This window comes from Magnolia sinica, chromosome 1, assembly GCF_029962835.1.
Source record: "Magnolia sinica isolate HGM2019 chromosome 1, MsV1, whole genome shotgun sequence".
Classification (NCBI taxonomy): Eukaryota; Viridiplantae; Streptophyta; class Magnoliopsida; order Magnoliales; family Magnoliaceae; genus Magnolia; species Magnolia sinica.
In genome coordinates, this window is record NC_080573.1 from 116,518,871 (window position 1) to 116,590,959 (window position 72,089).

Genomic DNA, 72,089 nt, shown 5'->3' on the forward strand with positions numbered 1-72,089 from the left:
AAAGTTTTATACGATTGTACGAAGATTTGTTTTGGGAATCAGTATCCAACTGCGAATCTGTTTCTTCCGTCTCTTTAGAAGATTAAGGATACTCTATAGAAAAATGCCAGTGTGGGTCCAGATTTCATATGCTAGATGACAGTTGGTATGAAGATGAAGTTCAATAAATACTGGGACGAATGTCATCTGTTGATGTCCTTGGCAGTTGTTCTTGATCCTCGTTGTAATATGGGGTTGGTTAGCTTTATTTTCATGAAGCTTTATCATACTGAAAGAGTGGCAGCAGAGACGTCTAAGGTTCAGCAAGCCCTTGAAGATTTGTACAAATCGTATATTAGTACTTTACCTGCAGCGGGTGTTAAAGAAAGTAGAGATGCGGATATTTCTATACCTAGTAATTTGGATGTGCTAAATGAATACATATCATACTTGGCACAAGCACGAATGGGAGTTAATACTAAGGAATTAGAGTTACAAATGTACCTTAAGGAGCTAATCGTAGTACGACCCGAATTCGATGTGTTGGAATGGCAGAAGATGAGTGTTAGTGAATCAAAATACCCTAGATTATCTGTGATGGCATATGACATATTATCAATACCAATTTCAACAATGGCATCAGAATCCGCATTCGGCACAGGGAGTAGGGTTGTGAGCAAGTATCGAAGCTCACTTTCGCCAAATATAGTTGAAGCGTTGATTTGTACGCAAGATTGGTTGCGCCCGATATAGGGAGGAGATATGAATGATGATGAAGAAGAAGAGGAGATTGAGATTCATGACGAGTCTCTACCTGTAGATCAGTAATTATTTTCAGTTTTTCAATTCTTTTTGGTTGAATGTTGAATGATCTGTAATATTATTTCACTGCAACTGCAAACATGAAAGTGTTAGTCCTTTTGGAATATGGTTTCAAAGACTTTGAATCTTTGATATTTATTTACATATGCATGTTCATTTGCTTTTATTTTTTAATTTTGATACATTTATATTACTTTCTTTTGTTCCTATATTAAGTTCAAATTATTTATCAATATTCTGATTTTTTTTATTAAAAATTGAGTATAGATATGTCGTCATCGGACCCATCGACAAATATTTGGGACTATGCTTCCCTAGTTGAATTACCACCAAGGTTTGAAAAAATAAAGATTAAGTGTAGTTTGTGTGGCGCAAAGTTTGTGAATAAGACTAATCGCTTTCGCTTACACTTGTCATGTCGAGGTGGTGATGCAAAACCATGCCCCAATGCCCCTAAGGATGTCCAAATTCTTTTTCAAGCCCTGTTAGATTTGAATAGAAAACCTTCCACTCCATTCAAACCTTCTGCTTCTGGATCTAGTACACGAATGACATCCACAAAAGATGCAGAGGAAGAAGCCAGATTAAAAGCTTTTGAGGAAGAGCAATTCCAACTCACCTTAAAACGCAGTATGGAAGATGTTTCTAGACTTCAGCAATATTCGAGTCAAAGACAACACGATGTTGAAGCAGGGTCGAGTTACTTGAGTACGACAAACAAGAAGAAGAAAAAGAGTAACAAATTCAGATTCCTAATTCGTCTCGGTAAATTTTATAAGGCATTGGGTACTACATACAATTCTTCACATAAACCAAGTTTGAAAAATCTAGTTCAAAGTGTAAAAGAGCACGAAGAAAATATCTCTTCGCTTGCTGACTCAGAGGAAGTGAACCAATTTGTATATGAAAAAATAGATAGCAGTTCCGATGAATCAGATGACAATACAGGAAGGCACTCCTCTTATGGAGGTTATTAGTTAGAAATTGTCATTTTGAACAATGTAATGTAAATATGTTAATATAATTATCGAAGTTTTTTAATCATAAATTATGTGCATTTTATATATTTTATTGTTTCGTTCAACTCCGAATTCCAATTGACAATCGAATTGAAATTCAAATTAATCTTAATTTATAACTCGAACTCCGCTCAAAGCTCGAACTCATTGTTCGAAAACCCTGGGCTCAAATTCAAACTCGGACTCAAACTCGCCTTGAAAACTCGGACTCGACTCGACTCGATTTCTGCTCGTACTCGAACTCGCCTCGAAAACTCGGACTCAACTTGACTCGTTTTCTACTCATACTCGGCTCGTACTCGGGCGAGTAGAGCACGACCAGGGTATTCATGCTCGATGGCTAAGTAGAGCCGAGTACTAGCAGGACTCGGGCATTGAGAGCCGAGTACGAGTAGGGCGATACTCGGCTCGGCTCGACTCGTGTACAGCTCTAATCCCACATGGCTTCCTCGTTTCATGGAATTCTAAGATAGTATAATGACCTTATGATTGTATAGTATTTACATTTATCTTAAATTTCATTGATAATCATGTGAAGTATTGTCCCACATTTCTCCTTCATTCATTTAATCCATGATTAGTCAAGCCTAACATGGGAGGAGTGTTGTTGCGTTATTTACTTTTATTTATACACCTCTAAATTTATGTTAATGATCATGGGGAAACGTTTGAAACCCTATTGCTCAAATTTCATAATTGTAGAATTTTATTTTAAAAAAAAATTCCCATGCCATAGTTATAGTTGTTTGATCATGGTACGCTTCTAGTCACCTAGATATGAAATAGGAAATTCTATTTAAAACATCGCACCAATAGTGTGGTGAGGAATTATCTTTATGGCTTTCCACATCCTTTAAATTCCTAAGCTAGCTTGAATCTAACATGTGGAACTATCTTTATAGCTTTCTATGTTCTTTAGATTCCTAAGTTAGCTTGAATCTAACATATGGTAAAAATCCAGATTAGAGTGAATCAAATCTATTGAGTCAACTGAATATTTTAATCCTATTATTAACAATTTCATGACTTCATTTATTCTAGTTATTATTACACTACTTGGATAATTATTTGCGTATGAGAATACTTCTAAGGGTGTGACATGAGTCTTGCATATCTCATTTCACTTTTGCTACAAGTCCTATGATAAAGATTGCTTATGAAATACTCTACTTATAGGATATGTAGAAAGGACTCTTAATGCACTTAAATGATCTAACCCTACTTGAGATTGACATGTCGTATAGGTAAGCTAGTACGTAAACCTAGAGAAGTTATCAAGGTTCATATGAGTTCATGCTTGGATGATGGACATCTTGCTTTGAGAATGCCTGTAATTTAAAGAGTTATTTTACAAAGTGTATAAAATGTGCTTGAGTATCATGATGCATGACATATGAGCTTTTCCGAGTGCTTAATGTAAGCCTCATTCTGCACGATCTACTGATGGTTCCATCACTCAGTAAATTCTCAGAACTTGTGCATTTGGGTCACTTTGGGCGCTCTTAATTTACATGAGGCTTTTCTAGGATTAGACCCTCCTCGGGCGTACCCCGTGTATTTTTTCAGGAGTCAGGGTATCCTTGGGCGCTCTCACTTGCATGGTCTTTTTCAAGTAGTCTACCTACTACGGGCAACCCTTTTATTTTGACAGCTGGATGTGCATCCCCAGATCCGTGACTTGAGCATACATTCATACACCCATACATTCATTGATAATTTCATGATTAGTCTCCTTGTAATTTGAATATGTTGATTTAAACTGTTTTGGAATGACATGGTATGCATGAATTCTTGCGGAAAATTCTTACTGAGTTTTCACTCACCCAATAGTGTAGTTGCACCAAATAGATACAAGTATGATAGAGGAAGATGACACCTATGATGGGACTCCTGGTGCAACTGATGAGGAGTATGGACAGGAGGGACAGTATGCTGATACGGTTGAGCTGGTGGAGTTCAACTGATGTTATAGGATTTATCTACTTTCTTGTTTTTAGACATTATCTTCACGTTGCTTATTTTGAATTTGTAATTAAAAATCCCTTGCTGTGGGATCTTGCTTTATTTCCTTATGTTCCACTCACATATGTTGAACTCTTCTTAACAATTTATAGAATAGTTACATTTCGATGTTTGAAATATGTTAGACATTAAATGAACGGTTGTTACATAGCATGACGTAACCCTCGGGATTCTAGTACTCGAGCGGTCCTCCTCAGGTTATGAGAATCAGGGTGTTACATTATCTTAAAAAACGGATACATGATGTGAATGTAGAATACATATATCAAGATGGGCCCCACAGTAAGGGCCACACCTCTTTGGTAAATCCTCACCTAATCTGCTCCTGATGAAATCTACTACCTTCCTCAAGAGTGGACACCGATTACGTTCTACCCCACCCCACACTAGCCACCATTGTGAAGGGCACTGTGATCCGCGCTGTTTATCACATTTCTTTTATCATCTTAATGTATGAGTCCAAAAATGAGATAAATGCAACACTTAAATAGACCACACTAAATAATAAGCTTAGGTTGCATTAAATGCAAAAAATATTAAATGCAAGTCATTATGTGGTACACTTAAGCATTATATTTACTTTGTTTTTAGGCTCACACGAGAAAAGGAATAAACAAAGTTGATAAATAGATACATCACAGTGGGACCACGTATCTCCCCTTCCCTGGCTAGAGAGGCGTAGGGCTCTATGATGTATGGGTTTCATCCACGACTTCTATCTTCTTTTCTTTTCTTTTCTTTTTTTTAAATTTTTTTTGAATTGTAATGTATGAACCCAAAAATTAGGTAGATCCAAATTAATCTCAAGCTGACCACATGGTTGGGATTGGACTCTCACCATTAAAAGCTTTTGGGTATCGAAGTTTTGGATCAAGCTGGTATTTGTTTTGTTCGTCTATAGGAAAAGGTTGAAAAACAAATAAACATCACGGTGGTCCTTGGGAAGATTTTAAGTGTGGGTGTCATTGTCACCTTTGCTTCCTTTGTTCAGTTGAATTTGACCGAAAAGATCTGACTCAATTTTTGAGCTCATGCCCTAGAATATTAAAATGATTCGAAAAGATGGATGGACACCGCAGAAGAAACCCATAAATCACGGTGGGCCCACATAGCTCGTGTACGGATTATTATCCCAACGCAATCGACTTCCCCACTAGAGTAGCCTCATTAATGTGGTCTTGTACTTTCTCCTTATTTTCCTATTTACGAGCAATTTTAGGAGGGATGCGAGTACTCATTTACCCGGTACAAACATGCCATCATGGCACACGTGTATGAGATCCAGGTTGTTCATCAGGTAGACACTGAGGATGCCTCTTAAAATTTGTTGTCCACTCATTAAATAAATGATAACTGTACGAACAAAATACTGGGCTGGAGAAAAATGAGTAATGGTCTCAATATCTTAAGTCATGTGTGGCCTACAAATAAGTAATGGTCCTTGTGCTGGTAGTTTAATTTAATTTACATACATGCCACGTCTGGATGCATATGATAGCTTACCCTGTGGGAGTATCAAATAATCCTGCCTGCCTGGCTATGCACAGACCACATGTGAGGAGATGAGTCGTTCTCATTTTCAGTGGTGCATGTACAGTATTGTGGTAAATTTGACTGGATTCTTAAAATCTTGACATACTCTCGGGACAACATGTGATATTATGATGGTAATATCACGAGATTTTCAAAATATTGACAGGAAACAGTGGTGATTGACTACCCATGATTAAAAACTTTACAGGGCTACTGTAATATTTATATGCAATCTAACCTGTTGATTAGGTCACTGAGACCTAGATGAAGATTAGACACAACTATCAGCTTAATCTAAAAAATTTGTGGTCCCTTGGAAGTTTTTAACAGTGGGCGTTCAATCACCACTGTTTTTTATGGTGTGGTCTATCAAGGATTTCAATTTAGATCATTTTTTGGCTCATCCCCAACAATCAGTTGGAAAAATAGATGGGAAGTATGAATAAAACACTTACAAAAATGGTAGGCCGGGGAGCTTTTCCTCAACCGCAACCCATTAGTATTGGAGGGGTCATTACCTGAGTCAATCACGGATTGAATGATCAAAGTCCGTGTTTGGAATATTTATATTTGAGGGCATTTGAGGCCGTTTAGATGGTAAGTTACTTTAGTTACTTATTACTTAGGTAGCTTATCTTCGTATCTACTTAAATAAGCTTGTTTTTTTTCCAACATCACGTGAGTGTTTATCCCTCCAGTTTTTTTGGTCCATCAACATATTTATTGTCCATGTGGTGCCAACCTTTGATGTGCACTATTCTTTGTGTGGTCCCTACTTTTTAGGTGTGCATGCACCACTATTATGTAGAGCCCACCTTTGATATTGGTTATCTATCATGTGAGGCCCAATATCAATGTTATTGCCTATCATGTGAGGCCCACCTTCAATATCCATTGCCTATCTTGGGTTCAATCACATGTACTACAAAAGATGCAACACTACAAGTAAATAGTCTATAAAAAGATATAGTGATATGTAAGTTAAATACCTATACCTAGTATGTAAATCAATTTAAGCATTCATATAATTTAACTAATTAAACACATAAATATAAATATATGCAAGCATCATAGATCACAAATACAATAATATATAGTGGTTCGGCTACTTGCCTACTTTACTCTCAATGGACGCACCGTTCTCGAGTGTAGCGGTATTTCACTGTCGAAGGTTTTAAACCATGTTCACCTCTAACATTTACAATAATTTCTCATATGCTAACCACTAACGTACAAGTACACTCCCATGTCAGAGGAACGCATCTCTACCCATGTCAGTGGCTCCCTTAAAGACTTAGTTGATTTTCTATCGGCTAACCAACAACTACTAACGGTCATAATCTAAAGCCGTACATACACTCCCACCAAAAGCTCCTTATAGAGACTAATACATACGCACCCATGTCCGATGAATTCGGTCCTACATAAGAGCCTACGTCCTATATAAGAATCTATTCGAATTTAGGTCACAAACTCTATACTTAATCCTATACAAGAAATGAGTATATAAACTCTACAATTAACAACTTACTTGTCGGATTGAGTCTCATTATAGTGCCTTGTTTGAGATGTTTGATCGATGCTCTCTCGTACTTCAATTAACTTCTCAAATGCTTCCACGATTGTTGATGCAGATGCTTCAACTCATACGATCAACCACATTGCATATGATGCTCTAAGTAGGATCTGATTCGTCCTCGGGACATTAGTAATGGACTCATTAAAGGAAAATAATTAGGATTCAATAACTATACCAAGTTACTTAAGTAAATCAGATCACTACAAGTTGAATCATTCCGAGCGGGGTCAATGCATTCATAAATGGACTCGTTAAATACAAACATAATAGAAGCCTTAGCCAATTTCGAGAACGAAATTGCTTTTAAGGGGGGCGTATTGTAATACTGTGAATTTTTGCCAACTTGAAAATTGGACGTCCTTGGGCGTTACCTTTGATTTCTTGATTTGAGTGCATGTCCATGCATGCATTCACACATGTTTGGGACCAAAAGGAGTAATGTGGGGTCCACCAAAACTGCCCAAAAGAGTGAAAGTTCAAACTTTAAAGAGTGTAGACTAACCTCGGTGGTGCCACCATAAAGAAACTGAGTTTTTGGATTAACCCCGGTGGTGCCACCGTCGAATTGGCGATGCCACCACCACTCCTATTCAGCAATTTATAATTTTTATGCATGCATTGACTTCAAAAATTCATATCTCCTTCTATATAACTCTGCAGGTGATTTAAAAGTCATATCTAAGTTTAATGAGTCTATTTTTATGGAAATAAAATAAAATAAAATCTAGTTAATATTAGTATGTTTTGAAAACTATATAGAAATCTTTAGTTTAATATAGTTGTTACTTCTAGAATTTTAATAATTTTTATAAAACTCGAAATATGATGAAAATTTGTAAGATGAGATTAAAATTATGATAAATTATCATAAAAATTTAAAAATAATAATTCAATAACTAAAAGTATAAAAAACGTTATAAGAAATATAAACATTTTGGAATCATATGGAAAATCATTATTTTCGAATAACTGGTATTCTGAAATTTTTATAATTTTTCTAAAACTTGAAATGAAATAAAATTTTATGGAAAAAAGGTGAACTTAATTATAAATTGTCAGAAAAAATTTTAAAAAATAGTTCAGTAACTAAAGGTATAAGAAATGTTTCAAGCAATAGAGACATTTTGGAATTATATAGAAAATCATTGGTATCAAACAACTTATACTTCTAAAATTTTTATAATTTTTCTACAATTTGAAATGGAATGAAATTTTGGGAGATGAAAGTGAACTTAATGATAAATTATCAAAAAAATATTAAAGAATTCAGTAAATAAAAGTGACATAGACGTTACGAACAACGTGTTGAAACTGAAAATTTCTGCAACTACGAACTGCCGATGGATCGGACATATCTTTTCGATCTTAGAGTTTTAGTATTCTATATCTTTTTAGGAATTGATTTTAATCATGCTAAGAATTATCCTGTATGATTAGATTAAATTTATTTATTTTATTTTTTTATATATTTTCTATTTCAAGTAGTTTTTGTTACAATTGAATTAAGCCTCTTCAGTATGGTTGAAGTTTATTATTTAACACTATGGTTAAGGTTAATTGTATAAGAATTTGTAAGTTCGTATTCAAGATGGACTTCACTAAAATATTTTGAGTTTTCTTTTATTCTCTTGTGGATTCAAGGTCTATACCACGGGGAGATAATGTTCTTCCCATTTTCTTTTCTGCACCCTTCCTTGCATCACCGGCCCTCCAAAACCTCTAAAATATCTTCAGACTTATGATTCTTCCTTCCCTCTCAAAATTAGTGAAACTGAAGCATGGTTTGGTCATAAATCATTGGCTATAAGATCGAAAAGGTAACATACAAATAAAATTTTAGGCCCTTGGAAACCCTTTTATTATAGTCGTTTGACTATAGGCACCCTACAGAATTCATTATCCACCAAGTTAAACATAAATTAAACAAGAACACCTTCTGAACTTGATCCAAGTGAGGAGTAATCTCAGAAATTAAAACTTGAACTTCCTAATAACTTATGATATCCCCCAAGTGTCTAGAATGATTTGAACCACGGACTTACGAAACCACGATTAGGCAAAACAGTCGCAATTTGATCCAAATTCTGAATCATGGGTGATTATCAATGAACTCAATGCCCTGATCAAGCAGATGATCTAAATTCACCAGGATTAGGAGATAATACCAATGAACTCACTACTCCGATCAGATAGAAGGTTGATGTATTGGGGTTAGACCCACTACAACCATATTTTCAGGTTAACAGAGTATTAAAAATATAAAATTTTACTCTTAATAGCGGGAAACCATTGTCATGAATTCAAATCTTTTGAAAATTTTAGTAAATCTTCAAGGTAAAAAAAAAGTTTTAAGGGAGGTAAATGTTCATAATAATCTGAGAACCTACCCACATGAGAGCCTATCATAATGAACTTAGGGGAAACTTAGGCATTACGAATTGTAATGCTCTTATCAGTTTACGTAACAAGAACGTTAGAAAATTTTGGGGATGAAATTTTAGAGACCCAATACTATAAAATGATGTTTGTCTTAGTAGGCTTGACATCCATCGCGGGACATTAAGCCAAGATCGCGTCTTGAATCTCTTAGACTCGCAAGGTTAGTGCTTGATATGTATGAATATTCCTGAAATTAGTCAGGAACTTAAGTGATTTGTATGTATCTGGTCTTAACCAAAGTTGTGGCTTTTAGACCATTGAATCGTGACCAAATTTAGGGTTATAACTCAAGTTAATACCCTACACATATTCGTATAACTGCATGCTCGATCGACCATTGATGACCGTCGATCTGACTTCTAATCATACCGGTCGATCGGTGCATCTAAATGATAGGCTGATCGTATCCATACACAAATCATCACTAGGGTCAACTATCCTACGGTGTATATCGACCCCTACACCCCATAATGGACCCTAAATGTTAGAAACACACTCAAATAGGGCTAATATAGTAAAAACCTAGCCCTTATAGCTATTTGCACCAAATCTAGTGCTATAATAAGGGATTTTAAGTGCATCCCTTACCCTCATCCGATTTTACCCTAAAATAAGAGAAAAAATGGGAGAGAGAGAGAGAGAGAGAGAGGAGAAACATGAGAAAGGAGAAGAGAGAAAGTTTGGAAGAGTGAGTGTTGGTGCACCTCCACCCTCTCATCCCCTCTCTAGCCGCCTTGTCATAATCGGAGCTGTCATCAGAGCTTTCCCAGCAATATTTGGAAATAAGTATTGAATTACACTTGTAATATAAGGTTTCAATAGTAGTTTGCCCCTAATCCCACAAGCTTATATATTTGTTTAGGTCTTTCAATGATTTTCTCTAAAACCATAACCTTAAGAGCACTGTGAATCGGGCAAATCGTCATAAGGTGTGAATTATTATATCTAAGTTATCTTTTATCGACCCTTGAGGGTCTCAGTCAATAATTAGTTGCTTGTAGATAAATTTATGCATGCTAATATGTTTATATTTTGATTTAGACATAATATATGCTATTAGTTAGATATGTATGCTCACATGTTTGATGAAATGTTTAAGTGGTGAAATGTGTTGCTTTACCAATGCTCACATGCTTGATTTAATATTTAAGTGAATGTATTAGTCTACGCATACTAACATGTTTGATTTAATACTCTAGTGAACATATTACCCTATGGATGCTCATATGTTTGATGAAATGCCTAAGTTGTTGTGTACTAGAACTTATGCTATGATTGCGTGACGTAGTGTTTAGTTCGTAAAGATACTAATAATTGCTATGATGTTGAGTCGGTTGGCTAACTGTCAAAACTAAGGGGGTGACATAAGTTAGGTTGGCCACCCCAGACTTTTTCAATTGACCCGGGTCGAACATAGACGACCGACAGTAGTTGGGCTACACGGGATGTTTGTACCTAATGCCAGTAGTTGAGATGGAGTTTCTCGAGTCAATCGAACAAGCCTAAGAGGTGACCAACCACTTATGTTTATGATGTATGACAACAACGAATAAAATTCAGGATACCCTGTTCTCATTAAATAAGTTTACTTATAACCGTTAGTGGTATGATCGACAAGACTCATTGGTAGGGCATGATGGTATAGGACATCGTGTTCGAGCTATCGGCCTACGCTGAGGTGACGAGCCTCCCTCTAGTGACCAATGAACAATCAAGAAGGATATGAGCCTATTACATAAAACTAGAATGATACCACGACCACTCCACAATTGCGTTTTGGTGACAGCTCTGTTATAATAACCCCAAGTGCAAGGTTGCGATGTAGTAATAACTCGGTGAGATTGAGGTCGTACTCATAGGGACCTGTTATTGTGCAATTTCTGGAATACGTTAGAAATAGAACTAGAATATAAACTAACTACTAAATTATGTGTTTAAATGAATAATTGTGGAAGAAACTATCAGGGATAAAATATTAGAGTGCCAAGGATCCACTTATAGCTTTCTTAATATTAATTTACTTGATTCAATTAGATCATACAACTGGAATCAAAGTCTTATCTTATCCAGCCGGATAATAGAGTAGTTAAATCATTATTCATATGCTTTAAAATAAATATGAACTTTTATTGAATCGGTTCCCTCATCAAACATAAACGACTTGATTGTAGTATATTCAAAGCATTCATCGTGCTCAAAGTCAGCGATGGATCAGTGGAATTTATAGATCAATCTCTTACAAAACATGTAAGAAAATATTTATAGCGTTCCTAATCATCTATTGTGCCCGGAGTCAATAGTGAATCAAAATAAACTAGAAATACTTTTCATTTAAACAAAATATCAATAAATTATTCAACATGAAAGCCAAATAACCTGAATTAAAGTAGACTATACATTAAGAAGAACTACAAGCTTTACCTTTTAGCTCTAACTAAGATATTAGCCAACCATAGACATGACTGAACTAAAACTCAAATAGAAAAATATAAAAACTAACTAGAACTGAAGGATTGAAGAGGAAAGAGGACTCCTTAAAGCTCCACAACTCATTGCTCTACTCTTTCTACTATAATTCTTGTTTAGAATATCCTAAAACATCTTTTTATATAGCTTTCTATCGCATTTGACTTAAAAAATGACTTAAATTTATGTAGTCTTCGCATCTTCGATGGCACTTTCGATGGCATCGAGCTCCCATCGAAGAGTTCGAGTGAAATTAGGAAACTGTCCAGTAACGAACTTTTAAATTCGTATATTTTCTTGATGTCATCGAACCACCTTCGATTGGATTGAACTTGGCTTTGATGACATCTAACATGCCTTCGATGACATCGAAGGGTGCCTAAATTTGTCCAGTGACGAAATTAGGAATTCGTGATTTTTGCGATGGGATCGAGGATGGCTTTGATGGCATCGACACTTACTTCGATGGAATCGAATGTGTCCTCGATGGCATCGGATGGTCAATTTATGAACTTTCTAATTTCTTAACTTTGAATCTTCAATTTTCTTCATTCCTTACTTAGTCTCATTGGATCTCGGACTCTTGAATTCTTCAATTTTGACCTCAATAGATCCAATCTTCCACTTGGTAACCGTTTGAACATTAAATCCATATTTTAAGCGTAATTTTCTCTTTAGCTCTCAAAATCACCTCATAAGAGAAAACATACGTAATTAGATCAATTAATCACATCCATGTTCATAAAATTAATGCATAACAAGAGAAAAATATACAATATTTCACTCTCAACACAATCCACAACTAACATTTTACTAGTCCTGAGCAAAACATGCGAAAACTAATCTTTCAAAAATTCAATTTTCAAACCCTTCTCAAAAAACAACAATCTGTGCAATCCTATATATATGAATAAAATTCAAAGATATAAGAATGAACGAGCCTAATATTACTAGTAAACATTTAAACTAAGTTATTTTTTGTTAATTCATTCATAAAATTATCCAAATATCAAGTTCCTAGTGTGCTTAGTGAAATTCAACTTATAATTCATAGGAGTTAACCTTCTCTCCATAGCATTAACCATAATAATTACTTCAAAGTTGATAGATCAACACAAGTTATTGATTTCAAACTTATATCATTTTCACTTATTTTTCCAGCTTTTAAATTTTATATCGATGGCTTTTGCAATTATTTTAATTATTTTTTCTTTTTCATTGCTTTTTCATTACAATACATACATATGTAACTATTTTTTATTTTACTTTTTTTTAAATTATTTTTTTAATTATTATTTTTTATTTTTTTATAGCTAGCTCTTTTCTTCTTCTTTTTATACTTAAGGTAGATATGGATATCCGAACTCAATTCCTAACACCTTTTGAGTAGTCATCAAACTAAAACAATTAGTTCAAGTCAACTTTACAGAATATGAGCTAAATGTGAAATGTGAATTAGACTCAATTAATATTTAAATTTTTTATTAATTAATTCATTTGAAGAATTTGTTCAAAAATTTACTAATTAACTAAATTCTAGATTTTAAAAAATATTCCATATCATATCATAGTATTCAAATGTATTCAATTACACATAACATTAATATTCAAAAAGAGTTTTAAATTTGATTTTTTTTTTTCAAAAACATATAGTATCTCTAAGCGCTTATTCTATTATTGTCTTATAAAACTGAATGGAGTGGATTTTGTGATGGTATCTCTGTGGGCCCCACACAATTTCTGACTGCACGAGCTTCCTTTATCAGGGCACAGGCAACGCGCGTTCCACAAAGACTCAAAGCCATGCCTTTAGGCCAGATTACATACTATGCTCTGTGGGCTTAGCCTCGATGTATGTGTTTATTCCAGGCCATTCATCAAAATTTTCAGATCATTTTAGAGCATGGGCTTAAAAAATGAGGCAAATCCAAAAATCTGATGCACCGTACTAGAGGAAGAGTGGTGATAAGCGTCCACCATTAAAAACTTCTTGCGGGCTATAAAAATTGCGGATCAAGCTGATACTTGTTTTTACCTTCATCTACGTCTGTGTGACCTAATTAATATGTTGGATGAAAAATAAACATTAAGTGGGCCTCAAGAATTTTTTAATGGTAGGCGTTCAATCACCACTGTTTTTTACTGCGTGTTCCAGCTGTCATCTGGATGTCTCATTTTTCAGCGCATGCCCTAAAATGATTGGAAAAATGTATGGACGGGGCAGATAAAACACATGCAGCATGGTAGGTTTCATGTAGCACCCACCAGTCATCATGTTCCTACTGCAATGCAGTGGCCCTTGAGAGAAAACTCTTTTTCATTTTAAGGATTTTATTTTATTTTATAATAACACACTATTATAAAATTTACATCTAAGTGTCTATTTTATTTTTTTTATGCAAAATGGCGGGAACTTTTGTTAGTTTAGACAAAAAAAAATCATAATTTAAGCTAATGAAAGTGAGAAAAAACTAACGGTGGGTATCTGTCTGACAATGAAATGATTAAGGAGGCAGTTTAATGAAAACTGACTTAAAAAAGGCAGTGAGATGTAAATATCGTAATAATGAGATACTTTTGTAAAGTTATTTAAAAAAAAAAACCGTGAATAGGTGTGATTTTTAAACCATCTATGCTAGATAGGTGGACCACGTTTGCACATCACCATGTCACGTGTATTGTATATTGCTCCGCCGTATGACGGTTCGCCCCGGCCCAAACGTTTTCCAGAATGATTCAGATCGTTCATAAGGTGGGTCCCACCCTGATGAAATATGGTTGAATTCTGTTTCACGTTCAAAACCTCCTCTCTCTTCAAAAAACCCGCGCGTTTTCTCCATTACTCTTGTTTTCCCCCAACGGCCTATCCCATCTTCCTTTGGAAGATCCCCAATTCTCCACATCCATTCTCTCTCTCTCTCTCTCTCTCTCTCTCTCTCTCTCTCTCTCATTAATGCTCTGCTCAACGACTTCTCTCCTCTCCTTTCTCACCTGCAAAATGCCATCCTCCCCTTTAAATCTTCCGCTCCTTACCCTCTTTCCAGGGTTAGGGTTTTCCGCCTCTCTGTTTCTTCTTCTTCTTCTTAGAAGTCGAGATGTGGAATTCGTCGGAGAACGTGTTATCGAGGTCGAACTCATACAAGGAGATCGAAGATGACGAGGAGGCCCTCCGATGGGCCGCTCTCGAGAGATTGCCAACATACGATCGCGTATCCAGAGGGATCTTTCGCAGTGCCAGCGGAAATTCCTCCGAGGCAGACATCGTCGGGCTTAAGCCTCACGAGCGGGAACTCCTCCTTGAACGTCTCCTCAACACCGCTGGCGGGGATGCGGGCCGACTGCTTGATCAGATGAGGAAGAGATTTGATGCGTAATTCATTCATTCCTTCATTTCCGTCTCAATCTGCTGCTTGTTATTTGGTGAATGATACATATACCCCACATTTTTTATGTTTAAACCCCCTTTCTTTACTACTTTTAGTAGTAGAATGGTACTGAAAGTATCATTCTTTTAACAAATTTAGAGAAAAGGCGTGCATGCATAAAAAAAAAAAGGGTGGGTGAATTGTGGGACTCTTCTCATTATCATCATACCTTTTGTGCAGGGTGTCCATATCTGAGGCTATTGGAAATGTTGGTTGGGTGGGTCACCATGTGACGGGGCTGTAACTCAAAAATCACAGAGTTCTGGCTATGCTAGCAGTCATATTAGCAACCTGAACATGGATGGTTAAGAAAAGCGGAGAAAGATCTATATTCAATGGGCGAAAATTGCACCAATTTGATGGTTGGAATTCTTCGATCACCCCATTTTCGGGCCATGTGCTCTCCAAGTGGTGACCCACCAGATCAATGGTTTTGATTGCCATCTGTGCCATGTGTACAGTGGAGATTCTAGGTAGGAGGAAGCCTCCATGTTATTTCCGTTATTTTTACTATTATTTTAGTTTTAGTTATCATCTATTTTTATTCTTTTTTATGAGAGAGTAAGTTTGGAATACAGTAGTTAATGCACATTTATTTATTTTATTTTTTATGATAATTGAATAATGTTGTCTCCTTCTGTCCGTGGAAATTAGATATTTTCTTTTTCTTCTTCATTTTCCTGTACACACATTTTCCTGTGCACACACGTGTACATGTGTGCATGTGCACCAAAGAAGCTAAAACTGTTTTTTTTTTTTTTTTTTTGTGATAAGTGTTCTCTTTTCATTTGCTTCTTCTTCCTTAATGTTTTTGCAATCTCTACAGTCATCGTGGTTGCTGCTGCTGCTGCTGTCATTCATAGTAGTAGTAGTAGTCCTTGTTGTTCCTGATAGGATATAGAGAGTGAATTTGGTGCATAGTAACTTAACATGCATCCCATGTTTGGTTGTTTAGGTCCTTTAGGATCTTCTTCTTTTAAATTTATTGAATGAAAAGCAGTTAGATTTCATTTATTTTCTGTTAAACTCATTTCATTAAAATCCTTAGATTATAGATTTCCTTCTTTTTTATATTTTACTTCTTCAGGTGAACTGTGTAATCAAAATGCAGTTTCTAGGGGTCCTTACTCTTACTCCGGTGCTGGACTCTCAGGAGTTTCAACACCTGGTTGAGGGTTCGAGTACCCATAGGTGGTGAAGTCCCACCATGGCGTGATTGTGTGGTGGTGTGTGTGCGTGTGTAAAATAAAAATAAAAATGCAGTTTCTAGTGTAATTTAATTATGAGAGAAACTTTCCTTTGATTATTTTTTTTTTCCTGATAATTTTGTTTACCTTTTCACTTGACCATGACTTCAATGCGCAAAATGAGGACTGAGAGTCCATGCTCAGATTACCTACCTCCCACCATTAAAAGATGTTTGGCAGAAATCTAGCATGCATTTCAGAATGCAATTTTATTTATTTATTTATTTATTTATTTATGCCTATATGGAAATGTGTGTTGATATTCCCGCCTACCATAATTCAATGGTGGATATGTGCACACTTACTCCCAGTGCACAGTGTGTGCACAATCTTTTCCCTTTTCATATTTTGATTTTCTAGCTTCTTTTTGTAGCTTCGACAACAAATTTTCATTTTTTCCTTAATTTTCTCTAGTTTTATCCAGTGAAATGGATTTTCTTTTGTTATTTTGTGCATATGTTTTCTTCGAAAATATCTGTCAATAATTTAGATGAATCCGGGCAAGGTTACAATGACAGCAATGACAACGATGATGCTGATGTTGATGATTAATTTGAATTAAGAATATTCATTTTCCATTTGTTTATGTGGGTTTTTCATGGTTTTGGATTTCAACTTTTGTCGTTGGATGCTCTTTGCTTTATCCATGGTTTCAGATTTATGGGTGGTTTGCATCGGTGTTGTCAAAATCCTATGATTTACGATTTGAGTCGAATCTTAAGCAAAACGATTTGAATCCCACCCTTGAATCCCTTTTTATATGAATCCTATGATTCCATGATTTGAATCCGATGATTTATGATCCAAATCCCAATTTATGATTAAAATTATTCTTCTCTACTATTTTAAGCTTCACTTGACTTTCATTTTATGTTTTTAATTTGGAGTCGTTGTAAGAATCATTTAGAAAAGGTAAATTATTTTATTTTTTGTTCTTTATAAGAGATTAAATGATATATATTCTCTTCAAGTCAAATCATGGAGTTTTTTTTATAATGATTTCTTACTTATTAATTGGTTGAAACCCCAAATTAATGCACGACTTATCAAGAATGTTTTTATGAATAATTATGATTATGTTGACTTGCATGTATCGTGGAATGATGGTTAGAAATCAAAATATCTTTTTTTTTTTTTGTCGGTCTACAAAATCAAATGCCACTTTTTCAATGTGATTCTACATTCAAGAAAGGTAGCAAGAACAAAAATTATTAAAGGATCCCTGTATGTTTTTTAGGAAAATATCTTGAAAGACGAAAAAAGAAAAAAGAAAAAGAAAGAAAGAGGGAAGATAAGAATCCTTTAAAACTATCACGACATAGTATTACGTGATGCATATTGATGGAAAAAGGATGATCGATGAGTTTTTAAATTTTTTTTCTGGTTTATTTAAAATTTTCAATTTTTTTTTCAATATTTTAAGAAAAACATAAAAAAATCTTATGATTTACAATATGATTTTCTATTCGATACGATTCAACCCCATTACGATTTGCGATACAATAATGATTTTGACAACATTGGTTTGCATCAAGAATTCTTTCTCTGCCGGTTCTTTTTTAAAAAAATAAAAATAAATTTTTTTTTATAAATTCTAATTTGTTTCTATGTAGTTGGTAAACAATGTAGAATTTCTTGAACCTGCTTGTTGATTCTGTTTCTTTTGTTTGTGAGTACTACAGAGTAGATTTGAAGTTCCCAAAGGTTGAGGTTCGTTTCCAGCAGCTGAAAGTAGATGCATATGTCCAGATTGGAAGCAGAGCATTACCCACAATTCCTAACTTTATTTTCAACATCACTGAGGTAGGGTTGAGTACTTTGCATATGTTGCAATTGACATCTCTTTGTTCGCAGCTTGAAATTTTCTGATCTGATGTTCTATCTTTGCAAGGCCTTCTTGAGGCAGTTCAAGATCTTCCCAGGCAGGAGAAAACAGTTGTCAATATTGAATAACATTAGCGGGATCATTAGGCCTTCAAGGTACTGTTTAGAAGTAGTCAAAATTCTGGCCATGGAATTGGAGATCCATTTTTTCTGAAATGCTGGTATCTGTATTTCTGTTCTTTTCTTTTGTAGAATGACACTGCTGCTGGGCCCTCCAAGCTCTGGAAAGACGACTTTACTTTTGGCTCTTGCTGGACGGCTCGGACCTGGTCTGGAGGTATTTGGAATTTGTTTCTTTTGCATGGCAAGCGGACTACATCTTTACTTGATAAGAGTATCCTCCATTCAAGTGGCAAAGTACAATCGTTTGACAGAATTTCTTACTGGCAGTAAACTCCTAATAGCTGGGACAAGGCTATGAATGTAATATAAGAGGAAAGATATTATTATTCGCTCTCATTGAACCTTTGGTTAGAAACCTTGTGATAAGTCCTACTCCCACCACATGATGCTAAGGTCTGGGCAAGGCGTGTCCATGTCCATCCCATGGACTAAATACCTGTACCTAGTCCCACCCTACTGCTAGCTAACTGACAACAAACAAGGTCCAGGCCTGGCCTAGCCCATTGACCCAGTACCCAGCCCAGTAGTGTTAAATAAGTCTAGCTGGTCTAGTCTAGGCTGTCTTGTTGGGCCTTCAGGCATGGTCAAGCCCAGTTCAGGCTCTATAGTTATTGGGCCTAAAAATGATGCCCAGTTCATGCTCATGGCCCATAAGCCTCAGCCCAAATCTGTCCCAAAGTAGGCTGGTTTCAGGCTGGGCCTGGGTCAGCCTGACCCAATTTCAGCTCCACCGATGCTGACATGATCTGAACCATTCATTGCTAGACTATGGATTGGTTAGAGGCCAAGAAATGCTCTGACCGGATGGATAGGTCAGAGGCCAAGAAATGCTCTGACCAAGAGGATTCATCACCAGCTTAGTAGAAGCCTGAAAATCCTCTGATTGGGTGATTAGAATTGTGCGGTCAAAATTTTTCGTCCTGCCCAGGGGAAACAATGGTCGGCACAATTAGAGCAGTAGTATTGATCATGCTAATTCCATGTGGATTGGCTCAATTTCAGGACTTTGATTGGATGTTCCACCAGAGATTTTCCTCTTTTTTTTTTTCCTCTAATATACCATGAATATTATAACTTAAGGGTATCGGCATGTTTGTGTGTTAAGGTTTTTGGCAGTTAAAGTGTTGGGCACTTTATCTGTTTTTTACTCTAAAAAATTTATGAGTCCAACTTACACAACAATTAAGTATTGGTGTGATACATTCCATTTTAACAATTAAGTATTGCTTTGTTACTGCCATTTGAATGCTTTGCAGATGTCAGGGAGCATTATGTACAATGGACATAGCCTAAAGGAATTTGTTCCTCAAGGGACATCAGCTTATGTTAGTCAGCAGGATTGGTTTGTACCAGAGATGACAGTGCGGGAAACTCTTGAGTTTGCAGGACGTTGTCAGGGTGTTGGGATCAAATATGGTAAGCGTAATGGCGAATGAGTTCATCTTGGGTATAGCTGATTGTTACTCTGATGCTGTAAGTATTTTTTTTCATATGTTATAGATATGCTCTTGGAACTTGCAAGGCGAGAGAAGAATGCTGGTATAAAACCTGATGAGGATCTTGATATATTCATGAAGGTACCTGGTGTCACCAATAATAAGTTCTCCTCTCCTTCTTTATTGCTTCCAAAATTGGTGTCTCATATAAATATATATATTCCTTTCCAGGCATTAGCTTTGGGGGGAGAAAAGTCAAGCCTTGTCGTGGAGTACATAATGAAGGTAGTTGATTAGAGGATGTGAATGTTGATACTCATTACAATGGCATTGGAAGTGAAGTAATCGCAGACTGTTACTAGTTCCCTGAAAATCAATCAATGATGCCGCATGATTGAACTAATGTTTTGTTGTGGTCTGGGAATGGATTTGCCTACTAATAGTGTTCTGTTTGATTCATACATCATGCCATTTTATGTTAACTTAGTTGCAATATTGGGAAATACAATATTTGACATCTTGTGTTTCTCAACTGAGCCCTTTTAGATGGGCATTGAGGTGTAAGTGTAACCCTGTTTCTAAAGCCTTCAACCTGTTCTTATTCTCATCCTTTGAAATGCTCTTTCTTCCCTATCAATCAAGTTCCAAGAATTTTCTAATATATAAAGAAAAGAAAACACTTGATTCATATTTGTGAAACTAGTGTTATCTGGAGAAGTGTTCAATGATAGTCAGATTCTTGTTTGCACATTGGCATCTTTTTTTTTTTCTTAAATATATATATATATATAAAATGTTTTTGCTGCATATGATTGTGGATGTAAGCTTATCCAAGAAGGGAAAAAAAGTGGATCTATGTGCTCTGATCTTAATTCAAAGCTTCGGAGCTGATCCAATGCCTCTGGAAGCATGGGCATGGCTCTGCCTCCACATACTACATACTTTTTTGCACCTGACATATATGGATGAGATTCATACAGTTAATTCATCCTGTTGGCTGCACCATTGATTGGTCACTGACCAAAAATTGTCTTTATCAAATAATCCTAACCATCTAATCAATGAAGTTCTTGATGTGATATGGTTATTGAAGATTACGATACCTGAATCGAAAGAATGGATGAATAACACACACACACACACATACACAAGAAGATTGGAATAGAGAGGGATGGGCTACTTTATTGAAATTGGAACTTCTTCATTTCTTACAAGGACTCAACATAACTCATAAATGGCAATGCACTATGTCTTAAAACAATCCCTATTTATAGAACCTAAAAGACATATTCCAAAGTCCCTATGAATCTTTATGATTTTCTAACTGGTAGATTGATTTCAAACCACTCTAATCTAAGATAGCAACAACTCTATCCACAAAGATTTGGTCAACTTGTAATGGTGTAAAAATAGAAAACGTAAATCTTGAAAATCACCGCCAATATAATTAGAGAACAGAATCAACAACTGTATCTTCAACATTAGCACCCCTATCTTCCAAAAATGGTAAATGGCAGTCTCTGAAATTTAGCTTCCAAAACTATAAGGAAACAACCCAAAGTTTAGCACATGTTGGAGCTTGAGCCTAGATAAGCTCTTTATCATCCACTGCAAGTCATTGTGACTTTTTTTTCCCCTTTTTTTTCCTCTTTTATAACCCACTGATTAAAGGATTAGGACTATAATCCATTCACTATTTAAAGTTTGCTCAATGAGCGATTGGGATCAAGGTATTCCAAAACGGTTACGTAACAGCCATTAGGGAATGGTAACGTGGTAACTTGTTACGTGTTACGGGGGCTGTTACGGTTGTAATGGTTGTTACATAATGTTAATGCTGGTAAATGTTACACGTTATGGAAAAAAAAATGGCCTGTAATGGGGCCAAAACATACTCTTTTTTTTTTCACAAAAAAAGCCACAACGGCCATTATGGGGAGCCGTAATGTAATGGTAATGGCAGTGGTTGTTACAGCCACCGTTACCATTGTGGAATACTTTGATTGGGATTGCTTCCATTTATGCTACATTTATGGCAACTGTTGTGGAGGCATGCCTATTCTCATGCCTCCAGAGGCACTGGATCTGGTTCAGCTCCCTTAAATTAATATAGCTTTTGTCCATGTGCTCGTAATGTTTTCATTTCTGATGCTCTGAAAATTGGCTCATACTGTTAAATCATAAGAATTAACAAACTCAAATAATAAAAAAAAATCAAATTGTAAAATGTGAGATTGCGAAACTTTTCAAAAACATTAATAAAAATAGAAATATGATATATGCCAAATCATCCATATTTTAATTCCATATCTAGTTTTGGTCAATTTTTGGCCATCATTGAAATTTCTACTTATAAGAAGGGGTTTCTGTAGTAATAATGTCTGTATGTATATTAAACAATAGAGTGTCATGACAAGTGTACGTCTCGTCTTTTTTGTGCTCCCATTTTCTGGATGAATTTTATGATTCATTCCATGTTTTGTTAAGTAAGATTCTAGTTAAAAGTGTAAGGGGGGCCTGTTTGCCTGGGTGAAATCCTGATGGATTTTAGTCCCTAACAATATCTGACATGAGATCCACATAAGATGTTTGTTACCTTGTGGGAAGCGCCACGTAAAAGGAATTTGTTTTGATTCTTCTTGTAGATGAATTGAAACCCATTTGGTTTGTTTCTCTCTTTCCTGCGAAAAGACAGGTCATGTACTGACCTGGATCCTGTGTCACAGACTATTGTGATTGAAATCCATCTGGATTTTGTCCATGTAAATAGGCCTCAATTGTTTTCCTTGGGATTGAATCAAATTGGAATAGCAAATCGTAGGATTTTAGCTGCAGTGTTACTTTCTGTATGAGCATTACCTAAGACATCACATCTAAGGGTGGTTGCAGTCTCTGCACATTGTTTGGAATACAACAATGTTGGTAAGCATATTGAACTGAAACTGTAACAGTGAAAGTTATTGGTTTTACTGTTTTCATTCCATGCACATCATCATCATCATTATCATCTAAGCCTCATCCTAACTAACTGAGTTGGCTACGAATCCTGTTCTGCCATTCCACTCTATTTGGATTCCATACATATTTGAAGTTCTAAACTTCTAATGTCCATCTCCCTGATGGTATCTTTCATGCAATATTATGAAGCATTCATGATTTCATTCAGAATTTCCCCGGTGACTTTGTTTGAAGATTCTAAACCCACAATATGCATTGTCCGTAAGAAATTTGAGTTCGTGCTTTTGGTTAAATACATTGCCTGAAACCATAACATGCAATGTCTATGACAAATTTGGACTTGTGTTTGTGACGTAAATACAAATTGCATGCATTTTACATAGACAATAAAGTAATTACCATCAAGTCTCTAGAAGTTCTCTGAAGTACTAGAATTTACCTGGCAAAGATTTTAGGCTTGGACATGTGTGCTGATACATTGGTGGGAGATGAAATGCTCAAAGGAATCTCTGGGGGACAGAAGAAGCGTCTTACAACAGGCACGATTGCATTTTGTCTTTCTGTTTTTGGCACTTCTAGGGCTAGAAAAATGTTGCTGGAATTCTTTAAGAATTTGTTGACGTGCATTCGGCAGGTGAATTACTCATTGGTCCAGCTAGAGTGCTGTTCATGGATGAAGTATCAACTGGTCTTGACAGTTCAACAGCATATCAAATCATCAGTTATCTCAGGCATTCGACACATGCACTTGATGGGACCACTGTCATATCTCTCTTGCAGCCGGCTCCTGAGACTTACAAGTTATTCGATGATATTATTCTTATATGTGAAGGGGAGATTGTATATCAGGGACCTCTTGATGCTGCTCTTGACTTCTTTGCATTTATGGGTTTTAAGTGCCCTGAACGGAAAAATGTGGCTGACTTTTTGCAAGAAGTAAGTTGTTTCTGTGATTTTAGCAGAACCTTACAATGTTACCTTTTCCTGTTTCTATTTTATTTATTACTTCTTTATTATTATTTATCACTCACTCTAGGTTACGTCAAAGAAGGATCAACGGCAGTATTGGTCTGTTCCTGACTGCCCATACCAATATGTACCAGTAGTGAAATTTGCAGAAGTGTTTCGTTCATTTCATATTGGTAAGAGTTTATCCCAGGAGCTAGCTGTTCAGTATGACAGGCAGTCTAATCATCCTGCCACATTGTCAATGTCTAACTATGGTGTGAGCAGAGCTGAACTTCTTAAGGCCAGTTTTTCCTGGCAAATGTTATTGATGAAACGGAACTCTTTTATCTATGTCTTCAAATTCATGCAGGTAATGCTGCTTCTTGCCACATATTAAAATTTTGAAAAGGCCTTTTTAGTATATTATCAAAAGAGGAATTATGTGATCTGCCTCAAGGATATGCACAGTATACTCGGGTTTTCAGTTTGTACAAGTGGGGCCCATGGTTCAGCGAGTCAGATCATTCATTTGGTGGACCCTACATTGGATGGCCAAAATCTTCTTGATAGGACAATCCTTACCTTTCAATTTGTGGGCTACAAAGAGATATTTTAGAAGAGAAATACAGCAACATTTCATTCAACTGGAAAAGGCGTGAGATTGATGTGTAGAATCTTCTGATCTGAGAGTTTTTGGGGGCATTTTTCCTCTGCAATGACTTGCATCAGACCTACACCTGTATCATTGCACCATGCGTTTCGAACTTGTTCAGATTACCCAATGATACCATGCATATCCCCAGGTCTTAGGATCATATAGTTCCTCTATGCTTGAATGGTTCAATGGCCATCAAGCCAATTGGTGAAGTAATCAGATTGCAGATATTACAGCACAGTTCTAGAGATTTAGTATCGATAGCTTGGCTGAATCAACTCAAATCAGAAACTGACCTGGGGTTAAACTAATGTTGAATTCGATAACAATAAAAAGTCTTCAGGCTGTTATCTTCACAGGCTGTGACATTGATACAAGTATGTTAAAGAGAATGTCATGTGATTTGGTGCTGTGAGTTGACAGTCTGGAACTAACATCATGAGGTGTTAATAAATGCTGAAACATGACTATTGGGTGCTATTTTGCAGCTCCTATTTGTCGCTCTGATCACAATGACGGTATTTTTCCGGACAAATATGCACCATAAGACAGTTGATGATGGAATTGTATATCTTGGGGCTCTGTACTTCGCAACCATAATAGTTCTATTTAATGGATTCACAGAAGTTGCTTTGTTGATATCCAAACTTCCAGTGCTTTACAAGCATAGGGACCTACACTTCTATCCCTGCTGGATTTACTCATTTCCTTCCTGGGTTTTGAGTATTCCAACTTCACTCGTAGAGTCTGGTATGTGGGTGGTGGTTACATACTATGCCATTGGCTTTGATCCACTAATAACTCGGTAATAACTTTTCTTATGCACTAATGAAGTTTTGTTTGAAAATTTGCTGATTCACTCGTAATGTGTTTTATTATGTTAATGCATTGATCCACAGATTCCTCCGGCACTTCCTTTTATTTTTCTTTTTGCACCAGATGTCTTTGCCTCTTTTTCGTCTGATGGCATCCTTGGGTCGGAATATGATAGTGGCCAACACCTTTGGATCTTTTGCATTGTTGGTCGTTATGGTTCTTGGAGGATTTATCATCTCTAGAGGTCAGGTCTGATCTTCTGTCAATGTGTACAACTTCATTGGTGTTTGTTTGTTCATTTCTGCCCTTCTAATTGCCACAGATAGCATTCCAAACTGGTGGATTTGGGGGTACTGGTTATCTCCATTGATGTATACTCAGAACGCAGTTTCTGTAAATGAGTTTCTTGGACATTCTTGGGATAAGGTAACATGATTCTGTGTACCAATAGTCTTTTTATGAAAAATCTATGAACTGATGGTCTCAATCTCGCACATAGTAGAATCTGCTCTTTTCTTTAGACACTCGAGATCTGCATTTCATCTATAGTCAATTTGTGCATCATTTTCTTCATATTGATTATGGCTAAGGCAGATAAAATTCTGAAGAATTTAGACCTATCATCATATTATATAGAAAAGATGGGCATTGAGTAGGCGTTCATGTGCTTGGGAGTCACGACTATTGTAGGTTTACCAATAGTCACATCATTTGATTATTGACTAAATTTGTTAAGAGACATTATAGGTTCATGTTGTTGGAAAATTTTCAGCAAAGGGTGGATTTCTTGTGTGTGTGTGGATAATGCACTCTTTGCTTTTAGATGTGGATGGTCAAATTAGGTTGGCCCCACTTTTCATGAGCCATCGCAAAAAGTGCACACCGATTAGAGGAAAATTGGTATTCGATCAATGCCATACAAAATGGATGGTTTGGATCAAAGGAGGTCCAATAATCAATTTAACGCAGGGGCATTTTGACACCGGGCTCGAGTGGGGTAGCCTGTGGGATGTGGGGACACACTCGCGGTGGGCGGCCCGTGTGAGGCAAGTGGCTCGTGTGAGACGATACCCATGTGAATTGGGGCCCATGAGGGGGGTTTGGCCGAGGTCCTAACCCATGCAATGTGGGGCCTGGGCTATGAGATGAAGGGATTAATTCGCCATGCTCTATTAGTTCGAGCTTTTAGAGCAAGTGGTTAGTTGTCCTGCATCACAATTCCATTTGATAAACCCACTTTGGAAAACATATTTCTCCAAAGAACCATTTTTTATCAGATCGGTAATGCAAATCTATTAGGAAAAGAAGCCCAAAGGGCAATTAATACAACCCTAGGGTGGGTTGCACCATCATTCATGCTAGATAAAACACTGAACCCACTGGAAGAAGTCAAATAAACAGTTTCTCATATATTCAATGACCTGAATAACTGATTTGCATTTGTCATTAAATTTCCTATTGTTTCATTCATTCCGCATGACCACAAAATTGTGAAAAAGCATAGTTGCCACAACAACTTACCCCTCATCCCATTAAGGCCGACATTTCCATGCCTCTAGCAGCCTCTCCACAGCAACCGGCATTGGCCATGCCAAGTCCAAATTGCTAATGCACCTTAACCAAATAGAAGCAACAAAAGTGCACTGGAGAAAGAGGTGTTTTACAGTTTCAGCATCCTCAAACAATTACAACAACCATTAACAATAATTTTTTGTTTATTGCTCAAGTGATCAACAGTTAGCGCCTCATCGCTACTAAGCATCCAAAAACAGTGACTGTAGGGGCCCCCCTTGCGCCTCCATATACTAGTTGTTGGTGTAAAAATTACGAGGAATGACTATAGTTAGCACCTTGTCCCCATATCCTTTATTTGTAGAGAAGATTTTTGGTTTTCCTACAAATGATTACTAGAAACTGCTCCTATTAAATTACATGACTGTGAAGTGTGAACTGTAATTTGATCCATTTTGTTGGTTTTTCTATATCACTATTCAAGACTGGGGGTGGGGTCTGGAAAAAAGGAAGGGTGACAGGGAGGCTAGCCTGGATGTAATTGGTTGGGCTTCAAGTGCAAGGGCCGTTGATGAATGTAACCTTCTTCTTTGTATTGATCATGGCTTGTGTAATTTTCCTTAGATTTCCATCTTTGGATTTTCTTTTTCTAATAAAATATAGTTATCTTTCAAAAAAACTATTCAAGACAGATTAGGAGAAATGACGAAAAAAGAATGGAGTTGCAGAATGAAAATCTGTGATGAATATCTCCAAACTCTTTACCAATATTTTTTGCATAAATATATCCATGCACACGTGTTGATGAACAAGTATCTAGACCCTCTACTTGTATATATAGTGTATATATCTACCATGATTATAGTGTGTATAATCTGGTGGTTGTTGGGAAAGAAAGGTATTTCAAGAGTTTATATTGACGTGATTGAGGATGTTTGAGAGAGTGGTAACAAATGTGAGGTCTACTAGTGGAGAGACAACTAAGTTTCCAATATTGTAGGCTTGTGCTAGGGGCCGGCATTGAGCTTGTACCTTCGGACGAGTTAACGAGGCATTTACATGAAGAGATTTTGTGTTGTACATTGTTTGAAGATAGCATAGTTTTGATTGATGAGACGAGGGGGCAAAGCTAGAACAATGGAGGGATGCTTTAGAATATAAAGGTTTTAAAATTTGTTTGATAAAAATAGAGTATATGAAGTGCAATTTTAGTAACAACAAAAGTGAAAAATGAGGAATTTGTTAAGATTGCTGACCAAGAGGTACACAAGATTACTGTCTTTGATATCTTGGTCAATAATTTAGGAGAGGAGAGAGATTGAGAAGGATGTGGCTCATAGAACTACAGCTAGAGATAGCATTGCTGCATACTGGAGAAAGTAGAGGGAAAAGTTTATAGGATAGCTATAAGACCAGCCATGCTTTATGGGACAGAATGATGGGCAGTCAAGGAACAACACGTTCATAGGATGAGTGTAGTGGAAATGAGGTTGTTGAGATGGATGAGTAGCAAGATGAGAATAGAATTAGGAAAGAATGCATTCGATGTAACTTAGGAGGGGAAATGGACCTATATGGAGAACAGGGAGGGAGGGAGGGAGAGGTAACTGAAGATGTGAACCCGTGAAAGTGATTGAATGTGTGCCGTAGCAGTTTGGGTTCACCAATGAGATAGCCTGAAGCCATGGTGCATGTGGTTCTGTATGCATAGCTGCCCCAAATCTAGTCTCTCCTAGGTTTTGATACTTCCATTGGTTATGTGGCTTGCTTCCGCAATGTAGACTGAATTTATTAAGTTGTAATTTAAATCATCTACAGTGCTACTTATAATTTGTTCAGGTCATCATGTATTTGTGGTTTTAGCAGTTCCCCTTTGCATGAAATCTGCATGTACCAATTTACTGATATTTTGTTTCTTGCCGCAGAAAGCTTCAAACTACACTAATGTATCATTAGGTGAAACAGTGTTGAAAGCACGTGGTTTATTCACAGAGGGTTACTGGTATTGGATTGGTGTTGGTGCTTTATTTGGTTATACAGTCATATTCAACATGCTATTGACATTCTCTTTGACTTGGCTCAATCGTAAGAAATATTTCTGTCTTGTGGAAGCAACTTTGCTTGTTAAATAGGGTTTCTGGAAGTTAGCTTATATTTTCAAAATTCCATACAGCTCTGGGGAAGAAACAGGCAGTCATGTCTAAAGAAGAGCTCCGAGGGAGGGATCAGAAAAAGAAAGATGGTTTTTCTGTGGAGCTAAGACCATATAAGAATTCAGGCAAACTTATGCGTTTCCAAGAATACATTGTTTATGCACTTAATTTCTTCCCAGGGTTTGACTTGAATTCACTTTCCTGCTCTAACTCAAGTTCTGGTGCAGGGCTAAATGGTAATGGACAAAGAGGCATGGTTCTTCCCTTCCAACCTCTTTCCATGTGCTTCAGCAATATCAGTTACTATGTGGATGTTCCTGTGGTATATCCCATCCCTATTAATGCTTGCTGATTTTGAAGTTTATTTGTGTTCCTTCTATCATGTGAAGCGTTTCTTGCAGGAACTGAGGAAGCAAGGCATCTTAGAAGATCGATTGCAGCTGTTAGTAAATGTTACTGGAGCATTTAGGCCAGGAGTGCTTACTGCTTTGGTTGGAGTCAGTGGTGCTGGTAAAACCACCCTCATGGATGTTTTAGCTGGTAGAAAAACTGGCGGACTTGTTGAAGGAAGCATAACTATTTCTGGTTATCCGAAAAACCAGGAAACTTTTGCAAGAATTGCTGGTTACTGTGAACAGGATGACATCCATTCTCCATGCATGACTGTTCGGGAATCAATTCTATACTCCGCATGGCTGCGGTTACCATCTTATGTTGACTTTGAAACACAAAGGGTAATAATCAATCATTGTTGAGAAATGCGAACATAACTTATGCGAATAGGATAGCAAGATCTCTTCACAGCCTGGCTGAAAATCAGGCCAGTCCTCTAATCAACAGGGCCACACATGAACTTCAAATCGGACTTGTAAGTGCCTATATCTAAACCATTTTATTGTTACATGTGGCCTACCTGATGAGAGTGGACTGATTTGCATCCACATGTTCACTGTGTGACCACCTGTTGAAAGGCCTGGACTAGTCCCTTGTGTGATGTTTGCATGTTTTCTGGGAAGAGATTCTCAATCCTTTTTCGTGTGAGTGCTGTAACAGGACCTGTAATTATCATACTGCTCGATGTATTTGATTTACGCATGGATGATTTCTTTATGGACTAATTTGCAGGTTTTTGTGGAAGAGGTGATGGAGCTTGTGGAGCTCACTCCATTAAGTGGTGCCCTCGTTGGTCTACCAGGTGTTGATGGGCTATCCACAGAACAACGCAAAAGGTTGACCATTGCAGTGGAGCTTGTTGCCAATCCCTCTATCGTCTTCATGGATGAGCCCACATCGGGATTGGATGCCAGGGCTGCAGCCATTGTTATGAGAACAGTGAGGAATATCGTGGATACTGGGCGGACAATTGTGTGCACAATCCACCAACCAAGCATTGATATTTTTGAATCTTTCGATGAGGTATCTCCCTCTTCTTGTTTGTTTGATACGAAATTGAGTCAGTCCTTCTGGATAACAAGTAAGGCTTTCAATATGCTGGGATGGTTCACTGGGCTTCCAGCATAACTCTGCAACAGGCTGGGCATGGGCCTCTATTTTAGGCTGTCTGGCCCTGTGCCTGATTTTTGGCCCCAACAAATAAACAGGCCAGGTTGCTGGTTTTACAATGTTTTCTGTAGAGGCATTGCCTTACCCTGGATCCAAACCTGTTTGTTGCTTCAAGGATCTTGATTGGAGTTTTATTTTTAGGCCTTCAAAATATGCAGATTCATGCTCTGGTTGGCAATGGCCTGGCCTCAACCCGGCGCATTGACGGCCCTGATATGTCTTCAAATATTCACTAATTGTGGATTCATATTTAGTCTCTCAAATCTGCACTGTTATTCGCAGCTTTTATTTATGAAGCGTGGAGGGGAGCTTATTTATGCTGGTCCACTGGGTGCCAATTCCCACAAGCTTGTTCAGTATTTTGAGGTAAGGTTGTTCTTTTTTATCATGAAAAGAACATGGCACTTTTTAAAATTGTGCCATGGCATACGTACTCATGTCTCTCTCAAACTCTTGCATGGGTTGGATAAAATATAATATCTACGATAATTTCTTTATCCTTTATCACACCTAGTGTTGCAAATTGGTTGGGTTAGGTTGAGGAGAGTTCCGGATGTGAGCCTTTTAATCGGGTCTGGAATTTAGCATGAGACCCAACCCATTATGTTTAGGTTAGGCTTCTGTGGGGTCCAAGTCGAAATAAGCTGGGCTGGATCTAGACTAATAGGATCTAGATCCAACCCATTGATATGGGATTTGCCTAAGCTCCATAGTTTCCCTATTTAGCATAAACTTCGTAATAAGCACCCTTTAATGTTTCATTTGATTAATTTAATTAAGTCAATTAAAAAAATCTACTTTTTTTTGAAAGGTAACAAAATCTACTAACTTTAGAATGTGAGTTCACAAAAATAGTAAGAGGTGATTGAAGATAATGAAGTCTAAAATCTGTTGGGAATTTATCAGGTAGGGTAGGGTCTAAGTTGGGTCAATGTAGGGTCAATTTTTTCGTGTTCCAACCTCAACCCAGCTAAAAATTGGGTCAAGGGCAGGTTGGCTTCAAGTTGAGAGGTTCCAAATGCACGGGTTGATGTTCTGGACCGACAGGACCAAACAAGTCCAACGTTATATCCAAGCATATTTATTATTCAGTGAGGTCCAATGACAATCTAGTCAAAAGACCAATTTGCACCCCTACATGCAGCCAACCACACATTTCTAGTATACGCATGTCAAACTTGCACATGTATGAAATCAGAGTCTTCTTTCAGGTGAGACCTAGGTTTTGAATATTGATTTCCGACTTCCAAGGGCATATCATATGGACCAGAAAATGAAGCGAGACAGTGTACCAGACCCGTATCGACTTTATTATATATATATTTTGCAAGAATGTGAACAAATATTGAAAAGAAAACCATGGGAAACACCAGATGTATCATTTATTTGCATTTTTTGACGCATCTTTAATTGTGTAACGTTCCATTCTTTGGTGAGAATGATGTTTTTTGGGCCTGACTTGTTGAAAGTTGAGTTTTTTAGTCATCGACCTCTAAACAGTAGCAACAAAAGAAGTAGAAAACACTAAAAACGGCAAAAAGAAGTAACAAATAATCAATACATACATACTTGTAAAGCATAAACATGTTACAAATGTTATCATACAAAAGAATATACATATAGTAATTGCACAGTGAAAAAAGAAGAAACGACACACACAAATACACACAAACACACACAATATCGATGCATGCTTTAATACATTAACAGATTACACATTTGTTCATACAAAAACGTATATGTATACATACACTTTTGAGTTATGGAGCCAACTTACAAAGAAATAAAACAGTTAAAAGGTAAAAATATAAAAAATAACAAAATATGCACAATTGATATCAAACATGAGTAGTTCAAAATAGTTAAGGGCCTGTTTGGATCGTTGAATGCGATAGTAATGTGGTGTAAAACTCACATGATTACACTTTACCATTGATTGGATAGGGCCAGCTGTCAAATCACGGTAATCCTTTGGAATCACCGTGGAAACGTGGATTGGCGGAGGTGTGTTGACATGGTATAGTTCCGTGGGCCCCACCATGATGTATGTGTTATATCCACACCGTCCATCCATCTTGCAAGATGTTTTTACAAAATGAGACAAAAAAATGGGACATCCAAACCAGAAATGGACCACACCATAGAAAGTAGTGGAGATTGAACATATAAACTTCTTGGGGTCCATAGAAGTGTTGGATCAAGCTGATATTTGTGTTTTCCCTTCATCCAGGTCTGTGTGACCTAATGAATAGGTTGTATGGCAAATAAACATCATGGTGGGCCCTTGGAAGGTTTCAACAGTGGGCATCATTGTCCCTGCTGCTTTCTGTGGTGTGGTCCACTAGAGCTTTGGATCTGCCTCATTTTTGGGGTCATGCCCTAAAATGATATTGCAAAATGGATGGACGGTGTGGATATAACACATTTTGAAGAATTTAGATCCATGTGTATCTAATCACAATTTCGTGGTTTACATGCATATCCATGGTCGGAATGAGTGGTGTAACGTGCAGCGAATACCTGGATTTACTTCCGACTACGGTGGTAATGATAATCGCTACCCATAAACAGCACAAGACAGCTGTATTGGCTAATCCAAACATGCCCTAAGTGCCCTTTCGCCAAAGAAATTTAAGGAAGTGTTAAAATATTTTTGGACAAACAATAAACTACACTGAAGAATTACCCCAAAACCCAAAGATGCCCAAATCAACTACTTTTTTTTTTTTTGTTCAATCTGTATATTTAGAGTACGGACAAGTAAATTGTGAATCATTTGCAAGAAAATTACACCAAAAAGAAGAAGCCAAAATTGTTTGTCGTTATCATCATCATAAGTCTTATCCCAACTAATTGGGATTGGCTATAAGAATCCTGGTCCCCAATTCCACTCTATTAAGGCCCATATTCTCAGTTAAACCATAGGTCATCACGTCTTTTCTTACTACCTCCACACGTCCTTTTGGGCTTTCCCCTTGCCCCTTTAAAGCTGTAAACTTGAACCAACTCACTCCTAGACATTGCAATTCTTGGTATCTGTTGCACATGTTCAAATCATTTAACTCTACTTTCCCTAATCTTATTACCTATTGGCTTTACTCCTAAGTTCCATTGAATTTGTTCATATTTAATTCTATCGTTTCTCGTCTTGCCACTCATTCATCTGAACATCTCATTTCAGTTATCTCAAGGTATTCCATGACGGTAGTTGTGGTCGTAACGGCCATTGCTGTTAATGTTAAAGTCCCTTGATATGCATTGATACACCATCTTCTAATGGCTCGAGCTTTTAGAGAAAGTGGTTATTTATCTTGGTATCAGAGCAGAAGATCAAGTGTTTGCATACTAGGGCAGAAAATATGCTCCCGTAATATATTCTCCTTGTAAACCGGGAGGAGCTGAAAGCTTTTCTGTATTTGAGACAACCCAAAGGGGTTGAATATATAGAGATTACAGTCATCTATGCAAGGAAAATAATAAAAGTAGAATCCTCTACTTATGGAAACGAACTATACTAGGTATACTAGCTATACAAGGTATGTGAGTCTGTCTAACATCCCCCCTCAAACTAATGCTGGTCATCAACAAGTAATAGTTTGCCAACTAGAAATGAGTGACGTGCAGAAGTGAGAGACTTGGTGAGAATGTCGGTAATCTGATCATGGGATGCAACATGTGGAAGAGAAATGAGCCCAGACTGAAATTTTTCGTGGATAAAGTGACAATTAACTTCAATATGCTTCGTCCGTTCATGAAAAACCGGGTTAGAGGCAATTTGAATAGCACTTAGATTGTTGACATAGAGTGGAGTAGGATTCTGCAGAGGAATGCCCAAGTCGGAAAGGAGTCCACGTAACCAGACAAGCTCACTACACGCAGCGGACATCGCCTGATACTCGGCTTCTATGCTCGATTTGGAAACAGTGGCCTGCTTCTTACACTTCCAAGAGATGAGAGAAGTGGCAAGAAAAACACAGTAGCCAGTGGTAGATCTTCGTGTGAGAGTGCAACCGGCCCAATCAACATTCGAATAAGCACAAAGGTTCAGAGTCGCCGTGGAGGAGAAGAACAGTGATCGATCTAGAGTCCCACGTAGGTACCGGAGGATGCGCAACACCGCAGTCATATGAAGAGTCCGAGGAGCAGAAACAAATTGACTGACGACTTCGACAGCGTAGGCAATATCAGGGCGAGTCATAGTTAAGTAAACCAGACTCCCAACCAAATGACAGTATAAGTCGGGCTGTGCAAGTAGATCACCATCGTCACGGCCATATTAAACGTTAAGTTCTAAGGGAATCTGAACTGTCTTCTGATCCGTCAATGATGCCAAGGCGAGAAGATCGTTGGTATATTTACGTTGGCTGACCAGGATCTCACGTTTAGAACGTGAAAATTCAAGCCCAAGAAAGTATGTGAGATGGCTGAGGTCTTTCATCTTGAAGGATGATTGCAGAACTTCCTTTAAATTCGAGATGCCAGTAGCATCGCTACCAGTCAGAAGTAGGTCATCAACATAGACGAGAACAATGACAATTCTGCGAACATTGGTGCGCAAAAATAAGGATGGGTCATGACCACTTTGAGTAAAGTCAGCACCTGTAACAACATCGTGAAAGCATTGAAACTATGCCTAAGGTGCTTGTTTGAGGCCATACATGGCTTTCTTTAGGCGACATACCTTATTGTCAGGAATTAAGGAACCAAGAGGATGTTTCAAATAAATGGTTTCATGGAGGTCTCCATGAAGAAAGGCATTTTTCATATCCATCTGAGCAAGTGGCCAAGAGCGAAGGGAAGATATTGCCAGAAGAGTACGAACAATTTTCATCTTGGCCACGGGAGCGGAAGAAAAAGTGGCAACAGTAGTAGAAAGAGCATGACCACCGCCACAACCACGACCACAACGTCCACGGCCGAAAGAAGATGCATATGCACGTGTTCGGAAGTCCTGAATACCATGACCAGTCCATCGACAATAAGCGCACCGTTCTTTGCATTGACCGACAACATGACCCACCTTGTTGCAGCCACGACAAGTCAATGGAGTGGAACCACGTGTTGGTGTAGTGGTGGACACAGCAAGCATCATACCAATCATGACCACGACCACCATGTCCACGACCGAAAGAAGATGCATAGGCACGTGTTCGGTAGTCCTGAATACCATGACCAGTTCGTCGACAATAAGCGCACCTTTCTTTGCATTGAGCGACAACATGACCCATCTTGTTGCAGCCGCGACAAGTCAATGGAGTGGAACCACATGTTGGTGTAGTGGTGGACACAACAAGCACCATATCGGATGATCCCGAAGTTGAGGAAGGAAGAGAGAGAACTTTCAGTCGTTGTTCCTTAGCCAATAAATCATTAATAACCGAATTCAATGAAGGAGTAGAGCTACGGTTCAAGAGAGCAGCCCGACAATGTTTAAATTCCGGATGCAGCTTCATAAGAAATTGTCGAACTTGCGCACTCTCGCGCATAGTTTGGAATATCTTAAAGTCATGCGGAAATGTTGGATTTATCATAGCCATCTCTGTCCAAATGGTGACAATTTTGGAGCAAAATGATTGAATACCGTCGTCACCCTGAGTAAGGTTTACGAGATCCTGTTCCAGGCGGTATAACCGGGTTGCATTACTCTGTTGATAAATTGTCTGGAGATGCTCCCACATTGCCTTAGCAGTGCGATGACGTGTGAGGCCAACAACAATAGACCGATCGACAGAATCGAGAATCCAGGTAATAATCCGTCCATTGTTCATTTTCCAATCAGCTAACTTGTCGGCATCTGTGGAAGTGGGGATATTAACAGATCCATCAATTAGTCCCCACAAACCACGACCCTTGAGGAAGTTCTGAAAATGGATGGATAGTTGGTACCATCAAAACTACAACGTGGAGCCTCTGTACGTGATGAGTTCTTGTCCATCGTTTTGAAGCAATGTAAAGCACACAGATTTGCAGCAAAAGAAGGTTTTAGATGTACCGTACAACAGGAAAACCCAAGGGATTGCAGTTTCTGGATCTGGTGGAATAACAACAGCAACAGGGGCTTTGGATCTGGAAAATCGAGATCTGGAGCAACAGGAACAAGGGCGCTAGATCTGGAGCAATAGGAACAGGGGCGCTGGATCTGGATCTGCAACAACAACAGGGGCTCTGGAACAGGGGCCGGACGACGCAGGAGCCAGGAAAAGGGAGATTTGGACGACGCAGGAGCTCTGGAAAAGTGAGATCTGGAACAGGAGATCTGGACGATGCAGGAGCTTTGGAACAAGAGCTCTGGAAAAGTGAGATCTGGAACAGGGGCCGGATGACGCAGGAGCGCTGGACGAGCAGAGGAGTGGTCGGACAAGCAGGGGCGATGCTATATGGTGGTCAGAAGACGCAGTGATGGTCGGATGGCATAGCAGGGGTGGCCAGACGACGCTGTGATGGTCGGATGGCACAACAGGGGTTGCCAGACGACGCAGCAGGGGAGGCCGGACTTGATAGGTGGTGTTGGTTTTGGATCAGTGAATCTCTGATACCATGTAAATCGGGAGGAGCTGAAAGCTTTTCTGTATTTGAGACAACCCAAAGGGGTTGAATATATAGAGATTGCAGTCATTTATACAATAAAAATAATAAAAGCAAAATCCTCTACCTATGGAAACGAACTATACAAGGTATACTAGCTATACAAGGTATGTGAGTCTGTCTAATACTCCCATGGTAGGCCAGGAAAATCAAGTCTGGCTAGGGGACTGAAAAATCAAGCTTGGCCTATTTATGGTGTGAGTGTCCCTCCACCCTTGTCCAGTATGTTCCCATGCGGAGTTCCACCCTGCACGTGCGGGGGAGTGTTAAAGTCCCTTGATATGCATTGATACACCATCTTCTAATGGCTCAGCTTTTAGAGATAGTGGTTGTTTATCTTTTACCATTATGATACGAGGTGTAATAGCCTTTTACACACAACAACCTGTTTCGACCCGTAATGGACTGTTATGACGCTGCCACAGGCCATTTTTTCCATAATGGCCGTTATTGCCCCGTAATGCATAGTGGTTACCATCGTTAGCATTACATAATGGCTATAACGGCCATTACACAGTCGTTGTTGAATACCTTGGTTATGCTCATCCAATGAATATGTCGTGCCTTGATTGCCTACCATTTTATCCCATAAAGCATGGCTAGTCTTATAGCTTTCCTATAAGATCTCCCCTTTAACTTGATTGGTATGCAGCGATCACATAAAAGTCCATCGTAAATGAGAAAAAATAGGTTGAAAATATGAAAATTGGTAAAACCAATCAACCAATCATCATCATCTAAGCATTATCCCAACTAACACGAATCTTATTATGCCATTCTACTCTACCAAGGACAATATCTTAAGTTAAAGCATAGGTCATAAAGTTTTTTCTTACTACCACCACCCACATTGCTTTAGGCCTTCCCCTTGCACTTTTTGAGCCTTCAAGTTGAACCAACTTACTCCTAACCATTGTAGTTCTTGGTGTTTGTTGCACATGACCAAACCGAAGACTACTTCCCCTCATCTTATTACTTATTAGTGCTACTCCTAGGTTCCCTCAGCTGCATTCATTTTTAATTCCATCCTTGTCTTGCCATCATCCATCTCAGCATTCATTTCAGCTATGCTCGAACATGTTGTTCCTTGACTACCCGACAATCTATCCCATAAACCATGGCTGGTTTTATAGCTTCCTATAAGATATCCCATTTAGTTTGATTGGCATGTAGTGATACATAAAGTTTGGTCATAAATAAGTGAAAATAGCTTGAAAATATGAAAATTGGTAAAATCAATCAACAATCATCAATCATGATCGTCATCTAAGCCTTCTCCCAACTAACTGGGGTCAGCTATACAAATTCTATTCCACCATTCTACTCTATCAAGGACCATATCCTCATTTAGAGCATAGGTCATCAAGTCTTTTCTTACTGCCACCACCCACGTTGTTTTGGGCCATGTCCTTGCACTTTTAGAGCCTTCAACTTGAACCAACTTGCTCCTAACCATTGTAGTTCTTGGCCTTTAGCACATGGCCAAACCTAAGTCTACTTTCCCTTATCCCATTGCCTCTTCGTGGCACTCCTAAGTTCCCTCAAATGCATTCATTTCTAATTCTATCCATCCTTGTCTTGTCACATCCATCTCAACATCTTCATTTCAGCTACAATCCTATGAGCAAGTTGTACAAGTTGAAGGCTCTAAAAGGGCTAGAGGAAGGCCCAAAAGGATGTGGATGTAGGTAGTAAGAAAAGACTTGATGACCTTGGTCTAACTGAAGGTCTGGCTCTTGATAGAGTGGAATGGTGGAACAAGATTCATGTAGCCGTCCCCAATTAATTGGGATAAGGCTTAGATGATGGTGATCCTATGAATAAGTCGTTCCTTGATTGCCCAACATTCTGCCTCATAAAACATGGCTGGTCTTATAATTATCCTATAAAATTCCCCCTTTAGTTTATCTGGTATGTAGAAATCACATAAAACTCCAGAGGTACATCCTTCATCCGCTAAACTGTAATTTTGTGAGCCACATCCTTCTCAATCTCTCCGCTCACCTGAATTGTCGTCCCAAGATATAAAAAATGGTCATTTTGGGGTACCTCTTGGTTAACAATATTAACTAATTCCTCATTTCCACTCCTAGTTATTAAAATTTCATTCAATATATTTTGTTTTAATCTGAGTAAATTCAAAACCTTTAGATTATAAAGCATCCCTCCATAATTCTAGCTTTCTATTTACCCTCTCCCGTCTTGTCAATCAAAACCATGTCATCTGGGCATACATAATGAGACCTATTCTTGTAAATGCCTCATTAACTCATCCATAACCAACATAAAAAGATGCAAGCTCAATGTCGACCCTAATGCAAGCCTAGAGTAATTGAGAACTCACTTGCCTCTCCAATAGTGGTCCTCACATTTGTTACTACTCTCATACATATTCGTAGAATTATGTCAATATCTCCTCTTGAGACTCGTTTCTTTCGCAATACCCACTAGGTTAACTCTCTAGTGATCCTATTATATGGTTTCTCTTAATCCATAAAGACCATGTGGAGATCCTTCCTCCTCCCCTATACTTCTCCATCAGATGTCTAAGTAGAAAAATAGCTTTAGTGGGAAAACCAACCAAATAGGCCCCAAATCCTAACCAAATTGAAATTAATCATGGTTTGGTGGATTAAGGCCTTTTACATTAAAAAAGGACAAAAATGAAAAAAAATCATGGTTCCTGATGTAGGATGATGGAAAATATCCTAGGATGCAAGATGAGAGATCAATTACACATTAATTTCAGCAATCAACAAGTAAAATCAAGTATATTTACATAATAGATTTAGAAATTCATATTTATAACACGAAGATCCTAGGTTATCAAATACGCGGTGTATGAAAATATAAAATAACTCAAGAGTGGCCCACTTGGAAGTAGGGACTTCCAATCCAGCGCGGGTAGTGCAATAACCACATGGATAGACAAAGATGTAAGCAAAATTCCGGTTTGGGAAAATTTCATAAAAAAATAAGATTTTCATTAGGGTTTTGTATTCATGGATGGAGATTTAGGAATGGGGTTTTTAGGGATTTAAAGGATCTAGGGATGATGCAAGACAATTAACCACTTGCACAAAAAGCTTGAACTGATAGAGCATGACGAATTAATCCCTTTATCTCATAGCCCAGGCCCCACATCTCATGGGTTAGGACATCGGTTGAACTCCCCTCGTGGGCCCCAAATCACATGGGTACTGCCTCACACGAGCCACCCGCCTCACACGGGCCACCCACCCCGAGTGTGTCTCTGCATCCCACAGGCTACCCCACTCGAGCCCGGTGTGAAAATGTCTTTGCATTAATCACCCCCGGTGAGGAGTCTCGAACACGAGACCTCTCGTTTTGATACCAATTTGATGCAGGAGAATTAATCACTTGCTCTAAAAGCTCGAACTGATAGAGCATGGCGAATTAATCCCTTTATCTCATAGCCCAGGTGATGTAAGACATGAAATTAACCATGGAGTGCAAGAAATCAAGTTTGTGATTATGCCAATATTAGATAGTCACAAAATTCCACATCCTACATACTATCAAACATTCAAGAAGGGGAATCTATGGGGGTCCAAGCCTACACAACCATTAGGGCTGGATCAAATAAAATTATAAGCCAAACAAGCCCAAATGAGTGTAAGAATCACCCATTCTTGCATAGGATTGTTCCTGACTCAAGAGATTCACTAAGTTTCAATTTAGGGGAAAATCAAGGGTTTGAAAATTGGGAAAATTTGAGATTTGGGACCCTTTTGGGTTATGAATTTCGGAATATGAGGTTTTCTAGGTGACAGTTAGGGATCAGTCAAGGTATTTGAGGGTACAGGGACTGATTTAGCAATTTCCAGATTTAACAATTTCGTTGTACCACATGTTCATCATGTTTAGGAGTGAATATTAGGGATAGATCTAAGGGGGTTTAGGTAGAGGATTAATGGGGGATCCTATGGGGAGGTTTTAAGCCAAAAAAAGGAAAGAAACAGAGGGGAAAAGAGGACTTGGGATGGGCCACCCACGTTGGACAGCAGGTTGGCTCGGATGCATGTGTGACTGGACGTCCGTACGTGTGTGGGGCCCACAAAATCGGGAAAGGACTCCTAGGTTAGGATCGGCCAGGGGTGGGTTGTTTCCATACCAAAAATCACTTCGATTCGGCACATGTTTTGTGCGTAGTACTCCACTGAAATTTCAGCCCCGTAGATGCGCCAGAATCTGAAAACCTTCTTGTGCACCGCTGTAGGAGAGGATTTTGATGCGAAAATTGGTGAATCTGATGGTGGATGGGGTGTTGAGGATGATGGATGAGATGCGGAAGAAGATGGTAATGATTTGGAGCGGGTGTGGCTTCACACCACGGTAGTTAACCATTTGAGGAATGGAGGGCTTCGCACCTAATTTGATCCTTCAACTCAATGTGAGAGAGAGAAAGACACGCAAGATTTTTTTATTCATAATATCATGAGAGTCCATACATGGGATTACTTTATTTACAAAAAAACCCTAAATTCAAAAAGACAAAACTACCCTTGCGCCATGTGCGCGCACTAATACCAAAGCTAAAGTAAATAAAATAACTAATTTAAGCAATCAAAGTTGTTCATGATGTTTCTAATAATAAAAATAATCAAAACTCAAAATCCTAAATCATCTAAAGTAGTGGGCCACGATCATGAGATCCGATGGTAGGATCTATGTGATGATCGGGTCCACTCTAATGCTCCAGAACACAGCCCCCTACTTATGAGGTCCTCCAAAGATGTCATCGTCGATCCAAATCGAAAGTGGGGCCCGCCTCCTCGAATACATGTGTAGAGGGGGCGTGTGCATGATGTCCTCATCACCAAGCCCCACATCTCATGGGTTAGGAGATCGGCCAAACCCCCTTTGTGGGCCCCAAATCACATGGGTACTGCTTCACACGAACCACCCGCTTCACACGGGTGGGACCCCCCTCACATGGGCCACCCACCCTGAGTTTGTCCCTGCATCCCACAGGCTACCCCACTCAAGCCCGATGTGAAAATGCCCCTGCATTAAGGGATTAGAGAGGTTTTGGAGGAAAATTAAAGAGGGAAAACCCCAAACGGGAGCCTAGACGTGGTTAGGTAAATGAGAAGAAAGAGAGGGAGGATTGAGTGGGGTTTTAATGAGTTTAGAAGGTTGTAATGGAAGGGGAAAGAGGAAGACAAGCGAAGAAGAAAAATATGTTTTCAAGAAGAGAAAGGAATGATGTACCTTGGGGAATCCACCACCAAATAAGCTTCTACCCTTCCACAATTCAATTGGAAGGGAGGGTTTCTCACAAACCCTAAAACATAAGGAGAAAAATTTCTCCACACAAGAGAGCTTCTCTATTTTTTCTCTTCTGAATAACACCACTAGGGTTGGACCTCCACCCCTCTCGTGCTTTTATAATTAAAAATTTGGAATTAAAAATTCAGAATAATTACAACTATGCCATTCACTTATAAGAAAAATAAAACATTTGTTATCAATCTCAACTATTAAATAAATCCTAAAAATAACAAAAAAATATAAAGAATGCAAGATCAGAATCTAAGGGGCCTAGATCTGGAAGATTTACTGGCCCGATGGCCTGATCGACAAGATCTAACGGTCGGATCGACATGAAATAAAAATCATATAACTAAAATGGTCTCCTAAGCAATCCACATGCATCATCCCAAAGTGGGGTCTTCCTGATGCACGCCCAATGCATGTGGGGTCTTCAAAATGGCTCGACGGGCCCCATCTGGAACTCATCTCTTGTCCACAAAGAAAATTATGCTGATGTGGGTAGTTGTCTCCGTCTCTGGTACACCCGAGTAGCTCCTCTGATGTCCCCATCAGTTCTCCATTTTTCAAATTTCCAACGATGTTACACCTAGCTTCAATTTGTTGAATCACCCTTGAATTTTGTGTCTTGGCTTCAAAATGGGAAAGATTTAGTTGAAACTTCAGTCTATTGTTCGACCTCAAAGTGAAGGAAAATAGATAAGTATGGAAAATGGGTACATTTGAAGAAACAATGCATTGTCTCTGCTTGATATGGCCATATTCTGGAGTGTGCGCACCGATACAAGTGGTGTTGGCAAACATGGGCCGATAAACCTGCTAACACAACTAACACACCAGGAGACTCATGACGCTCCTTGGTGCATATCCATATTAATGCAAGATGGATGGTCTAAGCTAAAATGAAGCAATAAAATCAAATGACGGATTAATTAGAGAAATCAAAGCATGAAATAAAGCTAATCTATCACAAATTTAAAGAGTTCAAGTATTAAATATGCTCAAGTTCGAACCAAACAATAATCCCGCAATGAAATCTTAGAAGATATTAATCAATTAGGAACCCTATGGAAGGTAGAACTTTCATCTAGCATTGGGATTAATCTTAATTCAAGGGAATCACTTGACTTTGTTAGGGTTTTGGTAGATTATAATTAATTTTAGGAAATAGGAAATTGGGGAATTGGATTAGGGAAGCTAGAATTTGGGAATTAGGGTTTTGAGATTTGGGAGATTTTGGGTTAGAGTTTTATGATTCGGGAAGCTAGGATTTGGGAATTAAGGCTTTTGGAAGTTTTAGGCTTAGGGTTATGGGATTTAAGGGGGAAGGATCAAGGATTAAAAAAAGAAAAGAAAAGGGGGGGGGGGGTATGAACAGTCGTACGGTCACGACCGTACGGTTGTATAGCTTGGGTTTTGAGATGATGGTGATGAGATTTGGCTGGAAACAAATGGAAAAGGAAGAAATTGAGAGAGAGAGAGAGAGAGAGAGAGAGAGAGAGAGAGAGAGAGGTTAAGAGAATACCTCGAAGGAAGAGAATAAGAGAGATAAGTTGGATTCACTCTATAGTTTCACACCATCTCCAATCACGAGGTTTTTCTTTGCTCAAAGCAAGAAAAAGAATTTTATTTCAATGCATAATAACCCCTAGGGCTTCTGACGCCCACCCTTTATAGTCTTTTGAGGTGTTTTTTACAATAATACCCCAAAAAAATGTCCACAATACCTCTTATTTCAATTAAAACATAAATTGAATTCCTGTCCCAATCATCACTCTCTTTAGCCTGGGCTAAAGCACATCTAACAATTGCAATTGGCATGGTCTCAACTCCTTCAAGTTCTTCATCACTAGTACCAATTTCAGGCTAATATTCATTTTCTTCGCAGTCACCTTGATCATTCGCGTTTTCATCAAACTCGTCAATTACGAGGGCCTTACCTCGCTCTTTCATAGGGAATTGGTATGCAAAATGACCATATCTTTGGCAATTGTAACACCGTGTATGCTCCCCTCCCCTCAAACTGGTACTAGCTAGACCTTTGTCCCCTCACATTCCTATTGTTGGGTTGAGTACCAGTAGGGGCTTTGGGTGGACTCCCAAAACTAGGCTTATCTCTTCGGGGAGTGGCCTTAACATTGGATTCATGAGATTCAAATCGCCTCACGAATTGCGGTTTCCAATACCGCTCAAGTTCTTGCACCACTTGATAGACATGCTTTAGGGTGCTAATGTCATGAGGAATAAGCTCATGCTGAAGCTCGGGTCGAAGGCCCATCTTAAAACGGGAAAGGGTCACTAACAGGTCCTCCTCCATGTTACAACACATCATCTATTCATCAAACTTGGCGATGTAATCAACCACGAGCATTGATCCCTGTCGAAGGGATTGCCACTGATCTAAAAGCTTCTGGTAGTATGAGAGTGGAAGGTACTTTTCTTTCAAGATCTCTTTCATCTTAGCCTATAGTTAGACCGGGTCATCTCCGGACCTCTCGACATTCGTCCAAAACGATTTGGCTTGGCCTGCCAACTTCATCTTAGCGAACCTCACCCGATGACGATCAGACATATCGTTCAACTCGAAATAATGATCCATGTCCGCAAGCCAAACGAGGGAGGCCTTGGGGTCTAAACGACCATCATAACTTTGTGCCTCAACTTTCACACTAATCATTACTCGCTTATCAAGATCATGGTGGTTTTGATACTCTTTGAGGGGTGGCTGCGTATGCACCCCATCGCGGCCAACACCTCGACCACAATGTCTTCCACGTTCTCCAACTTGGTTTCTTCCAACTTCACCTTATGCTTGAGATTGGTCATCTTCCTCATTGTCGGGGTTTGCCTAGAGAGAAACTTCTAACTGGGTTATGCGAGTGTTAGTCGTGGCCAGTTGGTTGTTGGTGATCCTACCTTGGGCCTTAAGGGCTACAAGATTGTTACTCATGGCATTGATAGCCTTGGTAAGCTGCTCCAAGCTCATTATGAGGTGTAGACCAAAACCACGCCTCAGTACGAGTGGGCATAAACTAGGGATCTAATGGGGAACCTAAGAACTAAAGACTCCAGATACAATGTGGTGAGTATGCAAAGACTGCTAACCCTAGACGCGACAATATGAAAACTTCTTCTAAATGTGATATAAAAAAATCCCTATGTTAAACCCTAGGCTCTGATACCAAAATTAGATGCAGGATGGATGGTTTAAGCTAAAGTGAAGCAATAAAATTAAATAACATATTAATTAGAGAAATCAAAACACAAAATAAAGCTAATTTATCACAAATTTAAAGAGTTCAAGTATTAAATATGCTCAAGTTCGAACCAAACAATAATCTCGCCATGAAATCTTAGAAGATATTAATCAATTAGGACCCATGGAAGGTAGTACCTCCATCTGGCATAGGGATTAATCTTAATTCAAGGGAATCACTTGACTTTGTTAGGGTTTTGGTACGTTAGAATTAATTTTAGGAATTAAGAAATTGAGGAATTAGATTAGGGTTTTAGGATTAGGGAAGCTAGGATTTGGGAATCTAGGTTCTAGGGTTAGGGTTATAGGTTTTAGGCTTAGGGTTATGGGATTTAAGTGGGAAGGATCAATGATCAAAAGAAGGAAAGAAATGGGGGATGGGCTGGCCGTACGGACAACCATATGGTCATACGGACAAGAGTGGGTCCGTACGGTTGTACGGCTTGGATATGGTGTAGGTTTAGATGGTTTTTAAGATTATAGTGATGAGATTTGGGTGAAAACAAAAGGAAAATGTAGAAATAGAGAGAAATAGTGAGCAATAGAGAGAAGTGAACAAAATACTTTGAAGGAAGAGAATAAGAGATAAGTTGGATTCACTCCATGGTTTCACTCCATCTCCAATCACAAGAGGTTTTTCTTTGCTCAAAGCAGGAAAGAGAAATTATTTCAATGCGTAATAACCCCTAGGGCTTCACACACCCACCCTTAATAGTCTTTTGGGGTGTTTTTTTAATACAAAAATACCCTTTATTGCTTTAAAAAAAGTCTAAAATGCCCCTTATTTCAATTAAAACATAAAATAGCCCAAAAGAAACAAAATAAACTAGAAAGAAAAGCTATTGAGCAGAAAGAAAAATTGTCCACTTATGTCCAACATCCAGACAGTCCACATGTCCACGATGTATCCATCATCCCACAGTCCAAAGTGATCCAACGATCTCGATGTGTCCAATAAGTTCCTATATGCAGCCCACATGCATCTTTCCAGTGTGGAGCATTCAAAGATGCATAAACATGCTTTTGGGGTCTTCCAACGTGGTTATGTACTCGATCCGGGCCCCATATAATGATCATTCAACCATAAAGATGCTGGAACTAGGTCTAAAGTTCTCCTCCTCTGGTTTACTCTGAATGGTGCTTGGATGACCGAATCATATATGCCCTATCACTTGATATGTCTGACAAGTAACCAATTTTCATGTCGATGGGTGGGACCTACTTTGTAGATAACTAAAAAATCATGATGGTCAATTATCTGGTTGTCCAAAATGTATGACAAGTTGATGGCTTGCATTTGCTCAAGTTTTTGTAGACAGTTTTCATACATGTGGGGTAAGGCTTAGATGATGATGATCCATTGTTTTCACATGTGTGAACTACAAGATAATTTACATGTTGGATCGAACCTGATACATGGCTCTAATGTCCTGCAAGTGTGCTGAGTTGGCACTTCTGTTCATATTGAGGTGATGTGGATGGGTGCTTGCAAGGCTAGCCAACCACCTATTTGACATATAAATAACTGATTTCTATGTTTATTCTTCTTATTATTTATTTCTAATATTTTTGTATGTATAAATATTTAAAATTCTATATTCATAAAAACATGTTGGCAGATTAAGTTTTAAAAGCCACCGTGTCTGACACCCATATTTGTTTCTGACTTCAACACATGTCAATGGCCAACTTACATAGATCTGTATTCACGAGCTATTGCATTCATCAACCTGATGGGAAGAATGATTATGCCGCCTCTTTATCAGTTAGAACTCATTATATTTGAAACTTTCATATGTCTAGGCGGTTGAAGGAGTTCCTAAGATAAACGTTGGTTCTAACCCAGCAGCATGGATGCTAGAGGTCACCTCTGCCGGACAAGAAAGTCGACTTGGTGTGGACTTTGCTGAAGTTTACCGCAGATCTAATCTATTCCAGTATGTGACTTTTCAGGAGACAATAGTGATGATTTCATGATAATGCTTTATTTTAATTGTCTCTCGTTGTTTCAGGCAGAACAAAGCATTGGTTGAGAGTCTAAGCAAACCAAATAATGACTTAGAAGATTTAAGCTTTTCGACCAAGTACTCCCAACCATTTCTTGTACAATTTATTGCTTGTCTTTGGAAGCAAAATCTATCTTACTGGAGGAACCCGCAGTACACTGCAGTTCGCTTCTTCTATACTATCACCGTTTCCTTGATGTTTGGATCAATCTGTTGGAGATTTGGTTCTAGAAGGTTTGCCCTTACACCATTTTCTTGTCACTATATGATGCTTCTTGAAGTTTTAGAACTATGGGTTGTTATCAGTATTATCTTTTATTATTTCATTCATATGCTTCCCTGTTCACAGTAAATGATAACTTAGAAAAAGCAATTAAAGAGAACTAAAAAGACAAGGAAAAAAAAACAATTAAAGAGAACTATAAGAGTGGAATGGAATTACTGATAAAGAATTGCATCTCATTGGGCCCTTTACGTGGATGAAGGCATTCTGCAAGCGAGCTCTTGAGCCTATAGAAAACTAGCTGTTAAGCCTAGCCCTGAGAGTCTTTATTCGTCAAATACAAACCCAGCCTCCATAGCTACAATGATTTTCTGTGTTAGACAGACTCACATACCTTGTATAGCTAGTATTCCTTGTATAGTTCGTTTCCATAGGTAAAGGATTCTGCTTTTATTATTTTTCTTGTATAGATGACTGTAATCTCTATATATTCAACCCCTTTGGGTTGTCTCAAATATAGAAAAGCTTTCAGCTCCTCCCAGTTTACATGGTATCAGAGCTTCACTGATCCAAACTCGACACTACCTGTCAGATCCGACCATCCCTGTGTCCGGTCATCATCCCTGCTGTGTACGGCCACCTTCCCTGCTTGTCCGACCGCTCCTGCGTCGTCCGGCCACCCCTGCTGTGTCGTCCGACCATCACTGCGTCTTCCGACCACCCTGCAGCGTCGCCCCTGCTCGTCCGACCACTCCGCTCTTCCAGCGCTCCTGCATCGTCCGACCACCCCTATTGCATGCCCCTCTGTTCCAGATTTAGCTTTTCCAGATCCAGAGCCCCTGTCGCTGTTGCTGCAGATCTAGATTTTCCAGATCCAAATCTAGCGCCCCTGTTCCTGTTGCTCCAGATTCAGATCCAGATCCAATGCCCCTGTTCCTGTTGCTCTAGATCCCGATTTTTCAAATCCAGAGCCCCTGTTGCTGTTGTTATTCCGCCAGATCCAGAAACTGCAATCCCTTTGGTATCTCTTATTATACGGTACATCTAAAACCTTCTTCTGCTGCAACTCTTTGTGTGCTTTACATTACTTCAGATCGATGGACAAGAACTCATCACGTACAGAGGCCCCACGTTGTAGTTTTGATGGTACCAACTATTCTCTATGGGCCATCCATTTTCAGAACTTCCTCAAGTGTCGTGGTTTGTGGGGACTAATTGATGGATCTGTTACTATCCCCACTTTCACAGATGCCGACAAATTAGTTGATTGAGAAATGAATAATGGACGGGTTATTACCTGGATTCTCAATTTGGTCGATCGGTCCATTGCCGTTGACCTCACACCTCATCGCACTGCTAAGGCAATGTGGGAGCATCTCCAGACAATTTATCAATAGAGTAATGCGGCCCGGTTATACCGCCTGGAACAGGATCTCGTTAACCTTACTCAGGATGACGACAGTATTCAATCATTTTACTCCAAAATTGTCACCATTTGGACAGAGATGGCTATGATGGATTCAACATTTCCTCATGACTTTAAGATATTCCAAACTATGCGCGAGAGTGCGCAAGTTTGACAATTTCTTATGAAGTTGGGTCCAGAATTTGAGCATTGTCGGGCTGCTCTCTTGAACCGTAGCCATAGTCCTTCATTGAATTCGGTTATTAATAATTTATTGGCTGAGGAACAACAACTGAAAGTTCTCTCTTCCTTCCTCAACTCCGGGATCATTTGATATGGTACTTGCTGTGTCCACCACTACACTGACACGTGGTTCCACTCCTTTGACTTGCCACAGCTATAACAAGGTGGGTCATGTTGTCGCTTAATGCAAAGAATGGTGCGCTTATTGTCGACGGACTGGTCATGGTATTCAGGATTGCCGAACACGTGCCTATGCATATTCTTTCGGCCGTGGACATGGGGGTCGTGGTCGTGACTGTGGTCGTGCTCTTTCTGCTACTGCTGCCACTATTTCTTCCGAGCTGTCTGTTAGTGATTCTGCATCTACTGTTTCTGCTGAAGGTCTTTCATCACCTTTGACTCCTGCGATGCTTCAGCAACTTGTTCAGACCCTTTCTGCGGCCGGTATGTCAGGTATATCCCCATCTTCTACATGGTTCTTCGATTCGGGTGCTTCCAATCATATGACTGGTGTTGTATCCCATCTTCGTGACATTCGTCCCTACATCGGAAATCAGGCTATTTCTACTGCAGATGACACTAGACTACCTATTTAGTCCGTTGGATCATTGACTTTCTCTCCTTCTGTTCATCACCAGTTCACCCTTCGTGATGTGTTTCATTTCCCTAACTTCTCCTCCAATTTAATTTCAGTTAGTCAACTCATATCCAATAACTGCTTAATCATATTTCTTCTCAACTGTTGTTTTGTGCAGGATCTGGCAACGGGGAAGGTACTTGGGATGGGTAGGCGGCATGGTCATCTGTATGTGTTGGACTTTGATCCATCTGTCACTCCGGCTCGTTGTTTCTTTTCTCCATCTTCATCAGATATTTGTTTGGCAAATAAATTGTGGAAACTATGACACTTTTGCTTGAGTCATCCACATTCCGATCGGTTAATTTAGTTATTTTCTTCTGGCATGTTAGGGAACGTTTCTCTTAATAAAAAAGATTTGGATTATTCTTGTTCATCTTGTTGTCTTTCAAAAAATAAGTATATTATTTTTCCTTTAAGTACTACAAAATCTTCTATGTTTGAACTAGTGCATACAGATGTCTGGGGTCCTTCACCAATTATGTCTCTCTCTGGGTTACGATAATATGTTATATTCATTGATGATTTGACACGTTACACCTGAATTTACTTTCTGCACTCCAAGTCATAGGTTTTTGAAAAATTCAAGATATTTCACTTTATGGTGGAAACTCAATTTCGGGTTCCCGTTCAAAATCTCCTCTCTGACTCGGGGGGGGGGGGGGAATATATCTCAACAGATTTTCGTACATTTTTTAAGGGTCATGAGATTATTCATCAGACCACCTGTTCTGATACTCCACAACAGAACGGGGTGGCCGAATGCAAAAATCGTCATATTGTTGAAATTGTCAACACCCTGATGACAGCTATGAGTGTTCCTCGATCTTTCTGGGCGGAAGCAATGTTACATTCAGTCTACTTGATTAACGAGATGCCAACCAACGTTCTGAACAATAAATCTCTATACTTTATTCTTAACGGCTTACCTCCTGCATATTCCATATTTCGTGTTTTTGGTTTTGTCTGTTATGTTCACCTGGCTTCACGTGAGCGTAACAAACTATCTCCAAAATCGATCAAATGTATGTACTTAGGATTTGGAGAAATTCAGAAGGGTTTTCGATGTTATGATCCGGTTTCTCGTTGTGTTCGGGTTTCACGACATGTTGTTTTTCTTGAACATGTTGCCTTTCATTCATCTCTTCCTCCTCCGCACGCCCCAAATTCTCCTGGTCTAACCATCTTTCCTGATATTCCTTTTGCCTCGAGTAATCTCCCTCATCCGTTGCAGGTTTACTCGCGTCGACCACGTATAGCTCCATCACCTATTACTCAACCCGCACCTATTGTACCTGTTGCTGATCCTGAACCTACCTCGATACGTCGTTCCGATCGTGTACATCGAGCGCCTGATCACTTGATATGCTCTATGTCTGCCATGAATGCTACTCTGGATACTGTTTCTCTTCCTACTTCATACTCTCAGGCAGCCACTCATGATTGTTAGAAGAAGGCTATCGCAGAAGAACTTGTAGCATTGGATGATAATCATACATGGGACATTGTCACTCGACCCACTGACCAACAACTAATTGGTAGCAAATGGATTTATTCTGTCAAGCTCAAGTCTGATGGATCATTGGATCAATACAAGGCTCAACTTGTCGCTCAGGGATACAAACAGGAATACGGAATTGATTATGATGAGACATTCGCTCCCGTGGTCAAGATGAAAACTGTTCGTACTCTTCTGGCAATATCTTCCGTTCGCTCTTGGCCACTTGCTCAGATGGATGTGAAAAATATTTTTCTTCATGGAGACCTCCATGAAACCGTTTATTTGAAACCTCCTCCTGGCTCTTTAATTCCTGACAATAAGGTATGTCGTCTAAAGAAAGTCCTGTATGGCCTCAAACAGGCACCTCGAGTATGGTTTCAATGCTTTCACGATGTTGTTATAGGTGTTGGCTTTACTCAAAGTGGTCATGACCCATCCTTATTTTTGCGCACCACTGCTCGCGGAATTGTCATTGTTTTCGTCTATGTTGATGATTTACTTCTGACTGGTAGCGATGCTATTGGCATCTCGGCTTTAAAGGAAGTCTGCAATCATCCTTCAAGATGAAAGACCTCAGTCATCTCACATACTTTCTTGGGCTTGAAATTTCACGTTCTAAATGTGGGATCCTGGTCAGCTAGCGTAAATATACAAAGGATCTTCTCGCCTTGGCATCATTGACGGATCAGAAGACAGTTCAGACTCCCTTAGAACTTAACGTTCAATATGGCCGTGACGATGGTGATCTACTTGCACAGCCCGATTTATACCGCCGTTTGGTTGGGAGTCTGGTTTACTTAACAATGACTTGCCCTGAGATTGCCTATGTTGTCCAAGTCGTCAGTCAATTTGTTTCTGATCCTCGAACTCTTCATATGACTGCAGTGTTGCGCATCCTACGGTACCTACGTGGGACTCTAGATCGATCACTGTTCTTCTCCTCCACGGCGATTCTAGACCTTCATGCTTATTCGGATGCTGATTGGGCCGGTTGCGCTCTCACACGAAGATCTACCACTGGCTGCTGTGTTTTTCTTGGCACTTCACTCATCTTTTGGAAGTGTAAGAAGCAAGCCACTGTTTCCAAATCGAGCACAAAAGCCGAGTACCGGGTGATATCCGCTGCATGTAGTGGGCTTGCCTGGTTATGTGGACTTCTTTCCGACTTGGGCATTCCTCTGCAGAATCCTACTCCGCTCCATGTTGACAATCTAAGTGCTATTTAGATTGCCTCTAACCCGGTTTTTCATGAACGGACGAAGCATATTGAAGCTGACTATCACTTTATCCGCGAGAAATTTCAGTCTGAACTCATTTCTCTTCCACATGTTGCATCCCATGATTAAATTGCCGACATTCTCACCAAGTCCCTCACTTCTGCACGTCACTTATTTCTAGTTGGCAAACTATTACTTGTCTATGACCAACATTAGTTTGAGGGGGGATGTTAGACAGACTCACATACCTTGTATAGCTAGTATACCTTGTATAGTTCGTTTTCATAGGTAGAGAATTCTGTTTTTATTATTTTCCTTGTATGGATGACTGTAATCTCTATATATTCAACCCCTTTGGGTTGCCTCAAATATAGAAAAGCTTTCAGCTCCTCCCAGTTTACATTCTGAAGCCCAATTCAATATTGCAATGAAGGAACCATCCACCATTTCCAGACCTTGAACAAACTATTGACGATTCGGGGCCTTCATGAAGAGCTCTTCTCTAGAATCCAAGATGTCACTTGCCTCCTAGGGCTGTCAATGGGCTGGGCTAGCTCCATGCGCTTTTGGCCTGGGCTTGGTCTCCACAATCAAGGCCGAGGGCTGAGCCTAAGCTAAAAATTAAGCCCATTCCTAACGGGGATGTGCTTGGGCTGAGGGCTGAGGGCTGAGGGTCGAGCCTAAGCTGAAAATCTAGCCCATTCCTAACAGGGATGGGCTGGGGCTGAGGGAGAGCCTAAGCTGAAAATTAAGGCCATTCCTAATGGGGATGGGCTTGGGCTATGTACAAAATCATCACCGACCCAGCCCGAATCCTGCCCAGCGTGAACCCATTTCCACCAACACATATCCTAATTCTTTTCTAGGTAAGGGTATTGTGATGATTAACCTTGCATATACCTTCCTATTCCTCCTGACTTTGATTCTTCACCAGTGACCCCCAACCCTCCCTCCCTCCTTTTTTTAGCATGTAAATCATTCTTATACAGTTGCATTCTTATACAATTTTCGGATGTTGAGTAATATCTTACACTGTATTAATAACATAGTCGATAAAACTGAATTTTATAGGGAGATGCTGCAGGATGTTTTCAATGCCATGGGATCAATGTATGCAGCGGTCATATTCATTGGAATTACCAATGCGACTGCTGTTCAGCCGGTGGTTTCCATTGAAAGGCTTGTTTCATACCGAGAGAGAGCTGCAGGAATGTATTCTGCTTTACCATTTGCATTTGCCCAGGTCTGGCTCTTATATTTGTACTTCCATTTCTACAAAACCCATTGCTTTGCATTACTAACCATGTATTCTTTTTGTGGGCAGGTTGCTATTGAGTTTCCATATGTGTTTATACAGACACTTATCTATGGCTCTGTGTTCTACTCCATGGCCTCATTTGAATGGGCCCTGGGGAAATTCATTGGGTACCTATTCTTTATGTATTTCACTTTACTGTACTTCACATTTTTCGGCATGATGTCAAGTGCAATCACGCCCAATCATAACGTGGCCCCCATTGTTGCCGCCCCATTTTATATGCTGTGGAACCTCTTCTGTGGATTCATAGTCACTCGCAAGGTAATAAACTGGGAACTACTTGTATGAGAACCTCATTAGCAGCCTGTTCTTGTTTGGAGTCTTTAAACTGCCAGCCATCTGCCTATCCGTAGGTTTCTTCATCATTGGACATTCATTGTATGATATTCTTTAGTAGTCTTTGTATCAGTGTTTACTAGGTAACTTCATTCTCATTTTTTTAAACTCATTTTGACTCGTCTGAGTTAATGAAAACTTGCTGGATTTCATAAAATTGGAGTTTTTTTATACAGTGGTTGGAATCTTGATAAACAAAGTCAATTCAGCCTAGTTCTGAGTTTCCAACATTGGCATATGTATGTAGAACAGAGTATGGACACTATTAAAACAATTGTGTTGGTCTGTTGGAGATGTCTTGCTACTTGCTCAGGTTGTGTTGGGGTGACAATTAAGAAAAACTGATTTTTATATATATATTATGTAACTTTTTTTTTTTTATACATTTTTATTTTTGCTGTTTTAAAATAAATCACTCTCCCATCCAGTCTTATTTATTCAGAACCTACCTAATAGATTACAAATTTCTACTGATTATTTCTACCATTTATATCCATTAGATTGCACATTTGCCATGGTTTCTATCTTTGCCATCTTTGATGCATTAGACGCATATCTGGAATCTTATTGAAACATTTATAACATCTACTTGGGAATTTTCCCTACCCATCAGATTGCGAAGTGGCAACCATATTTCTATAATATAACCTTACAATGCCCTCACCCATCATACTTCAAATTTGCACTTATTCCATTTATTCTTAAAATCCTCCACCCTTGGAAAACAATTTTCACCCATTTTACCTTCCTTTGCTGCCCCCTCTCTCTGTGTGCATCCTGTGTCCACTGTAACTAGTACATATTATTTGCTCACACCTCACGGTTACATTTTTATTGATTTTCTACTATTGTATTATGTATATCTACTGTCAAATTATAAGGTCCTGATGCATCGGAATGTGACTTGGGTCATGATGCACCGGTTCGTGCAAGGCGGGCCCATATTTAGGTGATCCAGACCATTGGTTTGATGCATTCGATTGTGGATGGGAGAAGACCCCAGGATCTCCTAGGTGTGAAGATCATATAACCCCTTGATCAGTGGGTTACAAAAAATAAAAATAAAAAAGTACAGCAATGCTCATGGGCATGTTCTCTTCTCCACCAGGTTTTTTCTTTTGGGGTCTCTGTACTCCATAATATCCTGTGTCTGTGCAACAGCAGCACTTACATCTATGTCCAAGTTGCATCATATTTTATTTAAAATATTTTGTTCCCATACCCCAAACAAATTCACCCATTTCCTTCCATGTTTAAAAGTTTGATATATTACCATTGGGCAATTTCTACTTTGATAAAATGCAAAGCAATTGGCTGAATTGCCTTTTTGTCCTTTTCTTCTTCTTCTTCTTCTTCTTCTGTTTTTTTTTTTTTCCAGAGTTTGCCTGTTTGGTGGAGATGGTATTACTGGGCAAATCCTATAGCCTGGAGTCTCTATGGTCTTCTGACGTCCCAATATGGCGACATTGACAAACACATGAAACTGTGGGATGGACTTCACTCGGTGAGTGTACGCCAATTCCTGGAGGACCACTTCGGCTTCCGGCGTGATTTCTTGGGCATCGCTGGAATCATTGTGGTTGGTTTCTGTGTGGTGTTTGCTGTGAGTTTTGCTTTTGCAATCAAATACCTCAACTTCCAGAGGAGATAGGACAGGAGTTGCATCAGTTGCAGGTGTTGGATACTGATAGTCAATAGGTCTTATAAATGTTAAGTACTGTATATAAGTGGATCTTTCCTCTGTATTGCAATGGTTACTATCATGTCCTTACAATTAATTCCTAAATCAGAGCCAGATGAAAATAGATTTAGAAGGATAGTCAGTTGGGTTTGGTTCTTCTGTAGAATGATAATCCTCATGAATGTGTTTGCTATGTTCTTGCATAAAATCTTGGGTTGGCGGCAAATGCAAGGCAATTAATGCATCATGACATTGCTGAATGTTGATAGATGTCAAAGTTGTTTTGTGTTTGTTCCGTTATATTTTCATGTTTATCTGCCGTACACGTGGCAATTGTCTAGGTTGCTTGGAGCTCGTTTGCTGAAAAATCTGTGGTGTCTCGTATATGTCTGGTTGTTGTGAAATTGGCCCACTGAATGTAGGCATTGATCTTTTTTGCTTGGACTTGCTCTAAAACTGTCAATTTTTGTGTGATATTAATGCAATTGCTGACAAAACTGGATAATCTAATTTTGTTGTTAGCTTCTTCATATCAAAAGGCATGATCACCCTAGGCAACTGCATGCCTTCTTAACATAGACCATTGGTCTTTTTCTTTTCTTTTTTGTCCATTTCCTTTATACAGGTGGCCCATTAAGTGGACCTGCCTCATTTTTGGGCCAGTGCATATCCTTCCCCATGTGTATCGGCCTGATTTTCGTGTCAGGCAAACTTCATGACGGGGCTGACCTTTCCAGGGGCTCAATTGGACGGGACATATTAGCATGCAAAAAAAACAGAAGTGTATCACACAGCGAGCATATGGTAGTATGGTAACTTCATCTTTCTTCCTTTAAAAAACCAATCTGACAATCTGACCGAAAAGGCACTGACTATACTGTACATCTTTTAGGCGATTAGTTCTCCTATTGCCTGCGCCCCCCATGGAAGGGAAACGGATTGGCTACTCCCCATGCCACCAGCCCGATGGCTGATGGTCAGTGCTCTGTGGACCCCACCATGATGTATTTGTTTCATCCATGCCGTCCATCTATTTTTCTAGATTATTTGATGGGATGAGACAAAAAAATAGGTATATCCCAATCTCAAATGGACCACATTACAGGAAAACAATAGTGATTGGATATCCACCATTAAAATCCCCCGAAAGTCCACTATACTGTTTATTTGACATCCAATCTGTTGATTAGGTCATACAGACCCAGATGAAAGGAAAAAAAAACAAAGATCAGCTTGATCCAAAACTTTTATGGCCTCCAAAAAGTTTTTAATGGTCTACGTTCATTCAACATTGTTTCCTGTAATGTGGTCCACTTTGAGACTGGGATATACCTCATTTTTGGTCTGATACCGTAAAATGACCTAGGAAAATAGATTGACAGCGAGGATGAAACATATACATCATGGTGCGTTCCACAAAGCACGACCACCAGCCATTGGCTGGTGGCAAGGGGCAGTAGCCAATCCGTTTCCCCTCCCATCCCATCTTCTTCTTGACAATGACAGCCAAGCGGATTGGCTGGTGTACCACACACCTGCTATATAGCTGCTCTGTTGAAGTCAGCAAGTTCTGTGGGTCCCATCATGAGGTATGTGTTATATCCAAACCGTCCATCCATTTGGCGATCTCGTCATAAGGCTATAGCCAAAAAATAATATAGATCTAAAGATCAAGCGGACCACACTGCAAAAGACAGTGGGAGATTGAACGTCTACCATTGAAACCCTTTTGGGGGTCACAGAAGTTTCGGATCAATATGAAATTTGTTGATCCTCTTCATCCATATATTTTTGACCTTATTAACATATTGGATGTAAAATAAACTGCTATTTTTGGTGTGGTCCATTTTATCTTTAGATATGGTTCATTTCTTTCTTTCTAATGCTCTAATATGATCTGGAAAGATGGATGAACGGCGTGGATATAATAAATACATCATTGTTGGCCCATGTAACTTTGATCTCTTTGAACCGTTTGTACAGTACATGTGGGCGGATTGGACGTCTTTTCAAATCAAAGGTATGTCAGACAAAGGGGGGCGGATTAGATATGGACAGGTTGAGTAGCGAGACTCGCTACGGAAGTGACGTCATCAAGTTATGTGGACCCCACTATGATATATGTGTTGTATCCACAGTGTCCACTCATTTGGATATATTATTTTAAGGCATGACCTAGAGAACGACGCATATCCAAAGCTTTAGTGGACCCCACCAAAGAAAACAGCGGGAAGATTGATGCCCACCGTTGAAACCTTCCTAAGGGCCCACCATGATGTTTTTTCGAAATCCAACCTGTTCAAAAGTTAACAAAGACATTAAAGAAGGGAAAACACAAGTATCAGCTTGATATAAAACTTTTGTGGACTTTAGAAGTTTTTAACGGTGGTGTCACTCTCCCCACTGTTTTCTCTGGTGGGTCCACTGGAGCTTTGGATGTACTCATTCTTTGGATCTTATCCTATAATGATCTCTCCAAATGGATGGACAGCGTGGATACAAAACATACATCATTGTGGGGCCCACAGAATTTGGTGACGTCGCTTCAGTAGTAGTCTCGCTACTCAGCTTGTCAGTAACCAATCCGCGCGGCAGACAGACAATGTTGTGTAGTGGAAAACGGATTCGCTACTCCCCTGCCACCAGCCCCGTGGCTGGTGGTCGGTGCCCTGTGGCCCCCACCATGATGTATGTGATTCATATGTTACCCCCATCCATTTTTTCATGTCATTTTAGGGCTTGTTATAGAAAATGATTGGAATATAAATCTCAGGTGGACCACACGGCAGGCAAACAATAGTGATTGGATATCCACCATTAAAATCCTCCCAAGGACCACTGTACTGTTTATTTGACATCCAATCTGTTTAACGGTGAAAATCATTATCTCCACTGCTATTTTTGGTGTGGTCGAGATGATCTTTAGATATGATTGATTTTTTGAATGATCCTCTAAAATGATCTCTAAAAATAGATGAACGGTGTAGATATAATAAATACATCACTGTGGGGCCCATGTAACTTTCATCTCCTTTAAATGGTTTGTACAACTCAAAGCTCGAGGAGCGTCGGTGCTCGTCTTCGCGCGACACGTACCTACAGCAGCTATATAACTGGTGTTTAGAGGTAGGCAAAATGGACCCGATCCGCCTCGATTCAAATAGAACCGATGGCCTGGATCAGTCAGGTTCGAGTAGAATCGGTCAGATCAGAAAGACAATCGGATCGGATTCAGGTAAGTAGCAAATCCGACCAAACCAAAAACAAAATCCGATCCAATTCGATCCGGACCAGACCGGGTGTAGTAACTAGTAAATTACAAGTTTACCCCTCCCCTATATATATATATATATATATATATATATATATATATATATATATATATATATATATATATAGAAAAGGTACTATGCGCTCGACCTCACGGTAAGCTCCCGTGAGGTCGAGCTGTGTGGGCCTCACCGTGATGCATGTCGACCATCAACACCATGCATTTGATGGGTCCCCTCTAAATTATGGGATATCTCAAAAATCAGCCGTATATGGAACTCAGGTGGGCCATACCATTTAAAATCATGTGAAGACACCGTTAAAATATATAAAAGCACTTGGTGGGACCCACTTGAGTTTTTAACGCTGTTGAAACTTGGTCTTAACCCTTATCCATGTGGGACACACATAATGGATGGGCTGGATTTGCAAACCACATCTCGATGGGCCCAAAAAATGATTATGAATGTTTTAATGGTGCACGGCCCCTCCCCACTTCTGTATGTGGTGTGGCGCACACAAGTAACGGATTGACTTGATTTTTGAGATCTAGGCCCACGATGGAATGGTGCATCTGACTGATGGGGTAGATGTTCAAAACGCATCACAGTGGGGCCCACACAATTCGACCTCATGGGACGGTCCCATCAGCTTGAGCGCATAGTACCTTTTCCCATATGTGTGTGTGTGTGTGTGTGTGTGTGTGTGTGTGTGTGTGTGTGTGTGTATATATATATATATATATATATCTTTTACCTTGTTTTTTTAAACCCTACACGTATGCCGAATCCTAAATCCCTCTCTACCCGCACGCCAAACCCTAAATCCCTCTTTACCCGCACCCAAACCCTAAATCATCATACACTCCAAGTTTAGGCTGAAGTTTGTTTTTCCATTTAGTGCCCCAACCCTGACTTACAACAGAACAGAACAGAGATGGAGAATGTTGCAGCAGGGACTTATAGAAGCAATCACAGAACTGCTTATGACTAATGGAAAGGTACTTGTCTTTCATTTCTGCTTCTTTCAATTCTTTGGCTGTGACAAATCCACTCCCTTCATATGTTTTTCAAAAAATTAAAAATTAAAACTGGACTGATCCGAACCGTGCCAAATCCGATCCGACTTGGTTTTCCTGACCGAGTCGAACTCGGATCGGATCATGCAATGCAAATTTCGGATCGGTCTGAGTCAGGTGACCCAGACTCGGTCCCGGATCGGATCAAGTTCGGGTCAGGTTATTTAGATTTCGGGTCGGATCGGGTTGGGCCCAATCCGATCCGACTCAAACCGATGCCTAGATGTACTGGTGTGTGGTACACCAACCAATCTGCTTCCGATTGTAAAGTGTTTAGAGCTAAACGAACCATGTGCTTGGCTAAAAGTATAAAATCATTACAATCTATAAAGTAGACATTCACACCATATAGAGCTTGGGATAGTCAATCTCGTCAAAATATGCAAATCATGTAAAATTGGCTTGATTTTTAGGGCCATAGGAAAGCATCAAAGTACGCACATGTAAGATGGATCGAATGTCCTACCCTCATTGCAACGAGTCCCACACACGATCTAAAAAAGCTTTTAGTAATGAACATCCCATCCTTAATGTTTCCTTTCTTATTGCCCTTTGATGATCAATTGACTATTTTTCAAGTGTCATGTGAGAGCATTAAGGGATACATTTAATCGATGGATAGATATATTGTACACATCATGACAGTTCCCACATAGCATGTGAATGTGTATGATCAACTATTACTATGTATGGAATATAAACATGGGAAGGCATGAGCAAGGCATGACTTGCATAATAAGATGCATGGATTGCTTTGACTAATGGGGAGAGATAAGTGATGGCTTGATTGATGGATTGATTGAACAACCTTAGGATTTGTGCAGGTAGGGCCCACGTGCATTGCGTAACCTACATCGGATTGTGCTAGAACTGTAACTTCTGATCTAGGCGTTGCAATGGAGCATGTCATGCGGTGTTGGAATCATAGCACCTACACAGTCACTAGGGTATAAGTCTTGGGGTGTTGTGGTACTAAAATAGGGTCGCGATTAAAACTCATAGATTTGGTCCGCTAAGAACACGTCGGAGTTAAAGTTGAAGTGTACGGAAGATTTCACGAGGTTACAGGTCTTACAAGCTCACTCCCATTCCAAACACCATTCTTAATTAAAAATAAATATATACATGATATGAGTGACCACCATCCATTCAAATCAGAATTATTAAATATGCAACTTACATAGGTTAGTTACAAAATGCATATCATTACATCACATATTCTTCATTATTCTCAAATTATGCATAAAATTAGTTGTAAGGTTCGGTAACTATTAAATCAACAGTTATTATAATCAAATAATTAAGATTTCAATTTCTAAAAGTTGTCACACCATGTTCCTTGAGATTTACCCTAAAATACAACGGTGTGTAGAAAAAGTCGATTACAACACGAATCTCTTAATAGATAAAGTACAAATCTTAAAATAAATTAAGAACCCAAAATTTTCAGATTATAATAATTAATTTACAGTCATATATATATATATATATATATATATAAGACCCTAAGAATTTCACATGTCACACACATGTGACCCTCATGTGAAAAGGAGAAGAAATAAATGAATTTAATAAAATTTTATTATAGAGAAACATAAATAATGTTTGAATTCCACACACTTCACCCATTTGAACCATCCACATCTCACTATACTCACCTTTATTAACTAGCTAATGTATCCTCACATCAATCTAAACCATTCAAATAGTTTAAACTTTGACCTACTTCTCAATAGATGGTTTATCTAATCAAAACCATCCAATAGCGAACCATATCATCTGGACTATTGAATTGGAATTTGCCATGTGGAGTGCCCATCTAGAAATCTAAATCATTCATTATCTAAACCAACTAAGTATACATTAATAAACAGTATTTTAACTTCGGATCTTGCTTATATGCACCTTATATTAGATAAAAATAGAGGTATTAACATGTAATGACTCAAAAAATTTCGTGCAAGACCCGAGTACTACCTCAAATTCTTTAGAAGTTAATGTGGGTTAACTAGCATTAAACTCGATTACTTGTGAAATTAGCACCAATCACTTTAAATTTGATCTGCAAGACTCAAAACCTGTAGAATCGTTAGCGCTATGTTACCCTGAAATCTAGGATTTAACGTTAAATCCAGTTGCTCTCGGGAGTACTTGGAAACTTTGTATCGGACCTGGACCGCGCGTCGGAAGTTCGATGCGATGATCTTAGACAATTATGATCACCTTGTTGGGCTTGACAATCACCTCAAAAATCAAGTCCAGATGATGTCCTGAATCGATTTGCTTGAGTCTGGAGTAAAGAGTGTGAGAAAGGTGAGAAATTAAATATGAATTTATGAAATCTGAGTCGTGTCGCTTGCGCGACGATTTTAAGCAATCTGACCGTTGGATTCTGATCCAAATTTACCCTCGAATCAGGGAAGATGGCCCAAGCATGTCATAGTGCCGGTGGACCTGATCGAGTTTCGGTGACCGTTGAATTAAGATTGGTCCTCCATGAGCGATCTGTAAATCCGATCCGTACAAAAACTTATCCTGACCTAGATTTATGGTTAGTGAGCTTAAGTCCGACCGCACGTGGAAAAAGGGACCACTAGAAGCGCTCCGTTGGATCAAAATAGACCCGATTTGGTTATAACTTAAGTATACCTTGGCCCTGGGGTTGTTTTCATCAATTTTAGGCCTATATAAAGACCTTAAACCCTCACTCTCAAATTCCATACGAATTTCCTAAACCCTAGCTAAGAGAGAGAGAGAGAGGAAAAGAGAGAGAAAGTGAGAGAGAAGGAAACCCTAGCTAAGAGAGAGAGAGAGAGGAAAAGAGAGAGAAAGTGAGAGAGAAGTTGGTGAATCATCTTGAGATTCTTCCCTGTTATTCAGCGTCCCTAAACCATCACTTCTGAATCATTATTCCGACGATTCTAAGTTCATTCTTGGGTAAGTCAATCAAACCCTAACCTGTTTTGGAGCTTAGAATAGTCTAAGTGTTGATGTAGCTCTTTTATTCATGCCTTAGGTTATCTAGTCGCCGTTGACGAAGACTTATCGTCTGAATCTGATCTGTTGCGCACTTCCTGGTTTAAGGTGCGGACTATATTTGTATAGGTTATGGTTTTCAAGGCTTTCAATGTCGGATAATAGTTTATTGTTGTTGTGGGTGCAATTTCACATGCCAAATGTGACGTTTATATTGCGTTCCTGATATATGTGAGCTATATTGAGATTTGTGTATTCCTTGTATATGTAGAAAGTATTGTATACGTATGAAATACGAACATGTGTTTGCCATGATTAATTGTCATGTATTCGTGCTAGTTGTATGTGTGTCAACTCCTTGGCGAAAGGAATTGTCCAAATGTGTGTTATCACCGACATACGTCATGTATGTTGGAATATGTAGTCTAAGTGTTTGTAGAAATGTCTGAATGACCAAGTGTGTGATAAATTATCCTATTTATGAGCATTGAGAAGAGATTCTCAACTATCTTATCGGTGTGTATGATTTCCTACATGCAATTTACATTCTTTGTTGTTTAAATTTAGGCACTACTTATGTGTAAATCCATGTTAAGTTGATATTCATCAAATGCTCACATACTGTATGATAGGAATTGTTGATCCATTACTGTTCTGAATTGCTGGTATGAATATCTGTTATACTTGAATGTGTTTGAGGCTATGAAATAGTCCAGGGAATCGGTAACAAACCTTGAGTTCGTGGCCGAGGTTGTTTTCGCCATGTAGGACGTGTTTAACGAACCCGAGTCGTATCAGGGTTGACGGCAGTGGTTTGGCCACATGGAGTGTTTGCGCACTCTATGTCGTTTAACTCAATGTGCGTTCGTGCTAGTCAAGCTCGTCAAGTAACCCGATTGTCCCGGTGGATGTGCACCATGTATGGACGCTATTATTTGAATCTAGGGTACCAAACTTACCAATGCAATCCCGTTAACCATTGTATCTTGATCTGCTAAGACTCATGAGCCGGGCATGGTGGTATGGGACACCGTGATCGAGCTGTCGACCTACGCTGGGGTGACGAGCCTCCCCATAGTAACCAGTGAGCACACCAGACTCGTGAGCCGATTATGGTGGTATGGCACACTATATTCATGCTATCGGCCTACATTGATTGGTGACGAGCCCTTTGTAGTGACCTCGAGCATACCTTGATACTGCATTGAGGCGACGAGCCTTAGGGTAGTAACTAAGGTATGATAGGCATGCATTGATTGGTGACAAGCCCTTTGTAGCGACCTAGAACCATATGATCGTATGAGATTGTCTAGGACTGACAACCCTAGAACGGATCACCGTTTGGAAATTGATATGAGGAAGGTACCTTAGCTTCCCAATCCTGCTGTATGAAAAGGACTAATAACAACTTGGTAATCACGTTCATGCACCGCATTGCATGTGCTTTGACGTCTTGGGCACTGCGGGAGGTTGTCATGCGTACCGTAAGATGAAGACGCTGAGGGAGTGCAGGCGAGAGCATGCATTATTTCTACATACATCCTTGCATTAACAAGAGTAATTAGAATGTGTTTGATTATATTGCCTTATCATTACTGCTTGATTGATTTGATAACATGTTAACTCTTACTGTATAGTTCCACTGAGTTGATCACTCACTCCCACATTGTGGAACGGTGTTTCAACACCAACCAGATTCTGTCTTAGATGCAGATGATGATGCGACCCCTGAGGCAGAGCAGGAGTATGAGGATGACGAGGACGCGTTTTCTTTTATGCAGTTCTCAGGCGGGTTCATGTGAGCCGTGTCTTGATCTACGGGGATTCTGGGTTTTCTTTGTAATAGATGATTTCATTTTGATACTTATATTCTGAAAAGAAACACTTGTAATTATGACTTGGCAGAGCATACATATCTCAGGGACTTACATAGATATACATATATATTTCTTTAAGTCTTTCGCTTGCAGATTTCACCTATCTCTGGATTATGTTTGTAGTTTGGCTTAATCTACTCCATGTTTTATGCACTCATACAGACAACATACATCCATCATTGCATATATTGCATAAGTGATGTTTTGAAACTCGGGAGCTGAGTTATGCTCGACCCCCGAATTTCAGGGCGTTACATAGCATGAGAGGTGTGTACGTAGGTTGGAACATTTTCATATTAGCATTAATTATAGTACTTAAACTAAAGAGTTTTAAATATTATTTTTCTCTTCATGCCTGAAAACCATCATTAAACTTAGCATTTTAAAAAAATAAAAAATAAATAAATAAACTCGTATATTAAGAGTCATAATTTTGATTTGCAGATGAAGCACGTGCATGAATATTTATGGCATAGGCCCTATAAATAGGGGTTTAACCATTAGCTTACGGCAGGAGTGTGGGTCCAGTAAAGTTTAAGTGTGGGCCCACCCTTAGAATCATAACAATAGTCGGCGTGTGCATAGTGCATGTATGAGTATGTCAAAACTCGATTTTAGATATTGTGCACATTGAGTGTATACGTCGAGTTGTACTGCATAAGGTTTGGTCCACCACTTCAAATCGGGTAGGTGATCTTAACTTGAAGTTTAAAATTTTCAGCCTATTATTATGCCATCTTATTCCAAATTTTAATAGTAATATTGCTTAAATTAATTATTTATGTGATTGATTTTTTTATTTAAAATTCATTTAATTTTTGAAATTTTAAAATATACCTTGAAACAATTGTTGAATTAAATTGGTTTGATTCATAGTTAAATTTTAATTTAATATTTAAAGTATATATAAAATAAAATAAATCTTAATTAGCTTATATTAATTAAGAAATTATTGAAAGTATAAATTGATTTTTTTAAAAAAATATAAAATCTAATTTTAATTTTAAACTTTTAGAAATTAATAATTTAAATAAATTTGGTTATTAAAATAATCAAATTCATCAGCTTTAGAATTTATTTAATAAATTAGATTATAATTTAATTGATGTTAATCAATTTCATTAAAAGTTAAATTTAAATATAAATTTATTTATTTTTCTTTGTAAAAATACTTGATTTATAAATTTGTTAAATTTTAACTTAATATTAGAAAAAAAATTATTATTTGTTAAGTTTATGTTATAATTAAAATAAAATTTAAAATTTAAAATTCAGTGAATAAAAAAATATTTTGTTTTATTTTAATATAATTTATTATGTTTAATATTATTTAAGTAAAAAAATTATTTTGATTTAATTATAGTTAGAATTTAAAATAAAATTTCTTATACATTATCATATCTCAGAAATTCCTAAATTTAATAATAGTAAATACATATATATATATATATATATATATATAATATTAAAGCTTCAACGAAATTATATTTAGAATTATTAATTAGAAATAAAAATTTATATTGTTGATATTTTGATAATTCAATTAACTATTGATTCTTATAATAATTTTTAAAATAGTAAAGCACGTTAATAAATCTATGATAGTTTTATGTTGATATTTGTGATTATGAAACAATGATTCACCTAACATGCATGTTTAACATTCATTGAGCATCGATATTAATATATTAGATGTAACATAAGTAAGTAGGGCGATCGTGTCGCTTGAGTGGAACACCTTAAGAGCATGTTTGTTAATGCTGAATTTTTACACTTAACGCGGAATTGAGAAAATGTTTCGCGTTTAGTGGTGTTTGTTAATGCATGTTAACACAGAAGAAGGAAAGTGCAAAGTGGTTTTTCACTGAATTATTTCCATGATAGGAGTTTGGCTTAATGGTGAATGTGGAATGCGCTCAGTGAATTTTTCATTAAATAAAACTTTTTACTTCCCAAATTACCCCTTTTCAAGTTACTAAGGCAATATTTTTTCTTTAAATTGTATGCACAATACAAAATCAACTTTTAACCAGTGAAACTTCTTTCTGCTCCACCATGATGTATGTGTTTCATCCATTTTTAAATATTATTTTAGGCCTTGATACCAAAAATGAGAGGAATATAAATCTCAGGTGGACCATACCACAGGAAAACAATAGTGATTGGATATCCACCATTAAAATTTTCCTAAGGCCCAATGTACTGTTTATTTGACATCCAATTTGTTGATTAGGTCATATAGACCTAGATGAATGGAAAAAACAGAGATCAGCTTGATCCAAAACTTTTATGGCCTCCAAAAAGTTTTTACTTGTCGACGTTCATTCAACATTATTTTCCTGTAATGTGGTCCACTTGAGATTGGGATATACTTCATTTTTGGTCTCATACCATAAAATGATCTAAAAACATAGATGGACGGCATGGATGAAACACATATATCATGGTGGGTCCCACATAGCACCGATAGCCAATCTGTTTCCGCGGTCGCGGATTGGATACTGACAGGTTGAGTAGCGAGACTCGCTACTGAAGTTACATCACCAAGTTATATGGGCCCCATCATGTTGTTGTTTTGTATCCACACCGTCCATCCATTTGAAAATATAATTTTAGGTAAAGATCCAAAGAATGAGTCAAATCCAAAGCTTCAGTCGACCTCACCACAGAAAACAGTGGGGAGAGTGACTCCCACCATTAAAAACTTAAATAGGCCACAAAAGTTTTTGATCAAGTTGATATTTGTTTTTTCCCTTCTTTCATTTTGTGTTAACCTATGAACAAGTTGGATTTCAAATAAAAATCTCGGTGAGCCTTAGGAGGTTTTAACGGAGGGCATCAATCTTGCCACTGTTTTTTGTGGCGAGGTCAACTACATATTTGGATCCGTCATTCTTTAACTTAGGCTCTAAAATTAAATCTCCACACTGATGGACAGTGTAGATAAAGCACATACATCATAGTGGGCCCACATACATCATAGTGGGCCCATGGAACTTGATGACGTCACTTCGGTAGCGAATCTCGCTATTCAACTTGTCAGTAGCTAATTCGCGTCCAAGTAGGATGTGGATTGGTTGGTGTACCTATATAGCTGCTGTATTGACATCACCAAGTTCTGTGGGTCCCCTCATGAGGTATGTGTTATATCCAAACCATCCATCCATTTGGTGAGCTCGTATTAAAGCTTGAGACAAAAAATAAGCTGCAAAAAGTAGCGGGGGATTGAACGTCAACCACTAAAACCCTTTTTGGGGTCACAAAAGTTTTAAATCAATATGATTTTTTTTCCCTCTTAATATAGGTATTTGTGACCTTATGAACATATTGGATGGAAAATAAACTTAAATAGGCCACGAAAGTTTTGGATCAATATGTTTTCACTTCATCCAATTGGGAATGACCTTATAAATAGTTTGGATAGCATATAAATATAAGGTTGGCTTTATTTGAAGGTTCTGTTGCTACTGGTGTTCAATCCTATGCAACACATAGTGACAATCTTCCCACTAAGAAGAATTGAGGGCCTTATGACGACATTTTAGTTTTTTATCAAGTATTTTAGTTTATTTGAATTAAATGAAATGATTTTATTTTCATTTAATAAAAAATAATTTCTTTATAATGTAAAACATTTCCAAATGAGAGATAGGGGCAAATGTGTCGAATTAACATATTTCACACATTTAAGATGTTTGTTAACAAATAGTTTGTTTCAGATTCAGTACTTAATTTTTAGACTTCAGCCATAATTATCCAACAAGTTTTTTTACTTCAGATTTCAGATTCAGGCTTTAGATTTCAGATTCGGTTTTTAGACTTCAGATTTAACAAACGGGGCCTAAAGCCAACAAATAGGGCAATTGTGTCCCTTATGTGAAAGACCCTAGAATTCACTGAATCTTTTAAAGTCTCCTTTGTATACAACATATGAGTACAATTGTGTGCACGGACATACATTAGAGGTACAACGAAGCAGTAGTTTGACCAGCAAATGTATAAATGGGTCCCTCACCATGAGGTACCGGTGCATGAGCGTTAATGCAACGTGGTCATCTGCTTGGGTACAGTGTTGTAAGAGATGGTATATATTATTTATGAGAATTCATGAAAAGTTGATGGGTTTTCCTCCTCAGTTCAGAGGAGACATAGTGCAGGCGGTTAAAAATTGGAGTGTTTCACCGCGCTGCTCGACCGGTCGATTGAACAGTACTCGACCAGTCGAGGGTCACTCGACTCAAAGTTCAGCGAGCTCAATGAACAGTGCTCGACCAGTAGAGGGCCGGCTCGACCAGTCGAGTGAACAATGCTCAACCAGTCGAGGACTCTGCTCGACTAGTCGAGCTTACGCAGATTTGAGTCCGGATCTTGTGCGGACTGCGAAAATTGGAGGTGGTTTCGCAAGAGGTGCGAAAGGGGGTTTCCAAATCTATAAATATCGGTGCCTAGGGCCTTTTTAGGTAATGCAAGAGGGTTTTATAAAGCTTTGCAAGGGTTTGCTAAAGGGTTTAGGGCTATCAAAGGTGTGATAGAGAGATGAAGCTTGTGGAAGGGAGGTTATGCTCGTGGAGGTGATCTACTGTGCACTCGACATCTCAGCGCTTTTACGTCCTCGTGATTGGTGAGATCTCTCTGTTTTTCTTTTATTCTCTTATTGATTATACACTCCTATGTGAGTGAAGAAGGTTATAACGTTCTACTTCATAGTGGATTGTTGATCTGGACGAGGTCCCGTGGTTTTTACCTCTTTGAGGGTTTTCCACGTAAAAATCTCTCGTGTGGTGTGGTTTATGCTTTGATTTATTTCATTGCTTTATTATCCCATAATTCTGGTGTTTTTGGGATGCTAGATCCTAAGGTTTTCTGCAAGGCCCTCAACAAAGTGGTATTAGAGCTAAGTTCATTGAACGGGTAGGATAGGTTTTGAATTATGGAAGGTGGCTCATCAAAGATGATCAGCCTCAATGGTTCTAACAGGACCATATGGAAGGCTAAGATGGAGGACTTGCTTTATTACAAGGACTTATATTCTCTAATTTTAGGCATATCAACAAAATTCAAGGATATGTCTGATGATGATTGGAAGAAAATGGACCAAAAGGAGGTGGGGTTTATTAAACAATGGTTGGACGATTCCGTATTCCACCATGTGTCTACAGAGACCTTAACCACTAGCCTATGGCTGAAATTACAAGGGCTGTATGAGAGGAAGTGATGTTTTATTTAAACCAACTTGATTTAAATGATTTTAAACTCGCAAGTATACGAATCAGATGTAGATATGGTACGTATTACGAGATCGTTCCCACGAGGACTGATTGTCACAATTCAAATCTAAAGACTCTTCTTAACTAATCCAACAAATATTTGTGATAGTAATTGAGTAAACTAAATAAAAAATCAATGAAAAAATAACCAAGAATAATGAGGAAAATTCAATCAAGGAGAAGACTAGGACTTTCGAATCCACCCCTAATTATCATAAACCTTGTTTTACCTGTTGATTCACCCTAATCCAGATTGATATCAAAATAAATAAAGCGCACTCTATGTCATAAATAAAGCGCACTCTATGTCCTTGGTCGGGCACACAGAATGTATAATTCTTTAAAGCATATGGATCACATCTTTCCATCCATGGTCAGGCATGAAGAGATGTAAATTCCTGTTTCTTCCTCTATAGGAACCTGTTCATGGTCAAACACAAGCATCTAGAATAGTAATCCAAACAACGTCCATAACTAGACTTTGGTTGAGCTCTTAGAATGGAGAAGTACAGAACTTCCAATTAAGCACACTAGAGAAAGAAACACATCAATTAAATCAAAATGGAATCAACACATAACAAGGGTTATTCAAGTTAGGGGCTTCATCTCAGCCCTAGCTAAGAACTTAGAAACTCATAGATTCAACTGGAAAGAAGGAAAAACAAGCTTTATGAAAGACAACCTTCATTCTCTCCATTCTTTCTTCTCTTTTTCCAAACTCTCTGCTGTTGAATCTCCCAGCCACTCTCTCTCTCTGTTCTCAACTCCACGTCAAGCTAAAAACCAGCCTCTCTTCCCTCTTGCTTTCTCTCTTTTCCTTCTCCAAGCTTTCTTCTCTCCCAAAACGAGCTTCTTCCTTCTATTCTCCCCTCTTCAACGAGCCTTCTTTCCTCTTATAGGTGCTGGAAGGACGGTGGAAATGCTGTCGTAGCAACAGCCGCGTGCGGACTCCCTTTCGCTGCCGAGTTCAGATGCAAAACCACACATCTTTCCTTGCTCAGTTACCATATAAACATCGTCCCTTAGGATGTTTTCAAGTTGTCTACATGATGGACGGCTTGGATTTATCATACGAGCCGTAGAGGTGGGCCACAACCACTGCAAAAGTCGGACAGCGGTCGGCCTGCGAAAACAGGGCATGCGGATCCCGTCCGCTGTGATGCTGGTGGGACCCATTCTCCAATTATTTTTGAAAATCCAGTCCGTCCATTGGATAGAGGACGAGATTTCTGTCAGGAACAAACAATTTTTACCTTCTTTTGATGAGGCCCATCCGTTATCTTTCTCTACCGTTCAACCTGCTTTTGAGCAGTTAGATTTCCATAAACGCTCTCTTTTG

At 38.7% G+C, this 72,089-nt stretch overlaps 1 protein-coding gene across 7 annotated transcripts; it reads left to right on the top strand.

Moving 5' to 3' along the window:
* Positions 1 to 14,718: 14,718 nt before the first annotated feature.
* LOC131255234 (ABC transporter G family member 31-like) lies at positions 14,719 to 56,454 on the top strand. Of its 7 annotated transcripts, XM_058255946.1 has the most exons (25): positions 15,108 to 15,229; positions 15,465 to 15,646; positions 18,214 to 18,334; positions 18,423 to 18,511; positions 18,608 to 18,692; positions 19,795 to 19,954; positions 20,039 to 20,115; positions 20,206 to 20,259; positions 23,381 to 23,471; positions 23,567 to 23,868; positions 23,969 to 24,250; positions 25,024 to 25,340; positions 25,435 to 25,595; positions 25,674 to 25,777; positions 28,789 to 28,948; positions 29,037 to 29,141; positions 29,244 to 29,338; positions 29,418 to 29,750; positions 30,142 to 30,432; positions 30,862 to 30,945; positions 47,519 to 47,652; positions 47,728 to 47,955; positions 54,019 to 54,190; positions 54,272 to 54,526; positions 55,980 to 56,454. In XM_058255946.1, exons 5-25 carry the CDS (start codon positions 18,609 to 18,611, stop codon positions 56,250 to 56,252), a joined length of 3,762 nt encoding a protein of 1,253 aa, XP_058111929.1. In that variant the 5' UTR covers positions 15,108 to 15,229; positions 15,465 to 15,646; positions 18,214 to 18,334; positions 18,423 to 18,511; position 18,608; the 3' UTR covers positions 56,253 to 56,454. The 7 variants fall into 7 exon arrangements, 6 of the variants coding, with proteins under 6 accessions (XP_058111949.1, XP_058111943.1, XP_058111919.1 ...); XR_009175989.1 differs by lacking the exon at positions 15,465 to 15,646 and having other exon boundaries at positions 14,723 to 15,229; positions 54,032 to 54,190; positions 55,980 to 56,119; XM_058255930.1 differs by lacking the exon at positions 15,465 to 15,646 and having other exon boundaries at positions 14,725 to 15,229.
* The last annotated feature ends 15,635 nt before the right edge of the window (positions 56,455 to 72,089 follow it).

Bases quoted from the DNA above. Each gene is read 5' to 3' on its own strand.
- LOC131255234 (XM_058255930.1), top strand. From the start codon at position 14,955: ATGTGGAATTCGTCGGAGAACGTGTTATCGAGGTCGAACTCATACAAG. The intron at 25,778-28,788 runs GTAACATGATTC...TTCTTGCCGCAG, and splicing joins TTGGACATTCTTGGGATAAG to AAAGCTTCAAACTACACTAA. The intron at 29,339-29,417 runs GTATATCCCATC...CGTTTCTTGCAG, and splicing joins ACTATGTGGATGTTCCTGTG to GAACTGAGGAAGCAAGGCAT.